This window comes from Rhinolophus hipposideros (assembly GCF_964194185.1).
Source record: "Rhinolophus hipposideros genome assembly, chromosome: 17".
NCBI lineage: Eukaryota > Metazoa > Chordata > Mammalia > Chiroptera > Rhinolophidae > Rhinolophus > Rhinolophus hipposideros.
In genome coordinates this window covers 56,561,436-56,622,383 of record NC_138063.1, presented here as the reverse complement: position 1 = coordinate 56,622,383, position 60,948 = coordinate 56,561,436, and the positions used below count along the sequence as shown (strand labels likewise).

Genomic DNA, 60,948 nt, shown 5'->3' with positions numbered 1-60,948 from the left:
GAACAGCCTGCAGGGCCTGAGACTGCCTTCCTTGGGTGAGGTATCTGCTCCTTGGAGCCTTGGGCCATGTCTGAACGCTGAGCTCAGGTGAGCCCCTGGAAGGAAGACCAGGCCTCCCACAATCTGCCCCTCTTTCCAGACCCCAGACCCAGGTGTCCCCTCTACCCCTGCAGCCTCCTGCAGCTCCTTTTGCACCTTCACAAGGAGCGTGCAAAGGGAGGGAGGGCTGCTTACTGCCAGAGACGGTGTTCTTCATGCTGTGCACCTGAGGCAGGCTGGGCTAAATACCTGTCCTCATCTTGTACTCCTACCCTGTCTCCAGGCCGCAGATGCTGTCCTATGAGGCCCAATGAGGCAAATATGCAAGGCGCAGTGTCTGGCCCTTGGGTTAAAACAAGGGGAGGCTGAAACTGGGGGGCTGAGGACACCCTGGGCCAGGCTACATGGCTGGATTGGCAATGGAGCCAGCTGCTCTCAGCTCCACCCTTTCCTAGCTGTGTGACCCTGGGAAAGTCACTTGACCTCTCTGTGTCTCAGTTTCCTCTTCTATAATGAGTGCATAACATGGTTGTGAGTTGACATATAAGTTAATGTTTGTAAATAACTTAGAGCAGTGCCTGGCAAATAGGAAGTCCCAGGTGAGCAGGAGCTACGTCATTTATCTGGCAACTGCAGGCCACCTAAAGATGCCAAGTGCCCATTGTAGGTTCTCTTGGCTGATGGAGTCCAACCCGGAGTCTCTGCAGCCCTGGGAGGTCACGAAGATGAACAGCTCACTAAGGGAGCAGCTGCCCCTGCAGAAGATGTTGGTACCAACAAGATCCATCCCAGTCAGAGGGTAAGTCGCAGGCGCCAGATGCTGATGGTTACCACCACCGCTGACCTTGCTGCCTGGCCTTCCACCTTGGGTCTGCACAAATACTCATATTATCCTCCTTGCATGCTCCACTTCACAGCTGAGGAAACTGAGGCTCTAAAGGAGACTCAGAAAGAAGACTCTAAAGTTCGATGGTCCCACTCAGAGCCAGGCAGCTTCTAGGCGAGGCTGCACAGGACCTGTCGGTATGCCCTGGCCTCACTTGGAATGGGCCTTTTCCACAAGTTGGGAAGCGGCCTATGGGGAGGCAGGAGCTTAGGGCCATCCTTCCACGTGGCAGAGGCAAAGCAGAAGGAGAGTCAGCAAGTTTCTGGACTCCATGCAGCTTGTCCTGAGGGTGGGGGCACTGGCAGGGAACCCCCACACCAAGTAGCCCTGACTGACCACGTACACCTAAATATACAGACCCACATGCACTCAGTGCACAGGGAGACACAGCTAAAGCACCAGATACCCTTAGAAAGGTCCATATCTTGTTTCCCCGAAAAGAAGACCTAGCCGGACAATCAGCTCTAATGCGGAGCAAAAATTAATGTAAGATCCGGTCTTATTTTACTATAAGACCGGGTCTTTAATATAATATAATTATAATATAATATAATAGTAATATAAATATCGGGTCTTACATTAATTTTTGCTCCAAAAGATGCATTAGAGCTGGTTGTCCGGCTAGGTCTTCTTTTTGGGGAAACGGTACATGCAAACACAAAGATGCAGACACACACATTCACCCTAAACTGGGAGCCGACCGGCTGTCAGTTAGCCAGCACAGCAGCCATTATATACTAAAGGGCTGCCACGACCAGTTGGTACAGAGTCTCCATTCCAACGGCTGTGACCCTGCCCTCTGACAATAGAGTTGGCAGTGGACGTGGCAGAGCCTCAGGGCATAAGAGGCTCTCTGTTCTGACCGGCAATGCCCACGACTCCACACACTGTACATCACCTCGGACAAGTCACAAAATGCTTGCTCAGTTCCTAGAATCGACACCCAGACAGGCACTATAAACATGTACATGTGCGCGCGCGCGCGCGCACACACACACACACGCTCAGACAGAAACACAGACGAATGCCGATTCCCTGCCCACACTAGCTCTGGCCGTGGTCCTGGATCCTAGACCTTCATTTGACAGCAGGGTTTTGCTCTACATCTCTGAACCGAAAGAGTAGGGCTGAGCTGCTGAGGCCATGGTCGGAAGGCACAGCTATCCCTGCGTCTCAGCTTCCACTTCTGCAGACTGGGAGTAGCTTCAGATGGGGGTCCAATGCAGGGCCCATCAGGCTGTGCCTGTGGCCCAGTTCTTTGTGCTGGAGCAAGGGGAGAGACTGAGGCCTCCTTCATACCCTGAGCCCATGTCCATAGAGGCCCACCATGCAGGATCTGGGAAGAGCTCTCCAGGAGGGCAACAAGAACAGAGAATGGAAGAATGGGAATGTGTCTGAGAGCTACTGGAAGCTGAAGTCAGTGTGAGGGCAGGCTGAGCTAATCCACCAGGGCTCAGCACCAGTAGGGAGCCTTTCATTCCCTGGGCCAGGAGGGGTGGGCAGGGGCTGTAGCTGTGGCCCCTGCCATCGGCAGCACTGCAGTGGGGAGCAGGTGGGAGACATGCCCACCTGCCCTCCATCCTCCAAATTCCCACTAGCCCTTCACTGGGGAACTGACCAGAGTGGAGGGGCAGAATGGCATGTCCAGACATGTGTTTAGCTGTGAGCGAAGACTGACTACGAAGACGGGTGGGTGCTCTGCAGGCCAGGGGCCGAGTGGGGGGAGGGCAGTCCCACTTGGGAGGCAGGAGAAGGATGGTCTCATGTGGGCAGGTGGCTGCACAAGGCTGGTGCCCCTACTGGAGGTGGTACGCCTACTGGCAGGCACTTGGATGACACTGGCTGAGTGGGCAGGCTTAGTGGACCACATCTCCAGCCAGGTATGAAACAAGGCATGAGAGTTACTGGGGGAATGCAGGGTGTTTGGCTTGAGCATCTAGGAGAGGGGCGGCTGGTTAGCTCAGTAGGTTGGAGCGCAGTGATCTTAACAACAAGGTTGCTGGTTCGATCCCTGCATGGGCCATTGTAAGCTGTGCCCTCCACAACTAAATTGAAACAACTGCTTGACTTGGAGCTGATGGGTCCTGGAAAAACACACTTAAAAAAAAAAAAAGATGTCAGAGCATCTAGGAGAATGATGGCTGGGAAGGTGGCAGAGTGTGCACTGTGGCAGATCTGAGCTGGGAGCAGAGTCTTGGTTGTGCTTCTGTGGACTAGCAGGGTTGCTGAGGGTCAACATGGGGCTCTGTGTGGCTTCTTTAGGCTTGGGGCCACAGATTTCACATCACTGTCCATCTTCCTCCCGCTGCCGCCACCTCCATTGAGCAACCTTTGGGAACTCAAGCTACTGAGCCATCGCTTCCCCGGGTCAGGCATCCACGCTGCCCTCCCTGGCACCCATGTTAACCACTCCTCCAGAGGTCTCTCCTAGAGCCCGGCTCTGTGCAGCCTCCCTCTCGGCCACCTTGTCCTTGGCACTCCTGGCAGAGGTGAACTGTAGTATGGGGAACAGCCCTGAGGAGATATCTATCTCCTCAGAAACCATGCCAAGCAAATAAACTTTGCAGATTTAAATCCCACTTCCTCTTGCACTTATCACTTTGCCTTTCTGAGCTTCCATTTTCTTATCTATAAAACAGGGTCATAATATTTATTCTTACATGATTGGTGTGAGGAATAAACAGGGTGTGAATGTCATTTCCAAGAATTCATCCCACAGATACACTCATACATGTAAGTAAAAATATTTGGACAACAATATTCACTCTGCTGTAGGAAACAGCAAAATAATGGAAACCACTTAAATATCCATTAATAGGGGACTGTTAAATCATACCACAGGTGCACCCTGAAAGACTAGGTATCCAATAAAATGAAGAAGCTGCTCTTTATATACTGATCTGGAACAACCTACAATGTATGTTAAGATAGTTTATTAAGGGCAGCAGAAGAATATATCTAATATATTATCTAATACATCTAATATATTAAAAAAAGGTATGTGTGGGTCTGTGTAAGTGTATGCACACATGTGTGTATGTCTATATGTGTGTACATGTGGATGTATGTTGCATGTGTGTGGATGTGCAGGTGTGTGTGTGTGTGTGTGGATGTGTGGAGCAGGCAACAATTGTTACCTTTGGGTAGAAGAGCTGGGGAGCTTGGGGACAGGCCTGAGGGAGGCATATCACTTTGTAAATTTTTAACACATGAAGCTAATACCGTATTGTTGGTGTATTACAAATTCAAATTGTTTAAAGAGAAATAGCATGGAATAAAACAGGCATACTCAAGGCCTGCTGAAAAGTCAGAGGCTGGTATAATCCCTTTAGCATGCAGAATAGCAACACTATATAGGAAGATGCCTGCTGAAGATATAACAGGTTTCCTCTGTTCTACAAAGGCAGGGGCTAGAAATTTGTCTTAGAGTCCTGGGGAGGGTAAATAAAAGTGGGGACACTAACTGTAGTCTTCTCTCTAGAAGAGAGATGGTCATTACCTTGAAGATGCCCAGGGTAGCCACACTTAGCAAGGTGGGCAAGTGGCCCTATTGTTATGAAAAGGAGGTGGAATGAGGTCCCTTATGAGCATTGACAGTGGACTCTCCCTAGGCCCTGGAGGACTGGACAGTGGTTCCCAATCGGCAGGAGGCAGAAGACAGTTCTGTTGTAAGCTCCTGAGCCTGGGGAAGGGTGTGGAGGACTGCCCAGCAAAGGGCTCCCGACCCCTTCCCTCCAGGCCCACAGAGCCCAGGTGGGGACCAGGTCCCCTGGTGTGGTACAGGTCTTTCTGCGGGTGGAGTCGAGCTCCCAGCAGCAGCCCTCCGGCCTGCAGGACGCAGAGACTCCCCTCCGCCCAGGGTTCCCTCCTCGGAGTCGGAGCCAGATTAATCTCCATTTGGACTGCGGAAGTCTCAAGGAGTTTTCCTCCAATGTTTAAAGCTAGTCATATTTGATATATGCAAAATACGGTAGCATGTCTCTATGAACCAGCATAATGATGAAGAGACGCACATGACTGGAACGGTACACCAGCCTGGGAAATCCTTCCCCACCTGTCCTCTGCTCCCCGTCCCCACTAGGTGGCCACATCTCTCTCCTCCCCTTCTAACAATAGTATCTCAAAACAATACATTGTGTTTTTTTAATGATATAAGATTGTACCATACTACATGCAATTTTCTTTTCCCCTCAACAGCAAGTTGCTAAGAGTCATGATAGTGCATATAGTTGTTCATATAATCATTTAATTTTCACTATATAATAATCTGTGATTTGTCCATTCTTTATTTACTAGACATTTGGTTGTTTCTACTTTTCGCTATTGTGGATGCTGCTGCTCTGAGCACTCCTGCCCTGTTCCGTAGGCATGTTGTCCCCAAAGAGGAATTGCTGGCCAGAGGGCTCCTGAGTGCCCACCTTTACCAGCTGGCACCACACTGTTTTCCCGAATGGTCCCGATGCACATGCCTCCCTCTGATCCCCCTCCGGCTACACTTTGCCGTGGCCCAGTGGTTAGGAAATGGAGCGGCAGGACATGCAGGGCTCCTCCAGCATGTGCAGCAAAGCCAGCTGTTTTGTGGGTAGAAAAAGCTCATCATACATGTTCCCAAATCCAGAATCATAAAATGTGCCTGATCTTCAGTGATACCTCCCTGAGAGTTTATTTAAAGAAAGGATGTGAATGGAGTAAGGAACTACCTGTTGGCACCACCATGTGTGGAGTGTTTGTATGTATAAAATGTCCTCAAAGAAGGAAACAAATCTTCAGGAAGCACACAGTGAGAAATTCCTCACAGAAAAACAGGCAATAACCTACTCATAAATATTTGACAACAAAGGGATGGCTTAACATTATTCTTCATGTGAAATTATTTTATAAACATAGAAATGGTCATGGGGCCCATGTAGCAATATGGGGTGCATTTCGGAGCAGCCATCCAGACCCTCAGTTGTCCTCATAGCATGAGCACAGTTACAACAGAACACAAATCAGCACATAATTGAAGCCTCTTAAGGAACAGGTAGGTGATCAGGGGTCAACTCACCTTATAGGAAAGTGAATTGTTCTCTCATATATCACATTAAAGAGAGCTACGTCCAAGGGATGGTGGAACAAGAGGAGCAAAGGACTCTGCACCCACCAGTTCTGAGCACATTTCCCTGAACAGGAGAGACCACATGGTTGAAGTTGCCATTATTGAGACTTTGTCACAGGCAGTCGCACCTTTATCCTAGTAAGAGAGCTATTGCATCACTGGAAAAGGCAGCACCCTGAGACCTGGGCCCATTCACCTGTTGGAGTATTTTGGTGACACAGCAATGTGAACAACTCTGGGCTTTTCCCTCACCCGGAGGCCATCCAGCCAGTTGCTGAAACCAGCAAATGCAGTTGGCTGCAATTCTGAAACTGAATAATGCATGAAGTAGTGTTGTTACAAATAACCAAGGATTTTAGCAAAATTTTAAACCATGGCTCTATGCCTCCCAGGAAGCTGCCTGGATGACAAAGCCACAGAATAAAACTGAAAAACAAAACAAACGAAAACCGATACCATAACTATAAAAATCTGGGAAACATTTTCCTGACAAAAAAAGCCAGAAAAAGCAAAAAAGCATTGAAACTTGTTTTAAACAAGTCTTTGTAACCCAATCTATCAATGCTACTTCCATCCTGGGGAGGTTGCTTACCAGTACTACCCAGTTCTGACAGACTAGAAAACTGGAAAATATAATTTTGAGTAAGTTAAAACACCATGTGACCTTTAGTTCATGCTCTTAATCTCTTTAGAAACTTTTTAACAGAAAAATCACTTGTCTGCAGGGGGTGCCAGATTAAGAGCCTGTCTGGATGCTCTCATGTCTTGTTCAGTTCTTCTCATGAGACCCTGTCTTTCTTAGTCATCCCATGACCCAGCCAGGATCCCACCACTTGGAGAAGGCAGGCAGTCTGTGATCTGTGAAGACAGACATGTTCTGGTGCCACCCAGAGGGGAAACTAACCAGAGGATGGCCAGAGCAGGATGAATTCCCCAAAACCAGTGAGGTGAAAGTAGCAAGAGGCACCTCCAGGGAACGAGCCAGGGCTGTGGGCCTTGTACTCACAGCAAAGGTGAGGGCTGTGTGTTAGGGGTTCAGCCAAGTGTGTGACAGCGAGTGCATGCAAACTCAAGAGTGTACAGGGGACATCCATGGGGGCTGGGGTAATGCGGAGCCTGCCCCAATGACACAGTGTGACTGCATGTGACAAGTGTCAGCATACAGGAGGCACTGAAGGGATGACAGCTGATGGTGTGATGGCACAGGGTGACTTCTAATTGTGATGCACCCAAGGGTGATATCTGGATGGGGGTTAACTTTGAGCAAATAAGTCACATCAGAGGCTGTGTGGGTGCTGAATGAGTTTGGAACAAAGATGTGTGTTGTCAAAGCGAATGTGTAACAACCGAGCGTGAAGTGGCATGTAACAGTCACGGCATGTGTGTAGCGTCTGAGGAATGTGTGGGTAACAGGGGCTTGTAAGAAAGATGGAGGCCCCTGGGTGTGTCTATAGGTCCAGCCCCTCCCTCCTTAAGCATGGATAGGCATGATGGGGTTGTGGTCCAAGGTGTCCTGGTAACCATCCTGGCCCTGGGGTTTCTGAGTGCCTTCAGTGGAATGAGGCTTCATGGGCAGCCCAGTGGCAAGCCCTTCCCAGGGCCACAGGAGTTGGCCACCACTGAGCCACACTGGGAGGACCCATGGACATAGCGTGGGGGAGCTCTGAGAGGGGCATCCTGAAGGCCTCAGGCAGGCTCCTAAGAAGGAGGGACCCAAGGACCAGACTGGGGAAAGAGGGCACCCCAGGAATGGGGAACAGCATTAGCAAAGACGGGTGTGAACAGGGCTGAGCTGCTGGATCCTGGCCAAAGTCTCCACAGGCCAGCACAGCACACACAGGCCCTCACTACAGGGTGTGGAGCTACTACAGCTGGTTTGGCCTCATCCCTGCCAAGATGCCCTTCCTCGGTTGTGTTTTCATGCTTGTTTTTCAAAACCTCAAGCATACCCTGTTCTTCCCAAAGTTATTTATAATCCAAGGAAACTGAGAAAGGATACCATATACTCAACCAGTCACTAGGAGGGACTCACAATTCAGTCCCTCCGAAGGGACTCCCATGGCTGGCTGTCTCCCCAAAGCCAGAAGGGTGGATCCGCATTGCCAAACGGCCCAACAGACGCTGCAAAACACACACACACACACACACACACACACACACACACACACACACCTGTGCGAGGCAGTCCAAGGCGCAGGGCTTCACTGAGCTGGTCTGGGCTTTCATCTTTGGCCCAGACACAATGAAAAGTTAGATTTCCCCAAGTTATAACTGTTTTCCCCTCACTCACAATTTAGTCCTCCACCCCGTGGTGCACCCCTTCCATACTCGACTCCTCATGTAGCCCCTTACACGTGTGGGTTCCTGTGACAGGAAGCCAGGTTCTCCATCTGTCTTATCTGATTTTCATAGCCCCCTGGAATTCTTAGGTCATTTGGCAGCAGGGGAAACTGAGGATCAGTAAGAGGCCCCAAATCAGACAGCCGCATGCCCCAGAGCAGCAAATGGCAAAATGAAGTGGAGAAACTCCAAAATGTCAGAAGTAACAAAACACATTTATTTCAATAACATGAGCTTCCCAGCTCACCAAGGCCCTATAAAACCTGCCATCGATCGTATTGCTCCCCTGGGCTCTGTGGGCACACAGAGGCGACCTAACATCTGGCCAGACTGAGAGCAAAGGTGGGCTCAGCCACAGGAAAGGCAGCCCCGCTGTGCGACAGGCAGAGTGAAAACAGCTCTCAGCTGGCTCTTGCGCCATGCCCAGAGACAAGGACGTCCCCAGCCCAGTCCAGCATGGGAGGGCTCCTCTCCTTGACCAGGGCTGTCCTTACAAGAGAGGGTGATTTGGGGAGGGTACTGGGGCGGGTCACAGGCTGTCTCGAGCCAGCATTCTGCCGTTGCACCATGTACAGGTTTGGGGAGAGAGCTGACAAAAAAAGGCCTCTTTGCAACCTGAAACTCCACCCACCCAGGGATCCTGGGGAAGCACCTGACGGCTAGAGCAATTAAAGGAAGCAAGCATCAAGCGACAGGCGGGACAGGCGGCAGGTACACAGATGAACAGCACCTGAGGTGGGCCGCACCCAAACCCAGACAGGTGTGAGGGCAGCCCTGTGCAGTGGTTGTCGGAGTGGAGGCCCCGGGGCGCATTGGAAGTGCCCGTTCTCGGCCCCCGCCCCCCCCAATGTGCCCAGGAGGCCCGGCAGGCTAGTGCAGCCGCAGGTAAGAGGGAGTGGAGTAGTTGAACAGCAGGAAGTCCATCCTGTAGAGATCGAAGAGACGTCGCTGGTAGAAGGGGCTGATGTCCCGGAAGAGGCGCGCAGCCTGGTCCCGGGCGCCGGCCGCTCTGGCCGGGGGCGGAGGCGCAGGGAAGCGCAGGCCGGGCGAGCCCACAAAGCCCAGCACGAAGGTCGCGTCCTCCGCCAGCGTCTCGAACTTGCCCACGATGTCGTAGCGCAGGCGGCACGGGTGGCACAGAGCGTGGGCGCGCTCCCAGTGCTCGTTGAAGGGTTCGTCGCGGCGCGTGCGCGGGTCCAGCAGGTAGGCCAGGAACTCGGCGAAGCGCACGTCGTGGCCGCGGGCCAGCGCGTCCGGCTGTGGGCGCGGCCGGAGGCGCCGCACGATGCGCGTGCCGTAGCGCCGCTGGAAGGCCGCGCTGTAGGGCCGCACGAACTTGTTGCTGTAGGCGGAGGCCAAGCGCTCGAAGGGCTCGCGCACGAAGAGAAAGGCCAGGTAGGCGCGCAGGCGCCGGTTGATCTCTGCGGGGCTAAAGTCGGCCAGGGAGGGCAGGCGGCCGGGAGCGTGCACCTCGTGCGCAGGGATGGAGCGTGGGTCCCCGCGGACGCTGCCGTTCAGTGCCAGCAGCACGCGCTTCCAGTTGGTGCAGGCCACCTTGGGCACGTAGCAATAGAGCAGGCCGTGCGTGTCGTCCACCAGCACGTGCTGCAGGTCCCCCGGCTGCAGCAGGCGCTGCCGGCGTGTGTGGCGGCTGCAGGCCCGTCGCAGCAGGTCACGCCTCTGCCGGTGCACCTCAGCCAGGGCCGAGAGCGGGCCCTGCGGGAGACAGGCGAGCGGTGAGGGCTGCTGCCCAGCCTAGTGTGCCAGGCACGCGTGAGCTGGGGCCAGGTGGCAGGCAGGGGACCTGGACTGGAAGCCCAGCTCTGCCACGGATCGCTGTGTGACTTGGGGCCCAGGCATCTGTTCTGGACCTGGGTTGGGGACGTCTGATAAATCTAATCTTGCAGAGGCATGTGGAAAAATGTGACTAGTCACTTGCCCAGTACTCAGAACAGAGGAGGTACTGATAATGAATGGGATAAAGTCAGAGTAAGCCTGATAAAGTACGACTTCGGAGTGGGCACAAATTGAATATCTGCTGTTTACTAAAAGTAGTAAAGTGTATAAGCTTTAATTCCATAGAAATAGAGGTGAAAAATGAAGCCACTTGCAGGCTATCGGGATATTTTTTGTTCGATAATAAAATGAGCTAATTCTATATTTGTGAATTGGCATGTTCCTTTGGGTCTTGATTTCTACACCTCCCCTCTCCCCCCAACAAATTCTAATCTCAGTGCTTGGTCAGGAAGCTTGCTGTCTCTGATCCTGTCCCTCCTCTGTGAAATAATGACATCCAGCATTTATCTAGCACTTTTGTGTGCCAGGCACCTTGCTATGCCCTTTACAACTCTATGAATTAGGTAATATTAGGACACTTGGGCCAGCCCCTCCCAGCCCTGGTCAGCTATACCAACACCCAGGCCAGTTCCTCTAGCAACACCCCCTCCTTTGTTCAAGTCCTTTATGCCCTAAACAAAGTGTCTACCTCTATGACTAACTCTCCACCCCCTATCCCCAACCTGCTTCTTGGTGGTTTTCAGTCTCAGACTTCTTAGGAGAAAGTGTTCTTAACTTCTGAAAATTGCATTAGAAGCCTTCATAATATAATAATAAAAAGATAACAAATATTGGTGAGGATGCGGGAAATTGGAACCTTCACTTACTGCTGGTGAGAGTGTAAAATCATACAGCTGTTGTTGAAAGCAGTTTGGCAGCTCCTCAAAAAAAGTATATATGTGATCCAGCAATTCCATTCCTACGTATACCTAAGGTGACTAAAAACATAAGTACACAAAAACTTGTATACAAATGTTCACAGCAACATTATTCATAACAGCCAAAGAGTGGAAACAACCCAAATGTCCCTCAGCTGATGAATGGATAAATAATATGTAGTCTCTCCATACAATGGAATATTACTCGGCCATAAAAAGGAATGATGTTCTGATGCACGCTAAAACATGGCTGAACCTTGAAAACATGCACACTAAGTGAAAAAAGCCAGACACAAAAGACCACGTGTATGATTCCATTTACATGAAATGTCCATAATAGATCCATAGAGATGGAAAGTAGATTGGTGGTGGTGATGGACTGGGAGGAGAAGGAAATGGGGCGTGACTGCTAATGGGGACTGGGTTTCTTTCTGGAGTGATGAAAATGTTCTGGAATTGGGTGGTGGTGATGGTTGTGCAGCCTTGTAAATATACTAAAACCACTGAACTGTATACTTTACAAAAGGGAATTTTATGGTATATGAGTTATAGGTCAGCTAAAATAAAGACTTCAGAGTGTTCCATTTCAGACAGATAAGTAACTTAAGTGCAAAAAGTTAAAGGGAAGAACAGGACTTCATATGCCACACTTTGCGTTTATAAAGGGTAGGGAAGGAAATTTTTAAATGTTTGAAGAAGAAGAGTTGTGGGGAGTTTCTCATTTAGATATATATTGAAATAGTCACAGAATCAACAAGGCTGGGATTTGCTTCAAAATAATATCAGGTAGGCAGGAGGGGGAAGGGTCAGGATGAAACAAGATTGGACAGGAGTTGACCACTGTTCAGACTGTGTGATGGAAACATGGGGGTTCATTGTACTATTCTCTCTACTTCTGCATATGTTTGAATTTTTCAAAATGAAAAGTTGAAATAGAGAGAGGTCATATGTTCCTACAGGTGAGATTTTGAAAAAGTAGCATAAGCATATGATATAGCATTTGATACTACATACATGCCTAGAACATGTCTGGAATGACACAGGGAACTGGCCACTTCCAAGGGAAATGGGGGACAGTGTGGGAAGGGGAGGTGCTCTTCACTGGACATTCTGTGGAAGTATCGAATGCCCTATCATGTGCTTATGCTACTTTTTCAAAAGCTGGCTGTGGGGTTGGTTGCCAAATTCAGCCATGGCTATAGGGGGCCTGAGGGCACTTAGAGGATTGCATTTCCACCTTCTGAGGCACTGTCTCATAGAATTGGCTTCAAAAGCCTGGCTCCACATGGATGCCAGCAAAGGACTGTATCCAGGGGCCCCACAGCCAAGGTCTGATTTCAGCTTTCAGAAAACCCAGCACATTTCTTGTGACATGGAATGTTGGCCATTGACCTGTCAGCCCCCCTCCTTCCTTGACAGCAGACCCCAACTGTGTTAGACCATATGCGCAGCCTCAGGGAGGAACCAGTCACACCTTTATTAAAGTGTCCAGGGATGAGCATGTGGCCTGGTTCTGGCCAAGTTAATGTAAGGGGAAGTGTGCTGGATGGCTTCCAGGAAAGACTTTCCTTCAGGAGAAAAAGTGAGGGCTTCTGAAGAAGACCTTTTGTCCCATCCCCTCTCCCTTCTGCTTAGGATGCTGTCCTGTGAGATGTCAGGGCCCTGGCAGTCATCTTGTATCCATGAGGCAACAAGTGTATGACAGAAGTCAACATCCACATGATGCTGCTAGGCAGTGTTGCTGCTGTCAATGGGGACGCTGGTCTCTGAGCATCTTGGGAGTATGCACTGACTATCCTGATGGCTTAACACATACTTGGTTAGTTTTTCTGTTTTCTGCAGTCCCCTGAATACCTAGATAGTGAATGCTCTTTCCATTTTACAGGTGAGAACACTGAGGCTCAAAGGAAATGAGTTGTCTACAACTCTCCTGTAGGGAAGCTGGGGCTCCAGTTGTTTCTTGGGACTAAGCCAGGGCTATGTCTGCTGGTCTGGGGCTGCATCTAGCAGTGACACCCTCATGCCTCCCAGACCGGTTGGATGCAGCTGCCTGGACCCTAGCCTGGCCCTAGTCCCTGTGACCTCTGTGACCTTCTCAGGGCCCTTAGCCTCCCTGTGTCTTAGTTTCCTCATCTGTATACAAGGATAACAACAGCCCCACCTTACAGGGTTGCTGTGAAGACTAAGTGAGTTCACAGAACTAGAGCACCTCATACGCAGTTAGTACTGGTTGGCCAGATTGTTTTTATTACTATTATTTCTCCAGCTGGAAGGTGCCAAGCTTCCAGGGCCTTGTCACCTTACTGGGTCCTCAGGCTGTGAGGGGCTGAGCCAGCCCCATCTGCCCCTCAAAAGCCTGCAGAGCTGGTGGAAGCTGGGGCCCTGATGAGAGCCTGGCCTGCCCTGGACCTGCTATATGGCCCAGGGCAAGCCAGTCACCCTCTATGAATCAAGGCCTTCCCACCTGCAACCAAAGGATATAGGCCAGATGAGCTCCACATGCCCCTTTGGCTCAGTCCTCGGGGAGTCAATGAGCAGCCACTTTCCCAACCCTAGTCTGATCATTCTCCCTGGCTTAAAACACTCCCTGGCTCCCTATTACCTTTGTTCCACCTGCTGGGCCACAACAGGCAGCTGCCCATCCCTGGCTCACCTGCCATACTCTCTTTTGTCCTCTGCTCACCTCCAGGTGCTTGGCCCCTACTGTTTACTTCTTAATTCTTCCTCTGCAGGTCTCAGCTGCAATGTCCCTTTCTCAGAGAGGGTCCTTCTCCCCTATCTAAACTAGGACCCACCTGGTAGAGCTTTCATTGCACTTTGTACTTCCCCTTTAGACATGAGTCAGTCACAGGTTACTGTAGGTGGTGATCAGATGATGTCTTCCTCTCCACAGGACTGTCAGCTGCACAAGGACAGGGACCCAGCCAAACTGCATGTGGCTGGATTCACAGTTTCCTGAGCACAGCCTGCATGCAGTAGGGGCTCAACACATGCTGCTTGAATGGGTGCCTCTGAGTGTGCCTGTTGGGGTGTGTGTGAGCCAGGAGGTATGGCTCTAAGTGGGGTATAACCATGTGTGTATTTAGGGCATTGTGTGCTCCCAGTGGGGCCAACATCAGAAGTAGAGTTCGCGAATCAGTGAGCCACCTAGTCCATTGCTTGAGAACAGGCAAGGCAGGGGTTCCCAGTGTGTTTACCTATTGCAATTGGTTCTAAATTTGGGGGTTCACTTAATTAGTGTCTCCCCAATTAGACTGTCAACTACCTGAGGGCAGGCTCATGGTCTTTTTCACTCTCTATCATATTTGCAACACACAGAACAGTGTCTGGCACTGAGTGGCCCCAGACTGTTGTTGGGTGGATGATGGATGGGTAGAGGGGGTGGAGATCCCGGCTCTCTCAGTTTGTCCCCAAGTTTTTCCCTTGTCGCATCCCCAGGCATTCTCGTTCTCTGAACAGAGCCTGGATTTGCAGAGGAAGCCTCTCTGTGCCCAGTGTGGGTTCCAGCCCCTGACAGCAGGCCTACATTGGGGCTCTAAGGTTCCCATGTCTGGAGGTAGAGGTAGGGGTCCCAGGGTGGGGGTCTGTCCACCTACCTTGTTCAGGTCATAGAGCATCTGCAGGGGACTCCTCTTTTTCCCATCAAGCCAGCCAGAGCCCAGGGCACTATTTTCAGATTCTGTAGAGCATAGAGAGGTGTCATCTTTGCATCAGATGAACTGGCTTTGGCACTGTGTGAAGGCTTGGCAACTCACCTAGAGCACTTTTATCCACTTCTGGCATTCAATTTCCCTCCTGTGTCTTGCCTGCCTGCGGGTAGGGCAGTGTTTGGTGGAATGCAGGGGAGCACTGACAGGGCCCCTAATCCACCATGGCAGCGTGCTTGGTCTCACTCTTGCCCTCATGCTTTACCCTCCAGAGTTGGAGGGTGCCAGGCAGGAGTGAATGACAAGGAAGGTGGTACCTATCTCAGAGCTCTCTGGGAAAGGCCTGACCACCAAACCTCATCCACCTCAATCTGCCCTCATCTCATGTCCCACTCTTGCCAGCCCCATGACTAAGGAGCGCTGAGGGGCTAAACAAGCTATCTGCCCAGACTCCCAGATCCTGGGTATAGGCAGCCAGAAAGGGCTGAACAGCAGTGGAGGTGGCATAACCAAACTGTAGACTCTCTGGGTAATAGCTCACAGGTCAAATGACACACTATGAACTCCTACAGTAGACTTTACTTCCCCTGGCAGTCCACATGCCTCCTCATGGTAAATACAGCTTTAGCTGTGTCATAGACTGGACACTTCTGAAGGCAGAGATGCTGTCTCTCTGTCTCAGTGCCATATTCTTCAATCTTCCTAAAACCACCAAAAGCTCAGCTTGCTAAGTTTATTGTTTTACTCAAAATGTGTTAAATGTGTTTAATAATTATGAATATATTCTTAAACATATTTAATAATTATAAATACATTCTTAGTAACATAATCAACTTAGTAAGTAAAGGTTCAAGACCTTCTTGATCAAATTTTTCTTAAATATGACTAAAATTATTAATAAACGAATAAAGTAAAACATAATCTTTACAAAGTCACCAAAATTGGCAAATCTTTAACTAAATTGGTGAAGAAGAAAAGAATGAAGACACAAATTACTAAAAACAGAAATGAAAAGAGGACATTACAGAAAAAGTCAAGAACCATATGATTTCACTGATATGTGGTATATAAAACTGAAAACAACAAAGGAACAAGATAAACAAATAAAGAAACAAAAACTCATAGACACAGACAATAGTTTACTGGTTACCAGAGGGTGGGGGGAGGGGATGGTAGATGAGGGTAAAAGGGATCAAATATATGGTGATGGAAGGAGAACTGACTCTGGGTGGTGAATACAGAATGTGACATGTAGATAATGTATCACAGAGTTGTACACCTGAAACCTATGTAACTTTACTAACAATTTCACCCCAATAAACTTTAATTTTTTTTTTTAAAAAGAAGACATTAGTACTGGACTTTATAGAAACAAGAAAGGATTATAAGATTATAAGATGAACACTTGTGCAACAGTGAATTGCATAACCTATATGAAACGGAAAAATTCCTAGAAAGACACAAATTCCTAAAATTGACTCAAGAAAAAATAGAAAATCTAAACAGATGTATAAAAAGAGATTGAATTATAAATTTAAAAAAATTTTCCACAGATATAAAGAAGCCACACTGAGATTGGGAGGTAGGGTGGAAATGTAAAACAAGCTGGTCACACACCCGCGTGTGGTGGTTAAGAATCAGGGAGGGATGGATATCTTGGCTATGGAGGTCCCCATTAAGGAATGAGGACTCCCAACCCCACACCAGGCTCCCCAGACTGGAGCCAGTTTCAGGAAGAGTCACCACAACAGCTGGCAATGAAAATCAGTGGGGACTCTGTCCAGGTAAGATGGAGGGCCGCTATAGACACAGGTGTCCTTTTAAAGGGCCTGATCACAGACTCACTTGCTCAGAAACATTCGTCCTAAGCTCCAACAAAGGGAGAGCAGCTTGAAAAGTGCCAGGGACATATGGGGAGGAACTGAATTGTCTGGCTGCAGGGCAAGGGCTGTAGGGTCAGTTCCCTCAGGGAAAGAAGTGCTGGCAGGTGCCAGTGTTCCTTGTTGAGCCCTCCCCAACTCCCAGCCTGCAGATGCAGGCAGGTGCCAAATCTGAGTCTCCACCAACCTGGCTAACACCACTCTCACCCCACCCTGATGATTCCCTGAGACACCCCACCCCCACCCCACCGAACTCACACACCAGTCCCAACCTCTTTTAGTGCTGTTCCACAAGCAACAGGCCTCGGCCCATGCTACAGACTTCCCAAAATCAAAGGCCCATGAACCCAAAACCAAGAGTAGCTGGCCTCAGCCTACCCTGTACCTTTTGCTAAGTGGCCCCAAGCCTGGCACTAGAGGCAGCTGGCCTTGGTTCAGAGCATAACCACTCCAGATGCCTCCAAGCCCAGCACAGGCAGCTGTCCACCATACATCATTTTGTAGCTCTTAATAGGTGGCTGATACAGACCGTGCCTGACCTTGGCCTGCACCAGAGACCCTCCCCAAAGGCCCCAGAACCAACACACCTGGTGGCTGGCTCCAGACCACACCAGAGCACCACCCAATTAGTGCCACAAACAACACACCCGAAGGACAGACATGGCAGGCACCAGAGCCTGGCTAAAGTGAATCCCTCTTTGTGGGGTCAGCCCCTGCACAACAGCTTGTCTGTTGTACTCAGTCCCACCCACTGATGTGCCAACAGCAATCAAGGCTAAACTACAGCAGGAAAGCACAAAAAACCCACACAAGGGACACCCCTGGAGCACCTGGCTCAGGTGACCAGGGAATGCCACTGGGTCCTACAAGATACCTACTACAATGTTTCCCTGAAAATAAGACCTAGCTGGACCATCAGCTCTAATGCGTCTTTTGGAGCAAAAATCAATATAAAACCTAGTCTGATTTTTATATAAGACCGGGTCTTTAATATAATATAATTAATATAATATATAATATAATAGTACCGGGTCTTATACTACTTTTTGCTCCAAAAGATGCATTATAGCTGACAGTCTGGCTAGGTCTTATTTTCGGGAAAACACGGTAATAAGGTCATTCTGCCAAGACTGGGAGACGTAGCAGATCTACCTAATACATAAAAACAAACACAGAGAGGCAGCCAAAATGAGGGGACAGAGAAACATGTCCCTACAAAAAAGAACCAGACAAAACCCCAGAAAAAGAATTAAATGGAGACAAGGAATCTACCAGATGTAGGTTCAAAACACTGGTTATAAGAATGCTCATTGAACTTATGGGAAGAGAGTAGATGAACTGAGTGAGAACTTCAACAAAGACATAGGAAACAGACAAAAAGAGATAGGAAACATAAAAATGGAGATAGAAAACATTAAAAAGAACCAGTCAGAAATGACTACAATAATTGCAGTGAAAAATACGTTAGAGGGAATCAACAGTAGATTTGATGAAGCAGAGGATCAAATCAGCAATTTGGAAGACAAGGTAGCAGAAAACACCCAATCAGAACAGTAAAAAGAAAAAATTTAAAAAGTGAGAGATCTCTGGGTATCTTAACACGAAGTATATAAACATTCATATCATGGGGTACCAGAAGGATAAGAGAGAGAGAGTGAAGAATTGAAAACCCTTCTGAAGAAATAATGACTGAAAACTTTTCTAACCTTGTGAAGGAAATAGACATACAAGTCCAGGCAGCACAGAATATCCCAAACAAGATGAACACAAAGAGGCCCACAACAAGACGCATCACAGTTAAAATGCCAAAGATTAAAGAGAGAAATCGTAAAAGCAGTAAGAGAAACGCGGTTAGTTACCTACAGGGGAACTCCCATAAGAGTGTCAGTTGATTTCTCAACAGAAACTTTGCAGGCCAGAAGGAACCAGACTAAAACACTGAAAGTGATGAAAAGCAATTACTTAAAAGTACGGGTTTGTGGCGGCATGGCTAAACGCGCGAAGAAGATCGGAATTGTAGGTAAATACGGGACCCGTTATGGCGCCTCCCTCAGGAAAATGGTGAAGAAAATTGAAATCAGCCAGCACGCCAAGTACACTTGCTCCTTCTGTGGCAAAACCAAGATGAAGAGATAAGCTGTGGGGATCTGGCATTGTGGTTCTTGCATAAAAACAGTAGCTGGTGGTGCCTGAACCTAAAACACCACTTCTGCTGTCACAGTAAAGTCTGCCATGAGAAGACTGAAGGAATTGAAAGACCAGTAGAAGCTCCACAATTGAAACCTTGCTAGTCTAGAATAAATGAGTTAATTTATGTAACAAAAACAACAAAAAAGTACAACCAAGTTTACCTGTTTTTTTTTGAAAAACCATACAAAAACACAAACATGTATGAACATGTATGAACATGTATGAAAAACATACAAACACATGGAGGCTAAATAACACGATACTAAACAATGAATGTGTTAACAATGAGATCAAGGAAGAAATCAAAAGAATACCTTGACACAAGTTAAAATGAAAACACAATAACCCAAAATCTATGGGACACAATGGAAGCAGTTCTAAGACGGAAATTCTTAGCAGTACAAGCCTAGCTCAATAAACAAGAAAAATCTCAAATAAACAATCTAACCTTACACCTAAAGGAACGAGAAAAAGGAGAATAATCAAAGCCCAAAATGAGTAGAAGGAAGAAATAATAAAGACCAGAGCAGAAAAAAAAAAATGAAAGAGTATAAAAAAGAAATACAAAAAAAAAAAAAATCAATGAAACCAAGAGCTGGTTCTTTAAATAGATAAACAAAATTGATAAACCTTTAAGCAACCTCATCAAGAAAAAAAGAGAGAGGACCCAAATAAATAAAATCAGAAATGAGAGAGGAAATATGATAACTGACTACAGAAATACAAAAAATTATTTAAAAAAAATACGATGAAAAATTATATGCCAACAAACTGGACAACCTGGAAGAAATGGATAAATTTCTAGAAACATACAGCCTTCCAAAACTGAATCAAGAAGAAACAGAAAATCTAAACAGACCTATAATTACTAACAAAACAAAACAAAACAAAAAAATCAAATCAGTAATCAAAACACTGTATGAGATGGCTTCACAGGTGAATTTTACCAAACAATTAAAGAAGAATTAACGTGTATTCTTTTCAAATTATTTTTTAAAAGTCAAGAGGAGGGAAGACCCACAAGCTCATTTTATGAGGTCAGCCTTATCATGATTCCAAAACCAAAGACACTACAGAAAAAAAACCACAAACAAATTTTAGGCCAATATTCCTGATGAACATAGATACAAAAATCCTCAACAAAGTATTAGCAAACTCAATTCAGCAATATTTTTTTAAAAGATCATACACCATTATCAAGTGGAATCATACACACCTGAGATGCAAGATTGGTTCAATATCCACAAGTCAACATGATACACCACATAAACAAAACGAAAGGTAAAACTCATATGATTGTATCAAAAAAAGTAGAAAAAGCAATTGACAAAATCAAACATCTATTATACACACACACACACACATACACACACACGATTAAGTTCATCCTAGAAAAAGTGCTACATATCTCATTGCTGAATATCACTATGGTCACCTTCGAAGTACTCCCCTTGGGAAACAATGCACCGATGCCAGCACCCTTCAAAGCAATTTTGGAACTCTTTCTGGAATGGCCATCAGAGCGGTCGTCATATTACCCTTGATGTCCTGAATGTCATCCAAATGTCTTCCTTTCAATATTTTCTTTATCTTTGGGTAAATAAAGAAGTCATTGGGAGCTAGATAGGTGAGTAGGGAGGTTGTTCCAATACAGTTATTTGTTTACTGGCTAAAAACTCCCTCACAGACAGTGCCGTGTGAGCTGGTGCATTGTCATGATGCAAGAACCATGAATTACTGGCAAAAAGTTCAGGTCATCTAACTTTTTCACGCATCCTTTCAGCAGTTCCAAGTAGTAAACTTGGTTAACTGTTTGTCCAGTTGGTACTAATTCATAATGAATAATCCCTCTGATATAAAAAAAAAAGGTTAGCAACATCGTTGCAGCAAATTCACGAACTTCATTGTCAGACCACATTAGATAGATAGATAGATAGATAGATAGATAGATAGATAGATAGATAGATATTCTTAGCAAAGTGGGAATAGAGGGGACTTATCTCAACATAACAAAGGCCATATATGACAAATCCACTGCTAACATCATACTCAATGGTGAATAGCTAAAAGTATTTTCTTTAAGATTAGGAACAAGATAGGGATGTTCACTTTCACCACTTTTATTCAACATTGTTTTGGAAGCTCTAGCCACAACAATTGGACAAAAAAAGAAATAAAAATGCATACACATTGGAAAGGAAGATGTAAAACATTATTTGCAGATAACATGATACTATATAGAGAGAACCCTAGAGATTCAATCAAAAAAAAGTTATTAGAACTGAAAAACGAATTAAGTAAAGTAGGATACAAAATTAACAGTCAGAAATCAGTTGTATTTTTATACACCAGTAACAAACTATCAGAAAGAGAAATTAAGAAAACAATCCCATTTACAATTGTGTTAATAAAAAAAATACCTAGGAATAAATTTAACCAGATGTAAAAGACAGGTACTTGGAAAATTATAAAACAATGAGGAAAGAAATTGAAGAAGATACAAATGGAAGCATATACCATGTTCATGGATAGGAAGAATTAACATAGTTAAAATATCCATACTACCCAAAACAATCTATAGATTCAATGTAATCTCAAACAAAATACCAATGGTATTTTTCACAGAACTAGAATAAATAATCCTAAAATTTATATGGAACCATAAAAGACCTCAAGTAGTCACAGCAGCCTTGAGAAAGAAGAACAAAGTTGGAGGTATCACACTACTTGATATCAAACAATACTACAAGGCCATAGTAATCAAAACAGCGAGGTACTGGCGTAAAAAGAGACACATAGATCAATGAAACAGAATAGAGTTCTCAGAAATAAATCCACACCTAGATGGCCAATCTATGACAAAGGAGACAAGAATATACAATAGAGTGATGACAGTCTATTGAATAAATGGGGTTGTGAAAACTGGACAGATACATGCAAAGGAATGAAAGTGGATAACTTTCTTACACCATATATAAGAGCAAACTCAAAATGGATTAGACTTAAATGTAAGACCTGAAACCATAAAACTGCTAGAAGAAAACATAGGCAGTAGATTCCATGACATCACTCTTAGCAATACCTTTCTGGCTATATCTCCTTGGGCAAGGGAAACAAAAGAAAAAATAAACAAATACAACTGCACCAAACTAAAGAGTTTCTGCACTATATCCATCAATAGAGGAAACCATCAATAAAACAAAAAGACAATGAGGGTAAAGAGGATCAAATATATGGTGATGGAAGGAGAACTGACTCTGGGTGGTGAACACACAATGGGATTTATAGACGATGTAATGCAGTATTGTACACCTGAAATCTATGTAAATTTACTAACAATTGTCACCCCAATAAATTTAATTAAAAAAAATAAAAAATAAAACAAAAAGACTACCTACTGAATGAGAGAAAATATTTGCTAATGATACATACAATAAGGGGTTAATATAAAAAATTTATAAGGAGCTCATGCAACTTAACACACACACACACACACACACACACACACACACACACTCACAAATTCAATTGAAAAATGGGCAGAGCACCTGAGCAGACATTTCTCCAAAGAGGACATACAGATGGCCAATAGACATATGCAAAGATGCTCAACATCACTAATCATCAGAGAAATGCAAATTAACCACAATGAGATATCGCCTCAAACTTTACAGAATGGCTATCATCAATAAATCAACAAACAACAAGTATTGGTGAGGATGTGGAGAAAAGGGAGCTCTCATGCACTGTTGGTGGGATAGTAAATTGGTGCAGCCACTATGGAAAATTGTTTGGAAGTTTCTCAAAAAATTAAAAATAGAAGTACTTTATGACCCAGCAATTCCACTCTGCATATTTATCCAAAGAAATCCAAAACACTAATTTGAAAATACATATGCACCCCTATGTTCATTGCAGTATTAGGTACAATAGCCAAGATAGGGAAGCAACTTAAGTATCCATCAATAGACAAATGGATAAAGAAGATGTGATACACGTATACAATGCAATATTACTGGGCCATAAAATGAATGAAATCTTGTCATTTGCAACAACACAGATGGACCTAGAGATTATTATGCTGAGTGAAAGAAGTTACACACAGAAAGACAAATACCATATTATATGTGGAATCTAAAAAACAAAACAAATAAACAAACAAAACAGAAACAGACTCATAGATAGAGAGAACAAATTGACCGTTGCCAGATGGGAGGGAGTGGGGGGGCTGGATGAAAAAGATGAAGAGATTAAGAAGTACAAATTCCCTCTCAACCTGAGCATCATCTTAGAAACATCCACACCATGAGAGTCAAGTGGCGGAAGAAGTGACTGTGCAGGCTGAAGTACAAAAGTAAGAAGATGAAGCAGAGGTCCAAGTAAACTACTAGCGTGTGGAAGCCACAGGAACAGAAATGAGGAAAGCCAGAGGCCAGGGACACTGGTACAAATTGTTGGACAGCATGCCTACTGTGTAGAATTTCTCAGTGGATCTAGAACATCTACTGCCATCTGATTTCAGTGATCACCTTTTGAGAGACCCATCTTGCTCATACAAAAAACAGTCCTTTGCTCAGGACCTGAGACACTAGTTCTGTTCTCAGTTGTGGCTGAATGTAAAGTACACAATAAATCATCTGCTGTCTTAGCTGAAGAAAAAAAGTACAAATTGGCAGTTACAAAATAGTCACAGGAATGTAAAGTACAGAATAGGGAATATAGTCAATAATATTGTAATAACTATGTACGGTGCCAGGTGGGTACTAGGCTTCTTGGGAGTGGGGGGATACTTTCTTAAGTTATACAAATGTCTAACCACTATGCTATACACCTGAAACTAATATTTAATGTAAACTGTAATTGAAAATAAGTAAATAAAAATTCCCTCAGAGAAAAGCCCAAGATCAGATGGCTACACTGGTGAATTATATCAAACTTTTAAAGAATTAACACCAATCTTCTCCAAACTGCTCAAAAAAAAAACAAGCAAAAATCAGAAGGTGAGAGAACATTTCCCAACTCCTATTACCCCATATTATCCTGATATCAAAACCAGATAAGGACATCACAAGAAAACTATAGATCAATATCTCTTATGAATAAAGATGGAAAATGTTCAACAAAATACTAGAAAAGAGAATCCAACATATAAGAAGGCTTATAAGTTCAGACAATGAAGTTCGTGAACTCATCGTAGAAAAAATGCTTCATATCTCATTGCTGAATATCACTATGGTCACCTTCAGAGTACTCCCCTGGGGAAGCTATGCACTAACACCAGCGCTTAGTGTATCCTTCAAAGCAATTTTGGAACTCTTTCCAGAATGGCCACCAGAGCTGTTGTCGTATTACCCTTGATGTCCTGAATGTCATCCAAATGTCTTCCTTTCAATATTTCCTTTATCTTCAGGTAAAGAAAGAACTAATTGGGAGCCAGATCAGGTGACTAGGGAGGGTGTTACAACACAGATATTTGTTTACTGGCTAAAAACTCCCTCACAGACAGCGTCGTGTGAGCTAGTGCATTGTTGTGATGCAAGAACCATGAATTGTTGGTAAAAAGTTCAGGTCATCTAGCCTTTTCAGCAGTTCCAAATAGTAAACTTGGTTAACTGTTTGTCCAGTTGGTACAAATTCATAATGAATAATCCCTCTGCTATCAAAAAAGGTTAGCAACAAGTTTGCAAACGTAATTGTCAGACCTCATATACATGATGACCAAATAAGATTTATTTCAGGAATGCAAGGTTGGTTCAACATACAAAATCAATCAAGGTACTACACCACAGTACTAGAATAAAGAAGAAAACACTCATATAGTCATCAATCAAAGCAGAAAAAAACAAAACTGTACAAAATCCAATACCCTTTCATGATGGAAACACTAAAGAAACTAGAAATCATAGGAAACTGTTAAACTAATAAAGTCCATCTAGGAAAAACCTACTGCTAACGTATTTAATGGTGAAGGACTTGCTTTCCCTCTAAGATTAGGAACAACCCAATAATGCCCACTTTCACCACTCCTATTCAACAGTATACTAGAGATTCTAGTGAGGGTAATTAGTCAAGAAAAAGAAATAAAAGGCATTGAAGTTGGAAAGGAAGAAGTAAAACCATGTCTGTTCATAGATGAGATGATATCTATCTATCTATCTATCTACCCACCTATCTATCTATCATCTATCTATCCATCCATCTATAAAACCTTACAGAATCCACAAATTATTAGAGCTAATAAATGAGTTCAGCAAGGTTATAGATTTAGAATACATAATCAATATACAACAGTCAATTGTATTTTTTTTGTAGAGTCGCTAGTTTATTATGAAAGGATTCTTCCAATATGTACATAGGAACCAAAAGTACAAGTTTATCATTCCCACTCACACCCCACCCCCAAAGGCATACCAACAATAACAGTATTCCTTCATGGTACCTAGCAAAATTACCTTTCCTCTAGGCACATGGCTCTTTGCAACACTGCTAAGGTAAAAACACCCACCTACAGATCCTGTATTTACAGATGGTCCCTGACTTACAGTGGTTCAACTTAAAATTTTTCAATTAACTATTTTTAGTCAATTGTATTTTTAAATACTAGTAATGAATAATCCAAATAAGAAATTTAAAGAGAAATTCCACTTGTAATGACATCAAAAAGAATAAAATAATAGGGAATAAATTTAAGCACAAGACTTGTCACTGAAAACTATAAGACATCACTGAAAGAAACTAAAGACTTGAATGAATGGAAAGACATCCTGTGTTCATGAATTGGGAGTTTTAGTATTGTTAAGGTTGCAATACTCCCCAAATAAATATACAGATTCAGTGCAATCCCCATTGAAATACCAGCAGTCTTTTTTTTTCTTTGTATAAATTGAAAACTGATCCTTAAATTTATGTGGAAATTCAAGGGATTCAGAAAACCTAAAATAATCTTCAAAAGTAACAAACTTGAAGAGCTCACACATCCCAATTTCACAATGTACTACAAAACTACAGTAATCAAGACTGTGTGGTGCTGGAAGAGGGGAGACATATATGTCAATGAAATATAATTCAGAATTCAGAAACACTCTTACATTTTTGTTCAGTTCATTTCTTATTAGGGTTCAAAAACAGTTCAACTGGGAAAGAATAGTCTTTCAATAAACTATGCTGAGAAAACTGGATATCCACATGTGAAAGAATGAAATTGGCTGACTCTGGGTGGTGAACACACAATGGGATTTATAGATGATGTAATACAGAATTGTACACCTGAAATCTACGTAGCTTTACTAACAATTGTCACCCCAATAAATTTTTTAAAAACGAATGGAATCGGAACCCTACCTCAAATCTATATACAAAAACTAACTCAAAATGGATCGTAGACCTGAATGGAAGAGCAGAAACTATGATATTCTTAGTGAAAACATAGACATAATTCTCCATGATCTTAAAATCAGTAATGATTTAGATATGACACCAAAAGCAACAAAAGGAAAAAACAGAAAAACGGATACAGTCATGTACCACTTAATGATGGGGATACGTACTCAGAAAAGCATCATTAAGTGATTTCATCATTGTGGAAACATCATAGTGTGCACTTATACAAACCTAGATGGTATAGACTACTACCATCTAGGCTGTATGATATAGCCTATTACTCCTAGGCTATAAGCCTGTACAGCATGTTACTATACAAAACACCATGAGATTAAGTCAAGCATAAGAGAAATGATGCAAACAAAAGATGCAGTAAACACAAGATGTATGAGGCTGCTGCCAGTGTAACATGGCATTTTGTTTTATAGCAATTTTGTTATAAGTAGAAAAAGCAAACTCTAAAATGATTAAAAGTATAGTATAGTAAATACATAAACCATTAACAGTCACTTATTATCATTATCAAAGTATTATGTACTGTACATAGTTGGGTGTGCTATGCTTTCATACTACTAGCAGCACAGGATTTTTTTACACCGGTATCACCATAAACACATGAGTAATGCATTGTGCTATGATGCTATGGCAGCTACAGTGTCACTAGGTGATAGGAATTTTTCAGCTCCTTTATTATTACATAGGACAACCATTATTACGTGGGACATGACTGTACAACATTAAAAACCTTCATGTTTCAAATGACATCATTAAGAAGGTGGAAAGACAACCGACCAGCAAGGAGAAAACATTTTAAAGTCATACATCTAATAAGGGACTAGTATCCAGAATATGTAAGGAACACCTACAACTGAACATTAAAAGGCATAACACAATTTTCTAAATGGGCAAAAGGTATGAATAGACATTTCTCCAAAGATATACAAATTGTTAACAGAAAATGAAAAGATACTCAACATCACTAGTCACAGGGAAATATGAATCAAAACCTCAATGAGGAATTAGGAAAAAAATGGCGGCGTGAGGTGAGCCTCTGTAACGCTCCCCTGGAATTTACAACGAATCGGACAACAATAACTCCACAAAGGACTCCTTGTACAGCAGACAGGCAAGACGAAGAGGCCCACTGCTGAATTCACCTCCAGGTGGGTGAATCGCGCGAGCGGGGGAGGAGGGAGAGGAGAAGTGCGGAGATGGAGCCGTGGGGGCGCAGGACACAGACCTAGCTCAGTGCTTGGAGCCCGCTGCTCCCGGATCTTCCGCAGCTGCGGGAGAGGGAAGGACTCGGACTGCTAGGGCTCCGCTTACGGCCCACAGGGCTGAGGGGGCAGCATATAGCACGGCTGAACCCAACGCTCCTGGCAGCAAAGACTGAGGGAAGAGGGCTGAAATCGGCGGTTTAAGCCCTCATTGCCTAGCAGAGAACGGAAGCCCTAGGCATGGAGACTACCCGCCCCCTCCCTACCCTCCGAGAGCTCGCCCCGCCCCCACCTGCCCGGTGCTAAAGCGATAAAGTAGCAGTGTCGGATCAAAGGACAAAATATTTGCTGCTCTGAGAACTGTGGACTGCAGACACAGATTCGCAGCTCAACTAGTTCTGGCAAAGGGAAGGGAGCTGTGGAAGCAGGACTGGCTGTGGTGGTGGTCGCCGCCATTGCTCTGGGCCACCTCTCAAAACTCACCCCGCCCCTGGCCTCGCCTATCTGGGCGGATCCCTGCAGGAGTAAACAGAACTGCTGAAACATACCGGCTCTGAATCTGGTGCAGAAAGAGCTTTGGAACTTCAAAAGCTCTTCGCATACCTATCAACCTGTTGCAGAAGCCACTCCTGTAGATGTCTAGGAAGAGAAATAGTAAATCAGTGATTGCCATGAATGACCAAGGCAACAAGATAGCTCAGAAAGAAAGTGAAAAGCCTCCAGAAAAGGAACTTAGAGATATGGACATTTGTGATTTAAATGACAGAGAATTCAAGATCACAATTCTGAAAAAACTGAACGAGATGCAAGAAAACACAGAAAGGCAGTTTAATGAACTCAGAAACACAATCAAAGAACACCATGAGCATTTTACAAAAGAGATTGAAATCTTGAAAAACAACCAAATAGAATTTCTGGAGATTAAGAACTAAATAGAAGAAATTAACAATAAAATATCCAGCTTAGGTAGTAGAGTTGACCAGATGGAGGAAAGAATCAGTGACATCGAAGATAGGAACCTGGAATTTACCCAGAGGGAAGAAGAAAGAGAACTTGAGACTTAAAAGAAATGAAAGAACTCTACAAGAACTTTCTGACTCCATCAGAAAGAGCAATATAAGAATAATGGGCATACCAGAAGGAGAAGAAAGAGAGAATGGAACAGAGAATATATTCAAACAAATCGTCGATGAGAACTTCCCAAACTTGTGGAAAGAACTGGATCCTCGAATCCAAGAAGCAAATAGAACACCTAATTACCTCAATCCCAACAGGCCTTCACCAAGGCACATTGTATTGAAGCTGTCTAAAATCAATGACAAAGAAAGAATCCTCAAGGCAGCCAGGGAAAAGAAGACGGTAACTTACAAAGGAAAGCCCATTAGATTATCATCAGATTTTTCAGCAAAAACTCTACAAGCTAGGAGGGAATGGAACCAAATATTCAAACTATTGAAAGAGAAATCATGAGCCAAGAATAATATATCCAGCAAAGATCTCCTTTAGATATGAAGGAGGAATAAAGACCTTTCCAGACATCCAGAAGCTGAGGGAATTTTCTAATACACGACCTGCACTACAAGAAATACTAAAGGAGGCTATTAGACCACCATCAACAGGGACAACTTGTGGCAACCGAAACATAAAAAGGGGGAGAATAAAGGCCTGAACTGGAATATGGGAATAGAGAAAGTAAGCGTACTGAAGAAACTGGAATACTCTAAATATCAAACTTTCTTTTACATAAACTCAAGGGTAGCCACTCAAAAAACATCCAAATCTGAAATATATACTGTAATAAAAGAAGAAACAGAGGGAAACATCATAGAATACCACCACACAGAAATAACAGACAACAACAAAAAGGCAAAGAAACAATGGAGACACAGCCTTACCTGAAAACTAAAGACAGAATGACAGGAAATCCTCACATATCAATAATCACCCTAAATGTAAATGGACTGAACTCACCAATAAAGAGACACAGAGTAGCAGATTGGATCAAAAAACTAAACCCAACCATATGCTGTCTACAAGAGACACATCTCAGCTACAAGGACAAGCATAGACTCAAAGTGAAAGGGTGGAAATTGACACTCCAAGCAAATGGTACCCAGAGAAAATCAGGTGTAGCCATAATGATTTCCGATCAAACAGACTTCAGGGTGAAAAAGACAACAAGAGACAAAGATGGACATTTCATAATGGTAAAGGGGAATATAAAACAAGAAGACATAACAGTCATCAATATTTATGCCCCCAATCAGGGAGCACCGAAATATACCAAGCAACTACTAACAGAACTAAAGGGAGAAATTGACCAAACCACAATTATACTAGGGGACTTAAATACATCATTGACAGCTATGGATAGATCATCCAAACAGAAGATAAATAACGAAATCTCAGCCCTAAATGACACATTAGATGAATTAGACATAATTGACATATACAGAGCACTTCATCCTAAAACATCAGACTATACATTCTTTTCATGTGTACATGGAACATTCTCAAGGATAGACCATATATTGGGACACAAAATCAGCCTCAGCAAATTTAAGAAGATTGAAATCATACCAAGCATATTCTCTGATCACAAAGCTTTGAAATTGGATATCAACTGCAAAAAGAAAGCAGGAAAAAACACAAATACATGGAGATTAAACAACATACTTTTAAAGAACAACTGGGTCAAAGAAGAAATTAGAGGAGAGCTCAAAAGATACATAGAAACAAATGACAATGAAAATACATCCCGCCAAAATTTTTGGGATGCCGCGAAAGCAGTTTTAAGAGGAAAATTTATATCATTACAGGCCTATCTCAAGAAACAAGAAAAATCCCAAATAAATAACCTCATGTTACACCTTAAAAAACTAGAAAAAGAAGAACAAGCGAAACCCAAGGTCAGCAGAAGAAAGGAAATAACAAAAATCAGAGCAGAACTAAATGAAATAGAGAACAAAAACACAATAGAAAAAATTAATGTGACAAAGAGCTGGTTCTTGAAAAGATTAACAAAATCGACAAACCCTTGGCTAGACTCACTAAGATAAAAAGAGAGAAGACACTAATTAACAAAATCAGAAATGAAAAAGGGGAAGTTATCACACACACCACAGAAATACAAAAGATTATCCAAGAATACTATGAAGGACTATATGCCACCAAATTTAATAACTTAGAAGAAATGGACAAGTTCTTAGAAACATATAGCCTTCCAAGGCTGAATCATGAAGAACTGGAAAATCTTAACAGGCCGATCACCAGTAACGAAATTGAATCAGTCATCAAAAACCTTCCCAAAATCAAAAGTCCTGGACCAGATTGCTTCACCAGTGAATTCTACCAAACCTTCAAAGAGGATCTAATACCAATCCTGCTCAAACTCTTCCAAAAAATTGAAGAAGAGTCAGTACTCCCTAACTCATTTTATGAGGCCAACATTACCCTGATAGCAAAACCTGGTAAGGACAACACAAAAAAAGAAAACTACAGACCTATATCTCTGATGAATACAGATGCTAAAATGCTAAACAAAATTCTAGCAAATCGAATATAACAATGCATTAAAAAGATTATTCATCACGACCAAGTGGGGTTCATCCCCGGGGCACAAGGATGGTTCAACATTCGCAAATCCATCAATGTGATTCATCACATAAACAAAATAAAGGACAAAAATCATATGATTCTATCAATTGATGCAGAAAAAGCATTTGATAAGATACAACATCCATTTATGATTAAAACACTTACTAAAATTGGTATAGAAGGAAAATACCTCAACATAATAAAGGCCATATACGACAAGCCCTCAGCTAATCTCATAATTAATGGTGAAAAGCTGAAGCCCTTTGCTCTACGTTCAGGAACACGACAAGGTTGTCCCTTATCACCTCTGCTTTTCAACATAGTGTTGGAAGTCCTCGCCAGAGCTATTAGGCAAGAGAAAGAAATAAAAGGCATCCAAATTGGGAATGAAGAAGTTAAATTGTCACTCTTTGCAGATGACATGATGCTATATATAGAAAACCCTAAAGACTCCACCAAAAAGCTATTAGAAACAATCAATGAATACAGTAAAGTTGCTGGCTACAAAATCAACGTACAAAAGTCCATTGCTTTCCTATATACCAACAATGAAATCTCAGAAAAAGAGATAGAAAAAACAATTCCTTTTGCAATTGCAGCAAAAAGAATAAAATACCTAGGAATAAACTTAACCAAGGATGTGAAGGATTTATATGCTGAAAACTATAAGACATTTTTGAAAGAAATTGAAGAAGACACAAAGAAATGGAAAGACATTCCGAGCTCATGGATTGGAAGAATCAACATAGTTAAAATGGCCATATTACCCAAAGCCATATACAGATTTAATGCAATCCCCATTAAAATCCCAATGGTATTTTTTAAAGAAATAGAACAAAAAATCATGAGATTTGTTTGGAATCACAAAAGACCCCGAATAGCCAAAGCAATATTAAAAAAAAAGAACAATACTGAAGGTATCACACTCCCTGATTTTTGCTGGTACTACAGGGCTACAATAATCAAAACAGCTTGGTATTGGCGGAAAAACAGACACATAGACAAATGGAATAGAATTGAGAACCCAGAAATAAAACCACATAAATATGGACAGATAATTTTTGACAAACAAGCTAAAAACATACAATGGAGGAAAGACAGCCTCTTCAATAAATGGTGCTGGCAGAATTGGATAGCTACGTGCAAAAGAATGAAACTGGACTGCTATCTGTCACCATGTACCAAAATTAATTCAAAATGGATCAAAGACTTAAGCATAAGACCTGACACAATAAACTGCGTTGAAGAAAACATAGGTACTAAACTTATGGACCTTGGGTTCAAAGAGCATTTTATGAATCTGACTCCAAAGGCAATGGAAGTAAAAACTAAAATAAACGAATGGGATTATATGAAACTGAAAAGCTTCTGCACAGCAAAAGAAACTATTGACAAAATAATGAGGCAACCAACTGCATGGGAGAAGATTTTTGCAAACAGTGCCTCTGATAAGGGGCTAATATCCAAAATATACAAGGAACTCATGAAACTCAACAACAAAAAGCAAACAACCCAATTGAAAAATGGACAGAGGACCTGAAGAGACATTTCTCCAAAGAGGATATACAAATGGCAAATAGACATATGAAAAATGCTCAACATCGCTAATCATCAGAGAAATGCAAATGAAAACCACAATGAGATATCACCTCACCCCAATCAGAATGGCTTTCATCAACAAGACAAATAGTAACAAGTGTTGGAGAGGCTGTGGAGAAAAAGGAATCCTCATACACTGTTGGTGGGAATGCAGACTGGTGCAGCCGCTATGGAAGGCAGTGTGGAGGTTCCTCAAGAAATAATGAATAGAATTACGATATGACCCAGCAATCGCTCTCCTGGGTATGTACCCAAAAAATCTGAAAACATTTCTCTATAAAGACACGTGTACTCCAATGTTCATTGCAGCTTTGTTTATGGTGGCCAAGACATGGAAACAACCAATATGTCCTTCGATAGATGAATGGATAAAGAAGTTGTGGTATATATACACAATGGAATACTATTCGGCGTTAAGGAATGATGATATAGGAGCATTTGTGACAACATGGATGGATCTTGAGAGTATAATGCTAAGTGAAATAAGTCAGACAGAAAAAGCAGAGAACCCTATGATTTCACTGATATGTGGTATATAACCCCAAAACAACAAAAGAAGAGAAACAAATGAGAAAGAAAAACTCATAAACACAGACGATAATTCAGTGGTTACTAGAGGGTAAGTGGGTGGGTGGTGGGTGATGAGGGTAAGGAGGATCAAATATATGGTGATGGAAGGAGAACTGACTCTGGGTGGTGAACATACAATGGGATTTATAGATGATGTAATACAGAATTGTACACCTGAAATCTATGTAAATTTACTAACAACTGTCACCCCATTAAATTTAAAAATAATAATAAAATAACAAATGCTTAATGATCTCATAAAAATGGAGATGGAAACCATAAAAAAGAACCAGTCAGAAATAAAGGATACAATAATGGAAAGGAAGAATATATTACAGGGAATCAACAGATTATATGAAGCAGAGGATCCAACCAGCGATGTAGAAGATAAGGTAGTAGAAAACACCCAACCAGAACAGCAAAAAGAAAAACAAATCCAAAAAATTGAGGAGAGTTTAAGTGGCCTCCAGACAATATCGAGCATACCAACATTCGCATTATAGGGGTACCACAAGGAGAAGAGTGAGAGCAAGGAATTGAAAACCTATTTGAAGAAATAATGACAGAAAACTTCCCTAACCTAGTGAAGAAAATGGACATACAAGCCCAGGAATCACAGAGAGTCCCAAAGAAGATAAACCCAAAGAGGCCAATACCAAGACACATCATAATTCAAATGCCAAAGGTTAAATACAAAGAGAGAATCTTAAAAGCAGGAAGAGAAAAGCAGTTAGTTACCTCCAAGGGAGCCCCCATAAGACTGTCAGCTGATTTCTCAACAGAACCTTTGCACACAAGAAGGGAGCGGCAGGAAATATTCCAAGTGATGAAAAGCAATGACATACAACGAAGATTGCTCTACCCAGCAAGGCTGTCATTTAGAATTGAAGGACAGGTAAGGAGCTTCCCAGACAAGAAAAAGCTGAAGGAGTTCATAACCACCAAACCAGTATTACAAGGACTCTTAGAGGGACTTCTTTAAGATGGGAGCGTGGTTAAGGATTGGTGAAAGGGGAAGGGATTAAGAAGAACAAATTGGGTATTATACAGTAGTTATGGGGATGTAGGGTATAGCATAAGGAATATTGTCAACAATACTGTAATAACTAGGTATGATGCCAGGTAGGTACTAGATCTATCAGGGTGATAGATGGGAATGGAGTTTGGGGTCAGGGTGAAAAAGATGAAGGCATTAAGACATATAAATTGATAGTTAATTCAGTATGGGGAATATAATCAACAATGTTGTAAAGATCATGTAAGGTGTGTTGACTGGCAAAAAATAACTGTCCAGATAAATCCACAAGAAAAATGGTTCATTCAGGAAAAAAAGGAAAAAGAAACAAAAACCACCACCGCAGTGCAGGAAACCCACACCTCTAACCCAGGGCTCCAACCGACTCCCATGTAAAGAAGAAAAATAATGGCCCGGTTCCAAGATGGCGATTCTATTTATTAGCATCCCTCCACCTGAAGTTACTACAAAGTTCAATAGGAAGTCAGGGCTAGAGAGTCAACAGAGGGCCCAGCTCCACCCACAGTCCTCCCAGCTCCATGGTTAAGCATCCCAAGATGTCAGTTCACTTTTATCATTCCCTCCTCTTGATTGAGATCTTTTCTCTAAAAGATCAGGTGCCAGACAGGCACTGGACTTATCAGGGGGATCACGTCATAGACTATGTAGATGCCTGATCAATGCGCTATACACCTGAAGAGCTGAAGTAGAATAATATTGAATGTCAATTATAACTAAATGTATAGGTATATATAGTCACGGGATGTAGAGTACAACATAGGGAAGACAGTCAATGGTATTGTGACAGCTACATAAGATGTCAGAGGGATAGTAGCTTGGGGAGGTGGGGGGGTTATCATTTTATGAGGGGTTTAAAAGTCTAATTTTACATTGCTTTGTACACCTGAAACATATAAAAAAAAAGAATGTGGAGAAATTGGAACCATTGTACATTGATGGTGAGAATGTAAAAGAGCAGATGCTATGGAACACCGTTTGGCAGTTCCTTAAAAGCTAAGCATAATGGCTTCTGGGAAGATGGTGGAGTAGCATGCACCTGGAATTTGTCTCCCCACCTGGACAACTATTGTACTAGCAGAATCTATCTGATGTAAGTATTTTGGAATTCTGGAGTCTGTCAAAGGCTTGCTCCCAGGGGATGGTAAATTGCAGTTAATTTCAACTCTTAGCACAGTGTGAGCTACCCATTTGCCACCCCTAGCCACATGACAGGCAGCATATATTCCTGAAGCAGTTTACATAGAGTACGCGGGAGCCAGGTTGGGCAAAAATTTGGATGACCCAGTCATCCAAATACTGGAGATCTGTGCTCTGATCGCTGATTACTGCTTCTGAACACAGAGGTGCAAACAAAGGCAGGTAGCCATTGTTTTTGCACCCATCCACATTGTTGAAAGTTCCTTCCCTTCCAGCTGAAGTGACTTCCAGGGGACTTAAAGGACTGATACCTCCCCCCTTTTATTTTTCCCTTTTCCCTTTTGGAAGCGAGAATTAAACAATGTAATATTAAAATAACTGCATATACGGAGAAACTTAGAACATGATTGTGAATGCCCAGGGAAAAGCTCAGAAAAAACTAAAAATACATTAAATTTACACTTCAGTCTTACTCTAGGCACAGAGACAGCCTACAACAACCAGAAAACAAAACTAGTAAACAAAAACAGAAGCAAAAAACAGCAATCACTGGGTAAGGGGAAGAATCTGATTTCCAAAGTTACCACATTGTTAGATTCAAATGTCCAGTGTTCAATAACAGCAAGAAAATCAGAAGGTATACAAAGAAACAAGAAAGTGTGGCCCACTTAAATAAAATAATAAATAAATAAATAGAAACTGTACCTGAAAAATATCTGATGGCAGATGTATGAGACAAAACTTTAAAACAACGGTCTTAAAGATGTTCAAAGAACTAAAGGAAGATGTGGAGAAAGTCAAGAAAATGATGTATAAACAAAATGGAGATATCAATAAACTTTAAAAGATACCAAAAAGAAATTCTGGAGTGAACAGCACAGTAACTGAAATGAAAATTTCCCTAGAGAAATTCAAAAGCAGATTTGAGCAAGCAAAAGAAAGAATCACAGAACTCGAAGAGAGAACAATGGATGTTATTGAGTTGAGTCTGGGGAACAGAAAGAAAAAAGATTGAAGAAAAGTAAATAAAGCCTAAGGGACATGTAGACAACATCAAATGGATCAACACACTCATTTGGGGAGTCCCAGGAGGAGAAGAAAGAGAGAAAGGGGCAAATTAAACATTTAAAGAAATAATGGCTGAAAACTTCATGAAAATTTCATGCAAGACATGAATAAAACATCCAAGAAGTATAAGGATCTCTCAAGTTAATTGATCTCAAAACCCCACACCAAGACACATTATAATCAAACTTTCAAAAGACCAAGACAAAGAGAGAAACTTGAAAGTAGCAATAGAGAAGCGACTCACCACAAATACGGGATCCTCAATAAGATTATGTGCAGGTTCCTCATCAGAAACTTTGGAGGCCAGCAGACAGTGGGCAGATGTATTCAAAGTGTTGAGAAATAAGTGTCAACCAAGAATCCTATAGCTGGTTGGGGTGGCTGGGTGGCTCAGGTGGTTGGAGCGCTGTGCTCCTAACACCGAGGTCACAGGTTCCATTCCCATGGACCAGTGAGCTGTGCCCTCTACAGCTAGATTGAGAACAATGGCTTGACTCGGAGTTGGGAGGGAGAGGGGAAGAGGGGGAAAAAAGAATTCTATAGCTGGCAAAATTGCCTTTTAAAAGAAAGGGAGAAAGTAAGACACTCCCAGATAAACAAAAGCTGAGCGAGTATGTTATTATTACACCTGCCCTGCAAGAAATGCTGAGCAGAGTCCTGCAGTGTGAAATGAAAGGACACTAGACAGTAACTTGAAGCCATATGGAGAAATAAAGATCTCAATAAAGGTAAATACATGGGCAATTATAAAAGCTAGTATTTGTAACAATGGCTTATAACTGCACTTTTTTGTCTTCTATATGATTTAAGAGACTAATATTTTCTTAAGTAGTCTAAACGCTAGTACTATCGTAACTCCAAATCTTATTTTACACACAATTGAAGAGACTAACGCGTTTAAAAGAATCATTAGTTTATGTATTTGGGCACACAATGTAAAAAGATGTAATCAAGTAGTATCAGCAACCAAAAGGGGTGGGGACAGAGCTATAGAAGAGCAGAGTTTTTGTATGTTATTGATGTTAAGCTGGTATAAATTCAATTAGAGTGTTATAATTTTAGGGTATTAAATGTAATCTCCATGGTAACCAAAAAGAAAATAGTTCTAGAATATACACAAAGGGAAATGATAAAAGAACTGAAATATTTTACTCCAGAAAAGTTGACTAAGGACCAGCCCGGTGGCTCAGTCGGTTGGAGTTCCATGCTCTTAATGCTGAAGGCTGCCAGTTTGATTCCCACATGGGCCAGTGCCAGATGGCTCAGCTGGAGCTCGGGCTCTCAACCACAAGGTTGCCAGTTCAACTCCTCGACTCCTTCAAGGGACGGTGGGCTGTGCCCACTGTAACTAACAATGGCAACTGGACCAGGAGCTGAGCTGCGCCTTCCACAACTGAGATTGAAAGGACAACAACTTGACTTGGAAAAAATCCTGGAAGTACCCACTGTTTCCCAATAAAGTCCTGTTCCCCTTTCCTCCCCCCAAAAAAGTTGACTAAACATGAAAGTAGATAGTAACACAGTAAATAAGGGACAGAAAAGCTATAAGGCATACAGAAAACAAACAGCAAAATGACAGACTTCCTCCTTATGAGTAATTACTTTAAATGTAAATGGATTTAACTCTCCAATCAGAAATAGGTAGAATGGATAAAAATACAAGACTCAATTCTATATGCTGTCTATAAGAGACTCAGTTGAATTTCAATGATACAAACTGACTGAAAGTGAAACTATGAAAAAAGATATTCCATGCAAATAGTAACCAAAAGAGAGCAACATTGGCTATACTAATGTCAGAAAAAATAGATTTTAAATTTTAAAAATTACAAGACAAAAACAACAGTATATATTTTTAAAGGTTCAATACAACAAGAAGATAGAACAAATATAAACATTTCTTACTTAATGTCAGACCACCAAAATATATGAAGCAAAAACTGATAGAATGGAAGGAAGAAACAGACAGTTCTACAATAATAGTTGGAGACTTCAATACTCTAATCAAAATAATGGACAGAGCAACTAAACAGGAGATGAGTAAGGAAACAAAGGACTTACACAACACGACAGACCACCTAGATCGATCAAACATATACAGAACAGTCTACTCAACAACATCCGTATACACATTTTCTCAAGTGCACATTGGACATTTTCCAGAATAGACAATATGATAGGCCAGAAATTTAGTCTCAGTAGGTTTAAAAAGATATGTATTATATAAAATATTTTCTCTGACAACAAGGGGATAAAGTTAAAAATCAATAACAGAAGGAAAACTGGAAAATTAATACATTGGTGGAAATTAAAGAACACACTTTTAAACTACCAATGGATCAAAGAAGAAATCATAAAGGAAATCGAAAATACTTAGAGAAAAATGAAAATGAAGACACAACATCCAAAACTTATGGGACATAGCAAAAGCAGTGCTAAGGAGAAAATTTATAGCTATAAATGCTTACATTAGAAAACAAGAAAGACCTCAAATCAACAACTAACTTTACAACTTAAGGAACAACAAAAAGTTGAAAAAAATAAACCCAAAGCAAACGAAAGGAAATTATAAAAAGCAGATATAAATAAAATAGAGAAAATTAATGAAACCAAAAGTTGGCTCTTCAGAAAGATCAACAAAATTGGCAAACCTTTAGTTAGATGGACTAAGAATAAAAGAAGACTCAAATTACTAAAATCATAAATGAAAATGGGGTTGTTACTACTGACTCTACAGAAATAAAAAGGATTATAAGAGAATACTGTGAATAACTGTATGTCAACAAGTTGGATAATCTAAATGAAATTGACAAATTTCTAGAAACACAAAACATATCAAGATTAAACCACAAGGAAATGGAAAACCTATATAGACCTATAACTAGTAAGCAGATTGAATCATAATAAAAAATCTCCTGACAAATAAAAGCCCTAGACATTATGGCTTCACTGGGAATTCTATCAAACGTTTAAAGAAAAACTAATACTAATCCTTCTCAAACTTTTACAAAAATTAAAGAGGAAGGAGCACTTCTTAACTCATTCTCTCAGGCTAGGATAACCCTGATTTTAGAAGCCAGACAAAGACACTACAAAAAAACTACAGACCCAAACCACTGTGAATATTGATGTAAAAATCCTCCACAAAATATCAAAACCGAATTCAGCAGCATAATAAAAAGATTACACATCATGACCAAGATGGATTTATTCCTGGAATGCAAAGATGGTTCAACATATGAAAATCAATCAATGTAGTACACCCCATTAACAGAATGATGGGGAGAAAACACAAGATCATCTTAATTGATGCCAGAAAACATCTGACAAAATCCAACATGCTTTCAAGAAAAACAAACAAACAAACAAAAACAAAAAAAACAAGGAATAGAGGAAATTATATAAAATGATAAAAGTCATATTTTAAAAACCTTAATGTCAGACATCAGAATTGATGAAAGATTGAAAGGTTTTCCTCTAAGGTCAGGAACAAAGTAAGGATGCTTACTTTCACCACTTCTATTCAACATAATACTGGCAATTCAAATCAGAGCAATTATGCAAGAAAAAGAAATAAAAGGTATCCAAACTGGAAAGAAAGTAGTAAAATGATCTCTGTTTGCATATTATATGCTCTTGTATGTAGAAAACCATAAAGATTCCACACACAAAAATGTGAGAATAAAGTTCACCAAAGTAGCAGGATGCAAAACACACAAAAATCAGTTGTATTTATATATACAAGCAATGAACTGAAAAGGAAATTACAAAAAAAGCATCAAAAAGAATACTTAGGAATAAGTGTACAATGAAAAGTGTAAAACATTTCAGAAAGAAGATGTAAATGGAGACACACTCCATGTTCATGGAGTAGAATACTTAATATTGTTAAACACCAATAGTACCAAAATGACCTACAGATTCAGTGCAATCTCTATCAAAATCCCAATGACATTTTTTGCAGAAATAGAAAAATCCATCCTAAAATTCATGTAGAATCTCAAGAGACCCCAAATAGCCAAAAGAAAAGAACAAAAGTAGAGGACTCATGCCTTCTGCATTCAAAACTTACTACAAAGCTGCAGCGAACAAACCAGTGTGGTACTGGTAAAAACACAGGCATACATACCAATGGAATAGAATAGAGAGCAGAAATAAAGCCTCACGTGTATATGATTTCTGACAACAGTGCCAAGACCATATAATGGAGTCAGGACAGTCTTTTCAACAAATAGTGCTGGGAAAACTGGATATCCACACACAAAAGAATGAAGTTGGACCCTTACCTAGCATCATACACAAAAAACTAAAATGGATCAAAGACCTAAATGTAAGACCTAAAACAATGGTACTTGTAGACAAAAACATAGGACAAAAGCTTCAGGACATTGGCTTTGGGAATGATTTCTTGGATATGATACCAAAGGCACAGGTAACAAAGAAAAAACAGATAAATTGGGCTTCATAAAAATTTAAAAATTTTGTGCATCAAAAGACACTATCCACAGAGTAAAAAGGCAACCCACAGAAAGAAGATATTTGCAAATCATATATCTAATAAGGAATATATAGAGAACTCTTAAAACTCAACAATCTAAAAACAACCCAATTCAAAACTGGGCAAAAGAATTGAATAGACATTTATCCAAAGAATATATACAAATGGCCAATAAGCACATGAAAAGATGTTAAACATCACTAATAATTATGGAAATACAAGTGAAAACTATAATACGATACCACCTCATGCCATAACTATGGCTTCTGTCAAAAGAACAGAAAACAACGTGTTGGCAAGGATGCAGAGAATTTGGAACTCTTGTGCACCGTTGATGGGAATGTAAAATGATACAGCCACTGTGGAAAACAGTATGGAGGTTACTCAAAAAATTAAGAATAGAATTATCATATGACCCAGCAATTCCACTTCTGGGTACATAACCAAAAAAATTGAAAGCAGGTCTCAAAGAGATATTTGTACACCCATGTTCACAGCAGCAGTATTCACAATAGCCGAAATGTGGAAGTGACCCAAGTGGCCATCAACAGATGAATGATAAAATGTCATCTATACAGACAATGGAATATAATTCAGCCTTGAAAAGGAAATTCTGACATGCTACAACATGGATGAACCTTAAGGACATGATGCTAAGTGAAATAAACTAGTCACAAAAAGAAAACCATTGTATAATTCCACTTATGGGAATACCTAGAGTAGTCAAATTCTTAAAGACACAAAGTATAATAGATTAGTGGTTGCCAGGGGCTGGGGGTGGGTGGGCACTGGGAAAATGGGGAGAGACTGATGATGGCTAATGGTCTGGAATTATATAGTAGTATCGCACAACTTTTGCATATGCTAAAAACCAGAGTTGTACACTTTAAAATAGTGAATTTTATGAAATGAGAATTACATCTCAATGAAAAGAAATAAAAACATTGATCATAAAAAAGAATATATCCAAGAACAGTTTATGTGAGTCTAGTTTACAAATTTAAATATATTCAATGGCTATCTTAATGTATGAGGTGTGATAAAAAATATGGTGAATATTTACATTTTAAAAAATGTATTACAGTAAAAGACACATTGCCATTAATCCCCCTCAAAATACTCTCCCTCGCTTCAAACACACTTATCCCATCATGATTGCCACTTTCTGAAGCAGTTCTGGAAGTCCTCTTTCATGAATGTCTTTAGTTACACTGTCGTAGCTGCTTCAGTGTCCTGAATCGATTCAAAACATTTTCCTTTCATGGTCATTTTGACTTTGGGAAGAGCCATAAGTCACACGGTGCCAGATCTGGCAAATAAGATGGATGAGGACACACTGTAGTGTTTTTATTTGACAGAAATTGCCGTACCAGAAGCAATGTATGACACGGAGCATTGTCACGAGGGAGGAAGAGGTAAAGACACGAAAGAGGACTTCCAGAACTGCTTCAGAAAGAGGCAAGAATGATGGGATAAGTGTGTTTGAAGTGAGGGGGAGTATTTTGAGGGGGATTAATGGCAATGTGTCTTTTACTGTAATAATTTTTTTTATTTAAACATTCACCCTATCTTTTGATCACACCTCGTATTCTTGAGTTCATAAGAATGTTTTATATTCATAAGAAGAATATCTTCAAGAATTAGGGAACATATGAGAAAAGAATATATTCATAAGAAGAATGAATGTTTCCATGACCCTTGGTTTCAACAAAATGAAGTGTTTAAAATGCTCCTAAAAAGAATATATTCATTGGAAAGATTCAAGAGTTTTCCTTAAGACAAGTTTGTGGTGAACAAATAAACTTAGGGAATTTGATGAAGTGATGTATTGGCAAATTGACCATGAGCAGTGGTTTTCAAATTTTAGCTTTCATGGGACCTGTTAAAACATAGATTGCAGAGACGCACACCCAGGGTTTCCGGCCCAGTAGGTCTGGATAGGGGGCTGAGAGTCTGCATTCTAAAGTTCCCAGGTGCTGCTGCTGGTGGGGAGCGAACAGAACCACTGCAGTAGAGCAGTTCCTGGCAGGGAGAGCAATGCCTGGACAGAGGGCGTGCTCCATAAACAGAGGCTGCTTGAATGAATGACAACAAGACTGGCTTTGCCCTGGCCTCTGGATCTTCTATGTATACCTGAAGTCCACTGTCCAGGGCCCACATCACACCTCTGGCAGCCTCAGACCCTTCCCCACCCACTGTCCCCAGGGCAGGTGGAGAAGGTGAGGCCTATAGGGCCTACCTCTGTCTTGGGGCTCATCAGTGGACTCAGGACTTGAACTTCTGTTTCTAAACCCAGGCCCAGAGATCTCTGTGAAACCCATGGCTGCCTTCCTGGCAGTTGGACATGTCCCAGGAATGCCACTGTCATCAGAAAATGAGCTGACAGGAAAGGGCAGCAATGTTGGCTAGTCCCTCAAAGTATAGGAGGCCTCAGGCTGCTGGCCTAAGTGTGGCAGCAGCTACCAGGAGCTGCTGGCACCATAGTAGAACAGCACTTCTCACAGCCCTGAGGCGGGGGTGTGGGAGGGCTGGTCACCATTTGGCAGATGGAAAGTAGAATCTCCAAGTGGTGTTATCTCTGGCCTGAGGTCACCCAGTGAGGAGCTCCTCTCAGGGTCACGGCTGGGGATTGAAGGGCTGGTGCCCACTAGAGATTGTGGGAGGAGGAACCTCAATTGACAAAGAAACCATCTCTACTCCAAGGTCCCACAACTTGGAGCCTTCCAGAAACACTAGCCCTTGTGTAAGGCCTGTCATTTCCTGCGTAGACCACAGCCTGCAGGAGAGTTGATCCCACACCAGACTCCAGGGGCCAGTGGGTGGAGGGCAGGAAGGAGTGGGCACCAGAGAGAGGCCCAGAGTAGCTATGGCCAGTGATTACAGGGCTGGGCCACCCCACCCAGCCCTACCACACAGATCAGAGGAACCCAAGTCCAGTGGGATGGGCTGCACTTGGGTTCTTCTGGCAGGTGGCCATGGAGGGGCACAGATGGGTCCAGGGAGTCAGAAGGGAATGCTCTAAAGATCCCTAGGTCCAGCCCCTGATTCTGGACAGCTGGAGGCTGCGGCTTTAGGGTAAGGCCTCCCTGAGGCCTCTCCCAACCTCCACTGCCATCACCCCAAGCCCCACTTGGCCTCTTCCTCTGCTCCCCAGCCCTCCCACTGGGCTCCAGGTCCCAAGCCCCCTGCCCACAGCACTGTGAAGCAGGCAGGCCAGGGAGAGCCGGCAGGCAGGCCCCAGTCTCGTGGTCAGGGAGGGGCCCAGGCCTGAGTTGAAGAACTTGGCCAGCCCAGAGCAGCCACAGGCAAAACCTCATGGGGGTTCTGTTTTGAACAAGGCAAAAAATAGCAGGAGGTTATGGAGAGAGGGAGAGAGATGAGGAAGAGGGCCATAAGAGAGGGTAGGGGGGACTAGGGTGCCAAAGACAGAGAGACAGAGAGCTATCCACAATGACAGGGACAGAGGTTGGGAGAAGGAGAAACAGAATCAGAGACAATAGCAGTAAAACAGCAGGACTTTTGAAATAGCTCAAAGTAACCAGCTGGGTTGAAGGGAAGGGAAGCAATAGGGAATGAGCTGCCCAGCAATCTGGGAGAGCCAGGGGCCCGTGCCCATGAGGGTCCAGGCCATAGACACCACGCAGCCCAGACTTATGGGCGGGCTGTGGTCCTGCTCAGTGGGCCAGCATGAGGATCAATCTAATGCTCTGTGGTGCCCACTCCATGTGGGCACGTAGGAAGCTCCTAGGAAAGCATGGCAGCAGCAAGGGAGGCTGGGTTTGGGCGAGTTGGGCGAGTTAGGCAGGAATCACCTGGGGCAGAGGCAGGCCCACGAATTCCAGGCAGGTGGGCACTGTGCTCAGTGATTTGTATGCGTTGATACTTTCTCCTATTGCATAGAAACAACCATTATTATCCCCATTGATGGGGAAGCTGAGGATCAGAGAGGCAAAGAAACATGACAGGCCTCAAAGCAAGGACCAGAAACAGGATTCGGCCCCAGGCCACAGCATGTGTGCATCCTTAATGAAGGCCAGGACATTCTGCCCCTCAGGCACCCACTCTGCCCTGCACACAGCACCCACAGGCTGGTGGGTTAAACACCATACAGAGAAACCTGACAAATTGTCCTTGCATCCCACCCACAAGGAAAGACTTAGCTGCCCCTCGCAGGGGGGTACGGTACAAGTAGTTGCATGGGCTATTTGAGGCTTCACCATTTTGGAGGAAACGCTGATGATCCCTAGTCCAGTAAGCTAAGATTACAACACAGTTTCTGGTTAATAAGTTCTAGCTGGGCTAGTTTTGCAAGACCAGACAGGCAGGAGCCCTGGGCCTTGCTGCCACAATCTGCTCTAGCCCAATCAGTCCCCCTGGTATCCTAGGCCTTCTGAGGTGACCTGTGTGCCATTGGGTCAGGGACTTCCCTATGGTGATCAGGCTGAGGGAAAAACACATTGACAAGCCCTTCACGAGTAAAACGCAATTTTTTTTTTTGAGAGACAGACAAATAGAGATTGCTCCATCTGTATTTAAAATACAAACTCCATGCTGAACTCCATAAACCATGTAGAATGGAGGCCTATCTGACCAGATCATTCTTGGGTATAGTCACGTCAGCTCTGCCTCCAAAGCCATCAGGGAGACCCCCCACTTCTGCTTCCTCCACAGTAGCCAGCCCAGGGCAAGCCCCATCTGCTCTGCCTGGACAATCATGGGCGTCTCCTCACCTGGCATCCATTTCTACTCGCACCATCTTGATGATCTTAAAACCTACATGGCTTCCCACTGGCTAACAGTAAATTCCAGTTCCTTCCCAGGGCCCCTCCAGGCGCATCTCCCACGCTTTCCAGCTCAATTGCTCAGCTGCAGCCATACTAAAATATTAGACGCATTCTCACCTCAGGGCCTGGCACTAACTGTTCCTTCTGCCTGGGATTCTTCTCCAGGAAACTTAGACTTTAGGGCACATACTTCTTGTTGTTCAGATCTCAACTCAAATGTCCCCTCCACACCAGAATTTTCCCCACTCTCCTTTTAATGTATTCATGGCACTTATGACTGCCTTAATAATCCAACTTGTATGTGGATTGATGTCTGGCTGCCCTTCTGGCAGGCCAGCTCTGTAAGGAAGGGGACTATCTTGTTTCCTTATAACCCCTGTACCTCATCTAGTGTCAATAAACATTTATTTAAAGACTGATGGCCCCTCATGGCTATAGGGAGAGCACCTAGCCTGCCATTTAAGGCCACTATGACTGGGCCCTAATATAGTACCTTTCTGGCTTCCACCCTACCACTCTCTCCCATGAACCCTGAGCTCCACCCATAGCGCATCCCTTCACACACCAGGCCATTTCACTCCTCCATACTTTTGTCTGTGCCATTCCCTCTGCCCCAAATTCCCTTTCTTCATTTTCCCACCTGGCAAACTCCTATGCAGCCTTAAAAGCCCAACCCAATTACCCCTTCCCTATAGAGTGGAAAGTATAAGGATTCAGGATTTAGACTAGGATTTACACTGGCCCCACACTTCCCAGCTGGGTGACCTTGAACAAAGCACTTCATTTTTTCTGATCTTAGTTTCTTCCTCTACAAAATGGGATTACCAATTCCCACTCTGGTTAGCCATCCATTTTGCTGGCCTTCCTTTTCTCATAGTACTCTCTGGAGGCCTACAACGTACCTCTGAGCTCCGGACACTCTGGCAGTACCAGGGAATGGACAGCAGGATGGTGAACATCTATTGATTCGGCTCCCAGCAGCCTCTCCCCCTCCTTTTGCTAGACTACCTGTTTCCCTCCAGGAGCAAATCTGCTTACACTCGGTTCATGTGGTTTTAATAGACTGTCCTCCTCGCTTTCTGCCACAGTAATTGTCTCAGCAGTGGGCACCATGTGACCCAGTCCAGGCCAGTGAGACATCCATGCCTTGAAGGCAGCCACATCTGGCTTAAGTGAGTCTGAGTTGGGTTGTCCTCACAGACACTGTCCTCTGGTGGCTCCCAGTCTCTGATTTTTCTCTTACTGAGAGGGACCAGGGGTCAGGACTGGGGAAGGAGTCAGAGCGTAGAGTAGTGCACTGGGAGAACGCTGAACAAGCACACAGAGGGAGAACTTACGAGCTGGACCCTACAGGGGCTGAGGGGGAGGCAGAGGACACAGGGCAGCAGCCAGAGGGAAGCTGCCTGCCCAGGCCTCTGGCTGCCCCCAAAACAGCCCCTGACCTCCACACTGAGGGGCTGCTGCTGAGTTCTCAAGGGGCCCTTCACAGCTTCAAAGCCAGGTCAGTCTTCGTCCTTACCCACCCTCCTCAGCTCTGGCACCTTGGCTCCCAGCAGTCACTGGGCATTTCTGCATTTATTCTGCATAGGACCAAAATACTGGTAATCATTATAAATACAAGATGCCTCCAGAGCCATGCTGCACAACTACTAGGGTGCCGTGACCACGATGGACCCTGTGCTCGGTCTGCAGTTGTCAAGACAAACTGGGTCCCCAGGTGCTATGGTGCCACAAAGGTTAGGGGGATGAAGAGGGAGGGGGATTAGAAGAGAGGCCAGGGTCCCCACCTGAGGTTCCTGGGTCCTTCCCCCTTGAGATTCTTCAGGAAGGATGATGGGGGAGAAGGTCTCTGTTAACACATACCACCCTTGGACTTCAGATAGGAAGTGCTGGACTCTAAGAGAAAGGACAGCAACCCAGCAATCCAGCCCAGTTGAAGAAGGGGAAGGCAGCAATCCAGCCCAGGAGGTGGTGGGCTCTCCTAGGAATAAGTTGTCTCGTCCCTCACGACCTCCTTCCACACCCTCCCTTCTCCGTCCCCAACCCCAAGGTCCCTGGAAGTGGACAGAGGCACAGCCTGGCTTGAGAGAAACACCCATAAATTCCACCATGAGGAGGCCCTGAGAAGCTAGGAAGGGGATGGTTAGAATGGGGTACAGTGGGGTGGCGGTGGGCTCCAGCGCCCCCAACGCCCTGTGGACCAGCTGGTGGGGGATCTAATGTAGTAGCATGGTGGTGCTCCTGGGTGTGCATTGAGGGCAGATGATGCAGACTGGAGATGGGGTTTTAATATGAAAATTGTATGCTCTGTGAGAGCAGGAATATTACAAAGTTTTGTTTTCAGCCCTAGACAGAGGCCTGGCATGAGTAGGAGCCCAGCAAATATGTGGACAGAAGCACAGTCGCAAAAGGTACAAGGGGGCAGGGGTGACAGTGGAGCTGCCACAGGGACCCTGAAGGCGATGGTGGGGTGCAGCAGTGTCTTTGGCAACTGTCCAACCTTTCCCTGCCATATCCTCATCCCCAGGACCCTGGGTACTAGGGCAGCATTGATGGTGGAGTCCTGGGGGTGCTGAGGGGTACTGGGGTAGGCTGCTCCAGACCTCCCCCACACACACTGGTCGAGGGGCAGCAGAAGACCCAAGCCTGAGCTGGCAGCCCTTTCGGAGTCCCGTGCCCAACTTGTGGCAACACCTTTCACTTTGGAGAAGGAGGAACAGTGCCAGACCTGCCTGCCTGGAATAAGAGGCTGAAATGCGTCCTGAGTGCTGGCCCTTGGAGATCACAAACCACATCCTTCACCCACTTCCAATTTGGGCCACATTGCAGGGCCACACTCAGAGATGCCAAAGGCCCCATTGAGGCCATTTCCAAAGGCCCTGGATGCAGGATCCACCTCCAGCAGGGAAGGCCTTTCCACCCAGCTATCTCCTCTCCCAGTCTGAACTGGCCCACCGCCCTCCATTAGCAGACCCTCACTGGCTTCTGAGCTCATGGCTTTAGCTCTTGACTTGGAAAGGAGAGGAGCCAGCAGGGTAGGTTGGATAGGTTGGTTTGATTAACCCTTGCTTATCCAAGGTCACCCTGGGCAAAGGTGGGAAGGGGGTTGTGAGCCATCCTCTCTAACACCTGCTCTCCCAGAAGAGGGAGGAAGGTCAGAAGGAACAAAGCACAGGAGACCAGTACCTTGGTTTTTTTCTTCTCTCAAACTTGGGTAGAGGGGGCAGGAGACACGTGTCCATGTAGTGGAGACACATACACCCTCCTAGACATGAAGACAGACACTCAGCTCACAGGCAGTCACCCAAACACACCCACTCCTCCACGGACACTCCCCCAGACACATACCCCACATCTGGCATGCTCTCTCACCCCACACCAGGGGCTGTGTGGCTGAGCCCTAGGGGCGGGGAGCCACTGTGCTCTGCCCTGTCCCAGTTCCTGGGTAGACATTTGTCTACAAACGACCGTGTGGACAGAGACTGTCATGTCCACAGGCACCAGAACCACAGCCTGCACTGTGCCCGGGGACACTCCACTCAGGTGAGATAAGGGAGCACCAGCCAAGAAGCAAGAGCACCACTCCCAGATGGCCAGCCAGCTCACGAAGGTGGGGCGTGGAAAGAGTGACAGCAGCTCCCTCTCGGGCTTGGGGAGGCGCACAGTTCTGGCCCGCTGTATCTAGACACGGAGGGAATGGTGTGAGTAGAAGGGTGACCTGGTGAGTACTAAAGAGGCCTCTCCAAACCCTGGCCTCCAGTCCAGAGGCAGTCAGGGAGGTTTGAGGGAGAGCGGGAGAAGGAAGACCCCCTCACCTCAGAATGGAGGGAGCACAGCACCACCCCTAATCATGACAGTGCCATGATAAAGAGGCTAGGGGCCAGGCACTTTCCATGTTATCTCATTCACGTTGCCAGAAGCCCTGTAAGGAAGAACTTGAGCACCCCATTTTATAGACAGGAATACTGAGGCCCTGAGAGGGTCGGGAATAAGTCACCCAGGAGGTAAGGCTACGGAATGACCTTATCCACTACCATCCTAGATCCAGCCAGATGCCTCCCTCCATGAGTAAGTGCGGCCCTGAAAGTCTCCTCAGCCGCATATCTTGGGCTGCCACCCCAAACCCACTGCCCCGTGGTCCCTGTCCATCCCTGGGGTGAGGTTACTCCCTGGGACTCAAGGAGTGACTCCAAGGATTCGCACAGAGCCCACACAGGGTGGGGAGAATGCAGAACCGCCCCACGCCCCACCCCCCAACACACACATTCACATCAGGAAAGGCAAACAGAGCCAGAGGTCAGAAGAACAGGCCAATGGCTGGGCACCTCAAGTGGCAGGCAGACTATGCAGCCAGCACATTAGCCATCCACACCCATCCCTCCTCCTCTCTGGCCTCAGTTTCCTCCTTCACGAAATTGGTTGGTGGGAAGCTTTGAGAAGATGACATGAGTGAAGTCTCGGCACGTGCCTGGCCTGGGGCCGGTACTGCGCACTGCAGTCCTGACTGGCTGTCTCAGCTTCCCCAACCAGACGATGAGGTAGATGCAAAGGGTCCCCAAGTCCTTGCTGGCGTGAACCTCAGGGCAGGGCAAGGCACTCCAGGCAGCAGTGCCAAGCAGCACTGAGGGACCATTTTTTTTTTTTTTTTTTTTTTTTAACGCAGAAACGTCAAGCTTTCACTGACTCAGGTACCGCTCACCTGATGGGGGCTCCTGGCGCTAAGCGGGATGGGGCTAGGTAAAGGAGGCTGCCTTCCGGGGTGGACCAAACGCTCCACTACCCACCACTCACCTAGATCCTCAGCCACAGGCTGAGGCCCGCAGTCCCCACTCCCGAGCTTGGGAGACCAACTCTCCAGTGGGGCAAGACCCTTCGGGAGGCTGTGGCACGGGCAAGGCGTCTAGAGCCTTCCTAGGCACAGCCATCCCTATCCCCCAGCCCGGATGCAGACGGCAGGTACTCCTCCCCCAACGAGGGCTCCGGCCTTGGATGAGGCGGCCCCCGACCCGACGCGCACTCACCCGGGCGCAGAGCGCGGCGCACGGGCCGAAGGAGAAGGAGCACCGCACCCAGACACGCGGCCGCCAGCACGCGCCGCCGCCAGCATAGCCTCCCCATACTGTGCCCGCGCGCAGGGGTGCAGTCCCGGGGTTCCGCGGGGCGGTGGCGCCGGCGGGCGACCCGCCCAGGCCAGCCCCACGGCACGTACCAAGGCGCGGCGGCGCGGGGGTGTGAGGTCCCTGCTCCCGGGCGACGCGGGGGCACCAGGAACGCGCGCTGGCTTCCGGGGGTTGGGGAGGTGGACGAGAGCAGGTCGGCGGACCTCGTCCAGTCTCCATGCCCCCGACCCTACCCAGCCGGGCAGCTGTCCAAGATGAGAAGGGTGGAGCCGGGGTGGAGGGGACCTGTTTCTGGCAAGTGACTTTGGTTTCTGTTACAGTGGCATAAAAATTCCTTCCTGTTACATTTATGTACATTTTAAAGGCCTATTTAAGGAAGCATATCAAGTAAATAATAGTTCTTCTGGTTTAAAGATATGGCTCCAAATGGTAATGACAGGTCTCAAACGGCAGAATGGTGGGAAACAGCTCTCAGAGTTAGCCAGAATCTCCTTATTATGGCTTTCCAGGCAACCTGGACAGAGAGCCTTGGGGAGAGTCTAGGTCACCCCACGACTGGCTGCAGTCAGGGCTGCTGCTGCTCTGTACTCAGGACCCAGGGATTCCAGGTCATCCACACCCCTGAGACCCCAAATCTCATCTACACCTGCATTCCTGAGCTCCCCGCAGACCAATATTATTTGTAAGATCTAGACCCTTGAGTCCTTAGGGTAGGAGTCTTGTCCTCTTGAGCTGCCACCTAGTGGCCAACATTGAGAACAACATCTCAGCACATCCCTGTCCAGAAAAGTCCCTTGAGACTCCTTCCTTGAAGGCCCATGGGGTGGCCTGTAGGAGGATAAATGTGCCCTGCCAGAGGCCCAGAGCTTCATTAGCTTGCCTGGAAAGATGCCCTTTGCAGCCTCTGTCTTCTCACAGGGGTTCCTGCATGCATTCATTCTTTCATTCATTTAACAGCTACCCACTCTGTGCTGAGTCTCCAGGGGAGAGAACAAGACAGATACGCTCTCTGCCCTCATGGAGTTTTTATTATAGATGAAGGAGGGCATAGGAGGTAAAAATAAATATGACAGGTAGTAAATGGTGCTTCAAAGGAAATAAAGCAGAATAAAGGGATGGGAAGTGTGTATATTGCACACATGAGGATGATTGGGGCAGGCCTCATGGAGGAGGTTACTTTGAGCAGAGATTGAATGCGATCAGGAAGATCATGCGGGTATGGAGCAGGGAGGAAGAGCTTTCCAGGCAGAGAAATGGCCCTTGTGGAGGCCCTGAGGCAGTATTCAGTTGCTGTTGTTAAGTAATAAACTGCCCTAAAATTGAGCAACTTAAAACAACCATTTAAATTTTGCTCACAGTTTTGTGGGTCAGGAATTGTGGAAGGAGATCAGTTGGGTGCTTCCCAATGGGGGTCTCATCCTGTTGTGTCCAATGGCAGCTGGGACTGATCATTTGGAGGCTGGCCTAGGCTGGCTTTCCCTGAGGGCTCCCTCTCACACTGGAGCTCAGTGGGCCATGCACTTGAGCAGCCGGGAGTCCTGGGTACCAACCTGAGTTTGGTTTGCAGTGCCTGCTTGCCTTTCTTTCCTCCTTACAAGTTTTAAATTGTTATTTATTTGGTTTATCCAAGAAGCAAAATTTAAAAAACACCACAGCTTTTTCCTCAAATGAGGTGATATTTATATAACACAAAATTAATCTTTTTTTAATTTATTGGGATGACAATTGTTAGTAAAATGACATAGATTTCAGGTGTACAATTCTGTATTACATCATCTATAAATCCCATTATGTGTTCACCACCCAGAGTCAGTTCTTCTTCCATCACCATATATTTGATCCCCCTTACCCTCATCTCCCATCCCCCACCCCCTTTCCCCTCTGGTAACCACGATTGTCTATATCTATGAGTTTTTGTTTCTCATTTGTTCGTCTTGTTCTTTTGTTGTTTTTGGTTTATATACCATATATCAGTGAAATCATATGGTTCTCTGTTTTTTCTGTCTGACTTATTTCACTTAGCATTATACTTTCAAGATCCATCCATGTTGTCACAAATGTTCCTATATCATCTTTTCTTAACGCCGAATAGTATTCCATTGTGTATATATACCATAACTTCTTTATCCATTCATCTATTGAAGGACATTTTGGTTGTTTCCATATCTTGGCCACCGTAAACAAAGCTGCAATGAACATTGGAGTGTTTTAATCATAAATGGATGTATCTTGTCAACTGCTTTTTCTGTATCAATTGATATAATCATATGATTTTTGTCCTTTATTTTGTTTATGTGATGAATCACATTGATGGATTTGCGGATGTAGAACCATCCTTGTGCCCTCGGGATGAACTCCACTTGGTCGTGATGAATAATCTTTTTAATGCATTGTTGTATTCCATTTGCTAGAATTTTGTTTAGGATTTTTGCATCTGTATTCATCAGAAATATTGCTTTGTAGTTTTCTTTTTCTGTGTTGTCCCTCCCAGCTTTTGGTATCAGAGTAATGTTGGCCTCATAAAATGAGTTAGGGAATACTGTCTCTTCTTCAATTTTTTGGAAGAGTTTGAGCAGGATTGGTATTAGATCCTCTTTGAAGGTTTGGTAAAATTCACTACTGAAGCCATCCAGTCCCGGACTTTTGGTTTGGGGAAGATTTTTGATGACTGATTCAATTTTGTTACTGGTGACCAGTCTGTTTAGATTTTCCAGTTCTCCATGGTTCAGCCTTGGAAGGCTATATGTTTCTAAGAACTTGTCCATTTCTTCTAGGTTACTGAATTTGGTGGCATATAGTCCTTCATAGTATTCTTGCATGATCCTTTGTATTTCTGTGGTGTCCGTGATAACTTCCCCTCTTTCATTTCTGATTTTGTTAATTAGTGTCTTCTCTCTTCTTATCTTAGTGAGTCTAGCCAAGGGTTTGTCAATTTTGTTAATCTTTTCAAAGAACCAGCTCTTCGTCACATTAATTTTTTCTATTGTCTTTTTGTTCTCTATTTCATTTAGTTCTGCTCTGATTTTTGTTATTTCCTTTCTTCTGCTGACCTTGGGTTTCACTTGTTCTTCTTTCTCTAGTTCTTTAAAATGTAACATGAGGTTATTTATTTGGGATTTTTCTTGTTTCTTGAGATAGGCCTGTAATGATATAAATTTCCCTCTTAAAACTGCTTTCGCTGCATCCCAAAAATTTTGGTAGGATGTATTTTCATTGTCATTTGTTTCTATGTATCTTTTGATCTCTCCTCTAATTTCTTCTTTGACCCAGTCGTTCTTTAAAAGTAGGTTGTTTAATCTCCATGTATTTGTGTTTATCCTGCTTTCTTTTTGCAGTTGATATCCAATTTCAAAGCCTTGTGACCAGAGAATATGCTTGGTATGATTTCAATCTTCTTAAATTTGCTGAGGCTGATTTTATGTCCCAGTATATGGTCTATCCTTGAGAATGTTCCATGTACACTAGAAAAGAATGTATAGTCTGATGTTTTAGGATGAAGTGCTCTATATATGTCAAAGATGTCCATTTCATCTAATGTGTCATTTAGGGCTGCTATTTCGTTATTTATTTTCTGTTTGGATGATCTATCCATAGCTGTCAATGATGTATTTAGGTCCCCTAGTATAATTGTGTTTTGGTCAATTTCTCCCTTTAGTTCTGTTAGTGGTTGCTTGGTATATTTCAGTGCTCCCTGATTGGGGGCATAAATATTGATGACTGTTATGTCTTTTTGTTGTATAGTCTTCTTTACCATTATGAAAGGTCCATCTTTGTATCTTGTTACCTTTTTCACCCTGAAGTCTGTTTCATCTGATATCATTATGGCTACACCTGATTTTCTCTGGGTACCATTTGCTTGGAGTGTCAATTTCCACCCTTTCACTTTGAGTCTATTATTATCCTTGTAGCTAAGATGTGTCTCTTGTAGACAGCATATGGTTGTGTTTAGTTTTTTGATCCAATCTGCTACTCTGTGTCTTTTTATTGGTGAGTTCAGTCCATTTACATTTAGGGTGATTATTGATATGTGAGGATTTCCTCTTATTCTATGTTTAGTTTTCTGGTAAGGCTGTGTCTCCATTGTTTTTTTGCCGTTTTGTTGTTGTCTATTATTTCTGTGTGGTGGTATGCTATGAAGTTTCCCTCTGTTTCTTCTTTTATTACAATATATATTTCAGTTCTGGATTTTTTTTGAGTGGCTATTTTTAAGTTTACGTAAAAGAAAGTTTGATGTTTAGAGTATTCCATTTTCTTCAGCATGCTTACTTTCTCCATTCCCATAGTCTGGTTCAGGCCTTTACTCTCCCCCTCTTTGTGTTGCCACAAATTGTCCCTGTTGATGGTTGTCAAATAGAAATAGTGTTTCTTGTAGTGTAGGTCATGTATTAGAAAATTTCCTCAGCTTCTGTATGTCTGGAAAGGTCTTTATTCTTCCTTCATATCTAAAGGATATGTTTGCTGGATATATTATTCTTGACTCATGATTTCTCTCTTTCAACAGTTTGAATATTTGGTTCCACTCCCTCCTGGCTTGTAGAGTTTCTGCTGTAAAATCTGATGAATATCTAATGGGCTTTCCTTTGTAGATTACCGTCTTCCGTTCCCTGGCTGTCTTGAGGATTCTTTCTTTGTCGTTGATTTTAGACAGCTTCAGTACAATGTGCCCTGGAGAAAACCTGTTGGGATTGAGGTAATTAGGTGTTCTATTTGCTTCTTGGATTCGAGGATCCAGTTCTGTCCACAAGTTTGGGAAGTTCTCATCGACGATTTGTTTGAATATATTCTCTGTCCCCTTCTCTCTTTCTTCTCCTTCTGGTATGCCCATTATTCTTTATTATTATTATTATTATTAGTTTCAGCTGCACAAGACAAGGTAATACTTAGACGTTCATCATTTATATCCCTCACACTGTGGACCCCCCTCCCCCCATTCCCCTGTCCACTATCCCTCCGACCTTGCACCGAGCCATCACATTACATATATAAAATTATAGTTGGCATTCATTATTGTTTAGCTTCAGGTGTACAGTACATCGATCAAGCATCTACATCTTCCCTGAGGTGGTCTCCCAAATGGGACACGTGTCCATCAGATACCCTACAAAATCTTTACAAAATTATTGATTACATTCCCCAAATTATTTTTCAAAAACCCTGAGGCCATTTTGTCGTTTCCGACTGTTTCCTAATCGCCTCACCTTTCCCCTTATCCCCACCACTTCGCCCATCTAACAACCCTCAGTTTTTCCTCTTTGTCCCCAAAACTGTTTCTGATTAGTTCATTCACTTATTCATTTCTTTAGATTCCGCATATAAGTGAGATCATATGGTACTTGTCTTGTCTTTCTCTTTCTGACTTATTTCACTTAACGTAATGTTCTCTAGATCCATCCATGTTGTTGCAAATGGTAATATTTCTTTTTTCTTCATGGCTGCATAATACTCCATTGTATAAATGTACCACAGCTTCTTAATCCAGTCATCTACCGATGGGCATTTCAGTTGTTTCCATGTATTGGCTATTGTGTATAGTGCTGCAATAAACATAGGAGTGCATACAGATTTTTGAATTGGAGTTTTGGATTTCTCCGGGTAGATACCTAGGAGTGGAATTACTGGATCATAGGGTAGTTCCATTTTCAGATTTCTGAGATACCTCTATACTGTTTTCCATAGAGGCTGCACCAATCTGCAATCCCACCAACAATGCACAAGCGTTCCCTTTTCTCCACATCCGCGCCAGCACTTGTTGTTTGTTGATTTACTTATGATAGCCATTTTGACTGGGGTGAGGTGGTATCTCATTGTGGTTTTTATTTGCATTTCTCTGATGGTTAGTGAAGTTGGCAATTCTTCTTATATCTGTTTGCCATCTCTATGTCCTTTTTAGAAAAATGTCTCTTCATGTCCTCTGCCCATTTTTTAATTGGGTTGTTTGTTTTTTTGGAGTTGAGTTGAGTGAGTTTTTATTGATTTGTGATATTAATCCTTTATCAGATATATCATGGGCAAATATCCTTTCCCATTCAGTAGGATCCCTTTTTGTTTTATTGATGGTTTCCTTTGCTGTGAAAAAACTTTTTAGTTTGATGTAATCCCACATGTTTATTTTTTCTCTTACTTCCCTCGTGCGAGGGGATATATCAGTAAAAATCTTACTCCAGGTAATGTCTGTGAAGTTTCTTTCTATATTTTCTTCTAGATATTTTATGGTTTCAGATCTTACATTTAAGTCTTTTAGCCATTTTGAATTTATTTTTGTATATGGTGTAAGGGAGTGGTCCAGCTTCATTTTCTTGCATGTGTCTGTCCAGGTTTCCCAGCACCATTTATTGAATAGACTGTCTTTACCCCATCGTACATTCTTGCTTCCATTGTTGTAGATTAAATGGGCATGTAGGCATGGATTTGTTTCTGTACCCTCTATTCTGTTCGATTGATCTATGTGTCCATTTTTATGCCAGTACCATGCTGTTTTCATTACTGTAGCCTTGTAGTATAATTTGAAGTCAGGTATCGTTATACCTCCCACTTTGTTCTTATTTCTCAAGATTGCTGAGGCTATCTTGGGTCTTTTATGGTCCCATATAAATTTTAGGATTATAAGTTCTATTTCTGTGAAAAACGCCGTAGGTAGTTTGATAGGAATTGCGTTGAATATGTATATTGATTTAGGCCGTATGGACATTGTAACTATATTAATTCTTCCTATCCATGAACATGATATGTGTTTCCATCTATTTATGTCTTCTTTCATTTCTTTCTCTAGTGGCTTATAATTTTCTGAGTACAGATCTTTTACTTCTTTGGTTAAATTTATTCCCAAGTATTTTATAGTCTTTGGAGGAATTGTAAATGGAATTGTTTTCTAAATTTCTTTCTCTGATATTTTATCATTGGTATATACAAATGCAACAGATTTCTGAACATTAATTTTGTATCCTGGTACTTTACTAAATTTATCTATCAGCTCTAATAGTTTCTTGGTGGAGTCTTTAGGGTTCTCTCTACATAGTATCATATAATCTGCATATAATGATAATTTTACTTCCTCCTTACCTATTTGGATGCCTTTTATTTCTTTGTCTTGTCTGATTGCTGTGGCTAGAACTTCCAGCACTATGTTGAATAGAGGTGGAGACAGTGGGCAACCTTGCCTTGTTCCTGATCTTAGGGGAAATGGTTTTAGCTTTTCCCCATTGAGTATGATGTTAGCTGTGGGTTTGTCATATATGGTCTTTATTATGTTGAGATATGATCCCTCTATTCCCACTTTCTTAAGGGTTTTTATCATAAATGGCTGCTAGATTTTATCACATGCTTTTTCTGCATCTATTGATATGATCATGTGATTTTTATTGTTCATTTTGTTAATGTGGTGTATCACATTAAATGATTTGCGGATGTTGAACCACCCTTGCATACCAGGGATGAATCCCACTTGATCCTGGTGAATGATCTGTTTAATGTATTGCTGAATTTTGTTTGCTAATATTTTGTTGAGGATTTTTGCATCTGTGTTCATTAGAGATATCGGCCTGTAGTTTCCTTTTTTTTTTTTTGTGGTGTCTTTGTCTGATTTTGGGATCAGGGTGATAGTGGCTTCGTAAAAAGTGTTTGGCAGTCTTCCCTCCTTCTGGATTACTTGGAAGAGCCTGGGAGAATAGGTGATAATTCTTTTTTGAACGTTTTGAAAAATTCACCTGTAAAGCCATCTGGTCCAGGGCTTTTGTTTGTTGGGAGATTGTGGATTACTGATTCAATTTCCCTGATGGTAATCAATCTATTCAGGTTCTCTGTTTCTTCTTGAGTTAGCCTTGGAAGGTTGTATGCCTCTAGTAAATTGTTCATTTCTTCCAGATTGTCAAATTTGTTGGCATATAGTTGCTCATAGTAGGTTCTTAAACTTTTTGTATTTCTGCCGTGTCTGTTGTCACTTCTCTTTCATTTCTGATTTTATTAATTTGGGTCCTCTCTCTCCTTTTTTTAATGAGTCTGGCTAAAGGTTTGTCAATTTTGTTTATCTTCTCTAAGAACCAACTCTTGGATTCATTGATCTTTTGTATTGTTTTTCTGGTTTCTATTTCATTTCTTTCTTTTTTTTAATTTTTATATTAAGCACATACGTATTTTATTAATTATAGGCTAAACCATAAGAAAATAATTAGTGTGGGGAAATGCAGAGGTGAGAAAGTATAGTGAAAGCATACCTTTTACATTTTAACATCACTGAATGGTGATATTTAAAATAATAATGATAAAAAATGACAGTACCTCAGAATCCCAACATGATTTTACAGCTCCTTTTCCGAATCTTAATGCTGATATTTTAACTATAAAATGTTGTCACAGAACATTAATGTGAACATATATTACTACGCATTTTAAATACACATTCAAGTCATGAATATTTACATAAAAGTAATAGCAGAAAAGAATTTCAGGGGGCCGAAGCATTTGTAAGAAGAAGCAGTTGTTAGTAGTGGGGATACTTTTGCAAAAAAGATAGGAACAAATGCTTATAAGAAATGAAAATCACAGTTGGATCTACACATGTTAGATTTGTGTATAGCAGCACTTAAGCTAGACAGAATTCATAGATAGTCACTAAATTATCACTTGTATAATTTTGGTGTGCTCCATCAACACAAGTCAAGATATCAGTTTTTGTTTTCTCTTGTGGAGCACTTTCAATAATATCCACACCATTTTCTCTTTTTCCAATTGCCGGCTTGGTTGCTTCTTTCTTGGTATCAACATCCAAGAGTCCATCATCTGATATAGACCGTGAATCATTCCTGCCAGGAATCCAGGAAAGACTGCTTGCATGGTCGCATTGAGAACACTCATCCACTCGACTGTTATTGTCAAAAGACGTTTTACATCTTTCTTTTTTATAATCAGAAATTAGTTGGGCGTTGTGCTTCAAACCCTTAGATAAAGCATATTCTTCAGCGGTCCATCCAATGTCATCTTGAGCAAAGACATCTGCACCTGCCTGAAGCGGAAGCCGGACTGTATTTGAGGACTTATTCTTTACAGCAAGCATGAGGGCTGTTCTTTTCCACTTATCAACTGCATGTATGTTTGCATGTGTCTCGAGTAAAAATTCCACCATTTTCCAGCGGTCCTTATACACAGCAAATAAAAGTGGTGTAAAATCAAACTCATTGGTTGCTTCCATATCTGCCTGGTGTTGCAGCAGCAGTTCAGCTATCGCGGTGTTGTGCCCCATGACCGAGTAGTGGAGAGCCGTGTTGTTACGGAAGTCCTTCATATGTGGATCCGCTCCATGTTGTAGTAGGATTGTTGCACACTCCTCTTCCTGGAACTCCACGGCCTTTATTAGAGCTGTCTTGTTTCTGTTGTCACCGCAATTCATCTGGCATTTTTTCTCTGCTAGAAGAGTCACCACTTCCGCATGGCCAAAGGCGCAGGCCAAATGGAGAGCAGTCTGTTCAGGAGTCTGGAAGTCCAAGATCAAGGCACCTGTAGATTTAGTGTCTGGTGAGAACCACCTTCCTTGTCCATAGATGGTCATCTTCTCAGTGTCCGGCAGAAGATATTTCATTTATTTCTGCTCTGATCTTTATTATCTCTTTCCTTGTGCTCCCTTTTGGCTTATTTTGCTGTTCTTTTTCCAGATTCCTTAAGTGTGAAGATAAACTGTCAATTAGTGATGTTTCTTGTTTCTTTAGGTAGGCCTGCAATGCTATGAATTTCCCTCTTAGGGCTGCTTTCATGGATCCCATAGATTTTGGGTCGTCGTGTTCTCATTCTCATTTGTCTTGAGATATCTTTTGATTTCTTCCTTGATCTCCTGCTTGAACCATTCATTATTTAGTAATAAGTTATTCAGCCTCCATGAATTGGTGTGTCTTCCAGTTTTTTTCCTGTGGTTCATTTCTAATTTCATAGCACTGTGGTCAGAGAAGAAAATTGGTATGATTTCAATTTTCTTAAATTTATCAAGAGTTGTTTTGTGGCCTGACATATGGTCTATCTTGGAAAATGTTCCATGTGCTCTTGAGAAGAATGTGTGTTCTGCAGCATTGGGGTGAAATGTTCTGAAATTATTGATTAAATCCAAGTGGTCCAATGTATCATTTAAGGCTGTTGTTTCCATATTGATTTTCTGTCTGGAGGAC

The 60,948-nt window shown here is 43.1% G+C and overlaps 1 protein-coding gene and 1 pseudogene across 4 annotated transcripts; one reads left to right on the top strand and one right to left on the bottom strand.

Annotated features, from left to right (window-relative positions):
• Positions 1-8,560: 8,560 nt before the first annotated feature.
• On the bottom strand, positions 8,561-50,815 carry CHST13 (carbohydrate sulfotransferase 13). Of its 3 annotated transcripts, none has more exons than XM_081078282.1 (3): positions 50,702-50,815; positions 14,674-14,756; positions 8,561-10,079 (listed from the first exon to the last, which is right to left on the bottom strand). In XM_081078282.1, exons 1-3 carry the CDS (start codon positions 50,796-50,798, stop codon positions 9,234-9,236), a joined length of 1,026 nt encoding a protein of 341 aa, XP_080934408.1. In that variant the 5' UTR covers positions 50,799-50,815; the 3' UTR covers positions 8,561-9,233. The 3 variants fall into 3 exon arrangements, with proteins under 3 accessions (XP_080934408.1, XP_080934410.1, XP_080934409.1); XM_081078284.1 differs by lacking the exon at positions 50,702-50,815 and adding an exon at positions 14,833-14,850; XM_081078283.1 differs by lacking the exon at positions 50,702-50,815 and adding an exon at positions 11,027-11,137 and having other exon boundaries at positions 14,674-14,716.
• LOC308509774 (large ribosomal subunit protein eL43-like) lies at positions 18,591-18,869 on the top strand (annotated as a pseudogene). Its single transcript has one exon. The product of its transcript is annotated as a large ribosomal subunit protein eL43-like (transcript).
• Positions 50,816-60,948: the final 10,133 nt, after the last annotated feature.

Bases quoted from the DNA above. Each gene is read 5' to 3' on its own strand.
- CHST13 (XM_081078282.1), bottom strand. From the start codon at position 50,798: ATGGGGAGGCTATGCTGGCGGCGGCGCGTGCTGGCGGCCGCGTGTCTG. The intron at 14,757-50,701 runs GTGAGTGCGCGT...TATGCTCTACAG, and splicing joins GCGCCGCGCTCTGCGCCCGG to AATCTGAAAATAGTGCCCTG. The intron at 10,080-14,673 runs GTAGGTGGACAG...TGTCTCCCGCAG, and splicing joins TGCTCTATGACCTGAACAAG to GGCCCGCTCTCGGCCCTGGC.